Below are 72,089 nucleotides of genomic sequence, written 5' to 3'. Positions count from 1 at the left end.
GGCTGATGGGGTTGGAGTCCAACAACTTCTGGAGAGCATTGTGTTGGCCGCCACCTGCTATAGGGATTTGGGTGCACACCATTGACTAATTGTCACTCAAGCTAAAGCTTTCCTTCTCCATTGCCGGTGAAGCTGTAGAATCCCTAGGTGTCTGGAAGTGGTGGTGGGACAAATAAGAGCTAATGAAATAGAAATAAAATCCAGATGAGAATGAGATGTTGATGGTGGATCTGGAAGCAGCGGTACAGCCTGTTCTGGAAGTAGCTCTCAATCTCCCTAAAGGAGCATGTCCCTGGCCTGAGAGTGCTCTTACAGCACATTGCCTCCTGCATTCTCCCCCTTCTTCTTTAATATCTGCCAGGGAGGGCAGACTGTCTGTTGCCTCTTTTTAAGATGCCTGAAAGGTTGACTCTAAGTCCAAGGCCTTCTCTGCTGTTGCACCTTTTCTTTGGAATTCCCTTCCCAGGGAAGTCTGCCTTTTGTTTATGGAAAGAAACCACACTTACAAGCGCCAACCTTTTTACGAAAACCTTTGTTCTCCTGAGGGAGTATTAAGGATTTCTCCTTTTGTTTTTCTTATTTGGGCCCCTCCAGACACCCTTCTTCTTCTTTTTTTGTACATTCATGACAATTTTTACTCCTTATAGTATCAGGGATGTTATTATTCCATCATTTCGTTTATATCACACCTTTCCTCCAAGCGGCTCAAGGTGGAATATATGATTCTCCCTCTCTGCATTTAATCCCCACAACAACCCTGTGAAACAGGTTAGGCTGAGAGGCAGGGACTGAGCCAAGGTCACCCAGTGAGTTTTATGGATGAACGGGGATTTGAACCCTGGTCTCCCAAGTCCTCTAACCATTACACTACACTGGCTAAGCAGGGCTTCCCAAACTTGAGTTTCCAGCTGTTTGGGGACTACAACTCCTGTCATTCCTAGCTAGCAGGATGAGTGGTCAGGGATGATGGGAATTGTAGTCCAAAAACAGCTGGAGACCCAAGTTTTGGGAAACCAAGATCATGGGTTCTGTGTGTGTGTGTGTGTGTGAGAGAGAGAGAGAGAGAGAGAGAGGGAGGGAGGGAGTCCAGTTTATGGGAGAGCATTCATGATCTTGCAATGTCCTTGCAAAATGATTCTTTGTGTGAGAGCCATAGGCGTGAGATTTGGAACAAAGGGGTGCATATGTGTTGGGAGAAAAGGAAGCCCAAGCAGATACTTGAGTTGATTTACAGTGCAATCATAACTGTGTCTACTCAGAAGTAATTCTGGAGCTTATACTCAGATAAACGGGATTTGGATTGCAGCCTTATACTCCTTTTGCCCTATATGTCTTCATCTTACCTGAAATCAATATCGCACGAATCTCCTGTCGTATTATGGGAACAGCTTGCATCGCCCCAGGAATCTGGATTGACTCTGGATGAGATTAAGAATCGTGGTGAAGAGCAAGCACAAGTCAGAACCAGCGAATGAGAAAGCAACTCCCATGATGCACTTGTAACATATTTCTTTATTTTTTATTATTAAAATTTTACACTGCCCTTTCTCCCAAAGGAGTGCAGGGTGGCAAACAAGTAGTGACAAAACAATTTTAAAAAATCTTTAAAATAATTGCAAATACCATGATGCAGACTAGGAAGGATCTCAACTTAAAAGGCTTCTTGAAAGAGGAAGGTCTTCATATCATTCTCATTCATATCAACTGGGTCTGAGTCTGAAACAGGGATGATGAGGAACATGGCACCCTCCAGAGGTTGCTCGACTCCATCTCCCACCAGTCCAAGCCAGCATGTACCTAAGTGGCCTGAGGTGATAGGTGTTCAACAACAACTGGTGGATTTCAGCCCCCACCCTGACTGCAGCCCTGATCTAAATAACCTAGACGTTATCGCTGTGATCCTGTGAACATTTAACCGCGTGAGCATAACTTGCTTCTGAATAAAGGTGAGCAAGATTGGGTTTCACGTCCTTTCTCTTGCCTTCTCACTCTACAGAGAGGACAAATGGTTCAGCAAAATTTCCGGAGAAAGGAAAAGATTTTACAATCTTCAAAGGCACAAGGTATGAACAACTCATCAAAATTCTGCAGCCATAAGGGTTATTTCCCAACACAGTGAGGCAGTCTGTTCTCATTAAAGATCAATGTTGATATATTATTTTTTTAAAAGCAAGTATATAGGTGTAAATTTTCCAGTTCCTTTGCTCTACCCTGCTTCATTTGCAGTAGTAACCATGAACAGAGCGAAGTGTGTTCTTAAATAGGGTGGAATTCTGAACTCAGGTATTTTATTAAAAAAATATATCTTTAGGCCTATATACATAATATGCACTGTGAAATGAGAGAGGGGGGGTGTTAGTTGAGGGAAAGCTTCGATTTGATTTTTGACTACTATTTTGAGTAAGCCGCGAAATGTGACTAATAAAAGGAGACACTATGATATACTGCTAAAACACTTCCAGATGAGATCATAACAGTCAGTAAGAAATACTGGTTTTGAGTTGGGGGGCCAGGGACAGAAGGAATGTTCATATGCCATGCTGTTCATGTGGGAGACTTGAAAAAGAGTTGGAATGGTATGGAGGAAGGAAATTGAGGTGTGGGGGAACTGGGAAATTCTGTTACTTTCCCTACCAATAAAAGTCTTATGAAACCAGCGGACCTTTCAGGTTGTGGCACAGACTCCCACTTTGTGCCAACATGAGAGTTATTTTCCGCCTTTAAGTCTCCTGCACTTTTTCAACGATTTCAAAGGTATCCCATTACACAGTAAAGAAATTAGCGAAGGCTTGAGAAGGAGCACTCATTCATAATTTTGTACTCTTATGCTGAGTGGGTACAAGAAATGGTAGAGTGTCCTCAGGGCTATGGTTTGCCTTTCTAATTTCCCCCCTCTGGTATATGTATATTGACAAATTGTGATTTATGTGGCTGAGTGTTTGTGGATATATGTTTACTCGAATTAGCACAATAGGCCGTGGCGACTATACGGGGGGGTGGGGATCTTATCTGGAAATCGAAGTTTAGTTTGTTTGATACAGCTAACCGAGATTAAACTTTTCGTTTTATCCCCTGACACATCTATCCAATGGCTTTTTTCTTTTTTTAAAAAGAAAGTGTAGTATGTACCTTCCTGGTTAATCTACAACAGGAGTCGCCAATGTGCCTGCAACAACATCCACAAAAGGTCTCAGTAAGTATTCCCTCAAAAATCCACCGCATAGGAATAGCTGTCAACTTACAGATTTGAAAATAAGGGACCAGCAGCCTTGAAAATAAGGGACCAGCAGCCAAAATAAGGGATTTTAGTCAACCAGTTAAAAGGGACCAGATAATTTTGGAGAGCAGCACCGGTTTTTAGCCCTTCGTTTCCAGAGGTTGCTGCTCAAGACACCAGCCGATGAAACACTGCAATTAAATAACTACAAGCAGCAACCACTTTTCGCACAAAACGAAGTCCAAGCTATGAAGATGCTGCTGCAGTTCTGTATCTTTTCTCTCGTGCTCCATCTGCAGCTCTCAATTCCATCATGTGGGGTGGGAGGAGGAGGGGGGAAATAGTACCCGAAGTGAACCTGCAGATCAGACCATCTATGCTAGTCTACCACTACAAATCTATGGGAGAAGCGCTTGCGGTCCTTCCCTTGTAGCCCTTGGAACACCTGCCCGCGCCTCCGCTTCCTCCTCTTCCTCCTCTCTCTGAACTGCTTTCTCTGTGGTTGCCCTCGCTCTCCTCTCAAGGCTCCTCATCAATTCATAGACCATGCCAGGCTGCCCATCTCATCCGGGTCCTTTGGGGGTGCAGCCGCAGTATGGCCTAGCGGGAGTGGGAGCGGTGGTGACGGGCAGAGTGGAGGCCCCAGGCAGAGACGCCCAGTTCAGCGGCCACGAGGAGGATGGTGGCAGAAGGGCCCAAGGCTCCCACCAGTCCTGGTGGAGAGGGGTTCCTGGGGGCCGAGGCTGGTGAGAGGAGGCCAGAGGGGGGCAGGCCGGGCAGCCAAGCAACACAGTTGGAGCCTCCCTCCTCCCTGGCCGGCAGGGAGGGAGGGAGAGGAGCTGCTTCCTTTGAAACCCGGGAAATTTAAGGGACATCCATCAATAAGGGACAGCAGCGGGACATGGCGCTGGGATAAGGGACTGTCCCTCCAAATAAGGGATGCTTGACAGCTATGCGTATAGGAGAGATTGTTTGCTCTTCCTACTCTGCTCCTGCTTGGACTGACTCAACCTCTATGACACTGCACAGTTTCCCATAAACATTCCCATATTTTGCTGGATGCCAGGTGGGAATACCCACCCTCCCATTCTGAACATTCAGCTCCATCCATACCTTGTTGCTCTGTTTTCTGGTTTAACAAGCATGCCGATTTTCTTGTTGATGGGGGAATGTGTAGTCCTCTAGGTGTTGTTAGACTCCAGGTCCTGTTGACCCCTGCCAGCATTGCTAATGGTCAGGAATGATGAGAACTTCACATCAGGAATGACGTGAAGGCCACAGGTTCCCCACCCCTTGAAATAAATAGAATTCTTCCACTTAATAAATATAAACATTAATATGACACCATATGCCCCAGAGTTGGTATTTTAGCAGTGTAGCAGCAAGTCTTCAGTCCTGTTGCCAGCATTATTTCAACATGGTGCGGCCCTCCTGATCAGGGTTTTCAAAGTTTATATCTCTGCAGGAAAGTTCCTTGTATCTCCTTTCACCGCAGGCGGGTCTGTCAAACATAAATAATGTCGCCAGGACAAATCCTGTCAAATTTCTTTGTCTTGCAGCCTTGTTTCTTTTTATTAAATTTGTTAAGCAGTTCATCAAGTTGCTTCCCAAGCCTCCTTCTCTGTTATTGGACTGAATTTTTAAAATATGATTCGGAGTTGTCTGCAAGAGTAATGAGAAAAAGGCTTTGGGGACCTAATGTGGATCTGTGGCCCCTCTTTCACTCACATTCTCAGCAGATGGATTAGGCATGTGTTGTTTTAAAAACCGTCCCCAAAGGCAACATCTTTTTGCTTCGGGGCTGGAAATATGAATCCGTACACTTGGAATCTAGATCATCAAGTATTTAGCTTCCAGTTGAGTGTAACAGCTTCGGCTTATGAGACCAGCTGTGGAAGGCCAGAAAACAATTGTACGTACCTTAATACTGAACTAGATACACAACCTATGCAAGCTATAGTTATATTATTCAAACGAAAAACAAGCAATGCTGGTCATCAGAGAGAGGCTGAACACTTTCTTTCTGCTGTTATTCTAATCATTCTGCCCTACCCCAGACATTTGTGTGGTATTAATGGCAACCTAAGAAGGGCTCTGATATAAGTGGGATGCTTAGAGAGGAGCAGGAAGTCCCAGCTCCTATGGGGCTGCATGGGCCTTAGAGTCAGCCTACATCTCAGTCTGCTGCCCAAGTGGTGTGAAGCTGCCTTCTGCATGGTGAATACAACCACAACCAAGCCAGGAGATGCTACAGCCAGGATCAAAAACAGCATGCCTCTGAATACCAATGTAGGGAGCAATAGCGGGAGAACGGTAGTTTGCCCTGCAGAGAGCTACAATTCCCATCACCTTTAACAAACTACAGTTACCAGAATTCTTTGGGGGGGAGTCATGTGCTTCAAATGTGCTTTTGTGTGGATTTTAGCCCACTGTCACACAACTGGCTTATTGAGCACTCATCCTGATTGTCAGCTATTTACTGAGCATTCATCCCAAGTTTTGTTTGCAGAATGGTTGCAAGCAGTTGTCCCACACTTCCCAGTGTGCTTTCCCATCACTTTCCTTGTTGCAAAAAGTCAATGGGAGGGGAGTGTTTTTGTGTGTGTGGGAGTGTGTGTGTTGCACAAGTGTGGCAAATTCACTTGAATGACTTGACCTGAATTGCTTGTATGCGATTGAATCCCACCTGAAAATAGTGACTGCCTGGAAGCAACTTATGATGGAAGATCATGAAGAAAAGAGTGAGAATCCTCAAGTCTTTGTTTTCTGTTCTTTGGAGTATTTCTCCAGCTTTAGCCCTCCTTGGCAGATATCTGGAAGAGTTATTTGTTTTACCATGGGCACAAATCTTTCAAATTGATTAAATCCTGTTACTGTGACTCATTCTGTTACCATGACTCAGCCATGGCTCTCCCTTATTTGCCTTTCTTCTTGCTGCAGGGTGTTTTCAGGCTACCATTCCTTGTGATGTTGACAATATTTTGCAGTGCATTGGTTGGGCTCAATACCTTAAAAACAGATGGTCCAGCAAGGGGAATGGAGAACTTTCCCATCTGAGACTGGAACCTCAAGCCTTGATGCATGAATGCAGAAATTGGTTCTGTTGATTACAGTGGGATTAAGATCAACAGCAGTCTCAAGATCCAAACTGTCTTGGAATCTGTGGTAAAAAAAAAATCCCAAGGATGTTGCAGCTGGCTGCAGAGCTCATGGCTCCATCTCAGGGCCACCACACCAATTTTCAGGGTAAGATGAGGAGAGATGACAATATGCTGAGAACTATTCCCCCTCCCCCAAGATGGGACAATCAGACATCAGCTTTTTCCACACAACTATGTAGCGCACACCTTGGATTTGCCATGTGCTCAGGGCTGATTTTGGACTGGTGTGGATAAGCTGTCAGTTTAAAAGAAATGTGTTGAACATTGTGGCCATAAGGCTCTACAGCAATAACAATTCATTCCCATGACTGAACTCAAAATGTGGGAAGGGTTGATCTGCATGCCTAACTATGAATCAGACACAGCTATGCCAAGAATCTGGGAATGCTTCGGAATATTCATTAGATGGGTATAAATCCTTCTCACATTATGATTTCAACCATGGGAATAAGTTGTGGGAGCTTGGAAGTTGAGACTTAGGAAGCCGGAATCTCTCTCTCTCTCTTTCCAAACTGCAGGCGATGTGGGCGGAAGTCCCTGTTGCTGTTAGCAAAAGCGAGAGATAATGAAACATAACATGATAATTGGTGGGAAGATGTGAGTCCTCAGTTACTGGACACAGCAACTGCATGCAAGTAAAATATTAAGAGTAACATGCAACAGTAGCTTTCTAAGTAGAACAGTGTGGGAAATAATGAGATAGATATGAGAAGCTGCTTTGGAAGAATGGAGCAAAGCAAAGGAGAAAAATGGCTTGCCAGCAAAAGAGAAAACCCAGTAGGCATGCCAGCACAACATAGTCACTATTTTGCCTGCAAGCTTACAGCACGGTCCTAAGCACCTCTACTCAGAAGTCCCACTAAGCTCAATGGGACTTGGGGTGTGATTCAGACCTCCCCCTCGCCCTCTGCTGTTGGGACTTTATGGATTGGCAGGGCTGTTGTGGATTCAGAGGCCTGCCACTCACAGTGGTGGGAGTGTGAGATTGCTGTGCCAACTTCATCATGTCCAAATTAGTCACAATCCCATCCGGCAACAGCACTGAGACTGGTTTGGGATCCAACAGATCTTGGACTTGCTCAGACCCTGCCTCCAACCTCTGGAATGTCCCATTTCTGGACCTTCCATGGCTACCAGTGCTGAGGATCCCACCACCACCACTTCTGCCAACCCATTCAGTGAGTGAAATGAGGAGTGCGCACTGACAGAGCAGTGGCCAGCAGGAGGCCAGCTTAGCCAATCATAGTTCTGTCCAGTCCAACCCCCAACCCACCTTAATTTGGTGTAAGGGGTTTTGAGTTGCTCTATGAGCTCCTTAGCCAGCACAATGAAGTACCTCCTCCATTATGTCTTGTGGAGCACATAATAGATGTATTGACTCTGAAAACAGGAATGCAAAGCATGAATGGCGAATTGAATAAAATCTTGGCCCTGTTATCTTACATTCTGTTTATGACAGTGTTCAATAACCAGATGTTTCATGCAAAAAAACCAAAAACAAAACCCAAACCCTGCCTGTAGGGGAAAAAATATCAAATTAATCGTCCATAGCGTGAGTCCCTTTAACCCTTGTCAGCTTGTGATTGGTTTATTTCCTGAAGCATAGAAGTTCATATCCCTTGTATATATTTTAAATCCTCTATAATATACCCCTAGATATTTTCATTATTTATATTATGGGCAGCTTTACTCTGCATACGATGCTGCTCTGTCTTGTAAACGTTCATCTCCTGAAACCCTCTTCAGGTGAATTGCACATTGTGCACAAATTAAATTAAGTACAGTTGTATGAAGAAGTGATATACTTAATCTGAACACTGATTTTTTTAAAAAAACAACCATGCACACTCATATTTTACTTATTTGTCATGATTCCATGTGTTAGGAATCAAAGGAATTACTTGCTTTGTTAACTGTATGGGAATATAATTTGCAGTTTGTTTTCAAAAGCTGAATCACTGTTTTCAGATATCATTCCTCTGGCAATGTGTTTTCAATTATCTCCCACCCCTTTCCTCTCAGACTAACCACACAACTTATTTTAACAAGTCATACTAATTTTCTCAGGAAGATGCTTTCTTTAAAGGAACTCTGTTCTCCATTCCCAGTAAAGTGGCTAGTTTGAGATACAATGTACCATTTATTTCAAAAGCAAGTATTAAGTTAAAATGCTCCGTTTTTTGAGTCATGAAAAGTACAGATCACTGCTGTTACACAAAAAATATTTAAGAGATTCTAAAGATTCCATAAACACGACCATTCTGTAAATATACTTTATTTCACATGCATACAATATTCTTCAGCAATGGATTGACCATGTGTGACTGAAGGCTTCATTATTCTGGGCAAGAATACATTTGTGAAGTTAATCCCTTATCCTGCAGCAACCACCTCTCCTCTATTGTCTTTTCAGTAGCTGACAAAGATGTTCTCTTTCAACAAGCCTTCTAAGTGTTAAAAAACAAAAACAAAACTCAGTTGGTATCTGTATTGAATTTGAATAGATTTTACGTTGTTTTTAAATTGTTTTTACACATGCAGATACGTTCACTGTTTTTGTATGTACAACAGCGCTATATAAGTTCTGATTGTGTTATGAATCACTTTGGGATACCTCATGGGAAGTGATTCATACATGAAAAAAACAAGCTTCCACCAGCCCTGTGAAAGATAGGAAGGATACCAAGCCAATGTTTAGCCCAGTATTGTCGAAACTGATTGAGGAGGCTTTCCCAGCCCTGTGTAGAGACATTAACCCTTCACCTACTAGGCTACTGTTGTCTCCCCTTGCAAAGGGCATGAATGAACTGGCCCCCAAGCAACTGTGCTGAATTGCCCACTCCAAGGTTAAGAAAACGAGCCCTGCTGGATCAGGCCAAAGACCCATCTGGTCCAATACCGTGTTCTTACAACAGCTAACCAGATGACCACAGGAAACCCACAAGCAGAAACCGAGAGCGGCAGACCTCTCTGCACCTGTGACTCCCAGAACTTAGAAGCATACTTCTTCTGACAGTGGAGGTGGAACATTGTAGCTAATAACAATTTATAGTCTTATTTTCCATGAATTTGCCCAATCCTCTTTCCAGCTGCTTCTACCCCAATAATACAAGTTTGTTTCCTTCCTGCAGCCACCTGTGCACCCTGGAAAGCTTCTCTAGTGGGTCAAGGAATCCTCACAAATGACAGATGGGACACAGGGGGCTGCTGGGTGAGGGGAAATTACCAGATTCAGACTTGGATCAAATCTATGCTTCCAGGTGCTATAAGAAAGCTGCAGAGAAACGCAGGATAGTGTGCACCCCGGAAATGATCTCTTCAGCTTCTGCCTTCTGGAAATAAGGTACAGGGTTATAAAGACTAGGACTAGCCGCCTGAGAAACAGTTTCTATCCAAATGCGATTTTGGTTTTAAACGCAGTGTAAGGTGGTCTCTATGGCAGTATATTGTAGTTAATTATGGGGTATCAGAGTTTTTAGGGGGTTAACCAGGCTGGGATAGCAGGCTTGTTGGTTTTTGAATGTCTGATATAGATTTTTTTCAATTTCTTTGTTCTATATAGGACAATGACAATAAAGATTATCGTATCGTATCGTAAGATAAGGAAATCCCTGGAATGCAAGTTTCCCATTCCTTCCCCCAGCAGTTCCCCATGGTCCACACTCCATTCCACACAGTTCCGGCAGAGGGCTGGCATTTTGGGGAGTTGTGGATAGGAAACTTTCCTTCCACAAGCTTCCTTAATCTAACTGACCTTAGGAGCCTAACTGATGTGTAGGAACCAGCAGGATGTGATGTGCAATGTCCTCACAACGTACGGAGTTTCCTTACGTGAACATCATGTGGTGTGGAGATGGGGGAAAACTAACAAAAACTCCCTACATAAAGAAAACTAGATGTAAGGGACAAAACATTTTTTCTTCCTGACAGGCTTGCTTTCTATGAGTAGTTGAAGACGCAAGCCACTTTCCTATAATTGTGGGCTCTTAGGTGCTGCTATAAAGACAAAAATGAGCAGAAGCCTACGTATCAACATCTGGATAGGGTCTCTTCGGAGAAGATCTGATGTGAATGCCAGGTGTCCATCAGGCACAAGTTGGAGCCTGAGTTTGGCAACTGGCAGCTGTTAGTCACCCTTAAAAGAATCCTGTCTCTGAACTGCACTGTAGCTAACAGGAGAACCACCAATTTACTGTCATGACTTGCAAGATGTGTTCAAGTGCTGTCTTCTCGTTCCCATCAATTCAGATCAGCCAGACATAACATATGTGAGAAATTATTTACATTTTTTTGCTCCAATAAAACAGAGATGATGATGATAGCTGTGCTCTCCCTAGAGGTCCCATGAAGCATTGGTGAGCTCCATTGTTTTCTCTTTTTCCTACAAGGCTGGACTTTGTTACCCTCGCAATGCTTGCCAAAATCCTATGGCTTATTTTTGTTGCTTGAGACTGACCATATGTAGCTTTGATCCCTGCTTAGTAGGTACCTTGGCCACTTGCCAATTTTGGCATCTAACTCCCTTATTTGATTCTTTTCCCACTGTCATCAGCCACCCTGCCCCTTCACACACCCCAGGGTTGTGCTTTGTTTTTTGATATAACAGAGCTTGCAAACAATAAATCTATTTTTACCCTGCTGTTCTTGGCTAGAAGCTAGCAACAGAGAGAGTAAAAATCCCACTGTTTTGATCATCCTGCTTGTAATGATTGCATGACAAAACTTCTACATCCAGCTTAAGTAATATTTCTGTAATAAATAAATAAAAATCATGCTGTCTAGGATAATTCAGGAAATCGTACACTACATTGTTTAACACACACATGCTGTTCTTATTTAATATAATTCATCACATTTTAATGAGTCGGATCCAGGCATAGCTGCATTAGAGTAAACCCATTGACAGCAACTGGGGCATAAGTTAGTCAAGACTTGTGAATAACTTAAGGATTTATATCTATGCTTGTGTATACCCATGCACACAAAAAACATCTTAAAACCATTGACAAGAAAGTGTTCCAAATACTATGATGTATTCTAGAGATATTGTTGTTGTTTAGTCATTTAGTCGTGTCCGACTCTTCGTGACCCCATGGACCAGAGCACACCAGGCACTCCTGTCTTCCACTTCCTCATGCAGTTTGGTCAAACTCATGCTGGTAGCTTCGAGAATACTGTCCAACCATCGCATCCTCTGTTGTCCCCTTCTCCTTGTGCGCTCCATCTTTGCCAGGGTCTTTTCCAGGGAGTCTTCTCTTCTCACGAGGTGGCCAAAGTATTGGAGCCTCAGCTTCAAGATCTGTCCTTCCCGTGAGCACTCAGGGCTGATTTCCTTCAGAATGGATAGGTTTGATCTTCTTGCAGTCCATGGGACTCTCAAGAGTCTCCTCCAGCACAATAATTCAAAAGCATCAATTCTTCGCGATCAGCCTTCTTTATGGTCCAGCCCTCACTTCCATACATCACTACTGGGAAAACCATAGCTTTAACCATACGAACCTTTGTCAGCAAGGTGATGTCTCTGCTTTTTAAGATGCTGTCCAGAGATATAACAACATCCAAAACACTTTCATAGTCCTAGTATCATTTAAAACATCCAAGTCCTCTCAGGGGTTTTGGTACATTTAATTTTGTTTTAAAATGTAATTGTCAACCTGCAGATTTTACAGAATCAAAGTAAGGAACGTGTTTACACTAATAAACAGCGAGTTAATATGAAGCTCGTGTGGACTTGCCAAGAAGTAGAAGTCCCACCCCCAAATCTTGGGGGCAGCACAGGGGACGCTGCAACTATTTTTTAGAATGGAGCGAGAGAGGTGTGGTGTGCATGTGTCGAATTTTGGTGTTGCAGAGTGTGCTGCTGAAATTTGAGAGCTCAAGGTTCGCCACTGACATTACCCTTCCTGCTCTTTACCTAGTCCAAGGTATTGAACTCAATGCCAATCTTTGAAACACCAAAGACCTGCTGCCATCCAACTCTGAAGCAGATGGGCCGATGGGCAGCGTTCTGCAATACAGTATCAGTCCTGATGCATAGGCACTCTTAGCGTGCTCAAAATAATCCCTGCTTTTTTGACATCACCTGCTCCCAGATCGCAGCTCTCTCCCTATCAAAGTGCCCCAAAGTCAAGTCTGCTGGAAATTTAGTACTCTTGTCTTTTTGGTCCTTATTGCTTCTCTCTTCTCGTAGTTCTTAATGGCGTGAGCAGCGCTTAAAGAGGCTCTGTGACCGCCACCTACTGGAACAGGAACTAAATATTGCTTAAACAGACTCCCCACCACCACACATACTGCGCGCACCCTCTGTCTGCCCCAGTTTAAAATTCAGAACGGTTGCAACCTTCCTTATTAGACGGCAATCTAAGGAAGCAGTCCCACCTAACTCTGCATGGCATGATCCAGCTATTCGTCAACCCCTCGCGGCTTCCGCGGTGGAGAGCACAGCCTGGCCTTTGCTGGGATGCGCTTATCCCTCAGCTGCGTTACCTGGCGAAGGATGCTGAGGCTGCCTGAGCATCCGCAGCATCAGCATCACGACGCCGACCCAGCGAACTCCCGGCAGCCCCTCTCGGCCAATGAGCGCCGCCGCTAGCGACGGCGACTCCTCGGATTGGCTGAGGCGGGCGCGCTGCCTCCGCTCTCTCCGGGCCTCGGTTCCGGCGCGGGTCTCTGCGCGGCGACGGCAGCGGCGATGGCTGGCCGCGGCCGCGGGGGGAGGAGACGGCGCTGCGGGCGACCTTGAGAAAGCAGCGGCCATGGGCAACATGCCGTCGGCGCTGAAGCACTGCCTCAGCTACCAGCATCTCCTCAAGGAGCAGCTGTGGATCGGAGAAGCGGCGCCGCAGCCCACGGCGCTGCAGCATCCCGGGCAGGTACCTGAGCGCCACGCAGGGACGGGGGCGGCGGTGATGTAGGGCAGCAGGTGCCCTCACCCCTCCACCCCTGCCTCTTGGGGGGACCCACCCGATCCCTGACCCTGACCACCACCGAGTTAGTGGGAAAGCCCTCTTGGATGGTTTAGGCCCCGTCAAGTGGGTGGGGGTCCCTACTTACTTGGGACTTGGAGGTGCCTCCTCTATATTGCATACATACATGTAATTAAATTTCCACAAATGTCACATAAAATTGCATAATACATTTTTCTGTTGTTTTATTGACTTCCCATCCCATTTTCCATGGTGGTTTTTTTTTATTCACCCTGTCTTCACGCTTTAATATCATAACCATTATACAATAATGTCTCATTCTTTCTGTTGCTCACGGTTCAAATCCTGCTTGTGAATTCATCATACTATAATATTTGTTTAAATAGTCTGAAAAGAATTCCATACTTCCATACAACAGACACCATTAGGTTTTCTTGTTTTAGCTGTTAGTTTTGCTTCTAAACGCTCACCTGTGGTTTCCCTCTGGGCAGTGCAGTTGTTGAAACTGCTCTCCCTTGGATCGCATGGTAGCTTCTTGCTTTGCCACCCAGTAAGGGGGAGGAAGCAGAGCTGGAAGTGGCCGCTTGCTGCCCATCTGATCACTTGCCAGTCTCTCTGGGCAGCAGCAGCGTGAATTGGGGACCAGCAGGCCCAGTCTTCACTGGTGTGCCACCCAGACAGAGAGACTGAGATGAGCAAGCAAGCAGAGGCAGCAGCCATAACCACTGCATCCCCTCGCCTTCTGGGCGGGGGAACTTGTGGCTCTCCAGATGTTGTGGGCCTCCAGCTCCCATCAGCTACAGCCAGCATGACCATATGTCAGGAATTAGGGGAGATGTAGCCTGGCAAGATCTGGAGGGCATCAGGTTGGCACATGCACCTGTCAAAAACTCTAGTGCAGTTTCCCAAGTGCAAGCTGGATGTTAGGCATTTGGAGGTAAATGGTCATAGTTTGGGGAAAACGGACTCACAGGCCAAATTGGGACTTGTGCCAGGCCAGATCTGGCCTATGGGCCAGAGGTCACTACTCTTGTTTGATAGCTAGTCCTCTGAGTTGAGCAGGACCATGTATACTCCAGCTATCTCATAGCAGTCAGGAAGCCACACTTCTTGACTCATCTCTGAGAGACAATTATAATTTATACTTTCCTTTTATCTCTTGCACTGTGCAGGTAGCTGAAGCCCAGGGTAGTCATTATCCACCCTGCCCCCGGTGTGTTGTCACCTCTTATAATGTCAGTAAAGCCACTTTGACAGCTCCCCCCCACAAATTAGCTAATGGGACAGGATTGCCATATGGTGTGGATCATTATTTCTGCCTTATTGAATATTCTTCAATATGAACTTTGTGATATAGGAAACATCTGTTGAAAAATCCAAGCCTCCGGTTACAAAGGTCTAACCCTTGGGTGGGCAGAAGTGCATAGCTTTTGGGATTGGAAACATTTGAGTTGTGTAGAAAGGGGTATATCGACTGACATAAAGTTGCAAAAAACTTTACCCCAAAGCCCTCTCCCTTTTCACAAGCAGATACAAAACAAAACCCCAAAGCCCTCTCCCTTTTCACAAGCAGACATAAGGCAGCAGGTATGCACTGGCTAGGTATAAGGTAAAGGTAAAGGGACCCCTGACCATTAGGTCCAGTCGTAACCGACTCTGGGGTTGCGGCGCTAATCTTGCTTTATTGGCCGAGGGAGCCGGCGTACAGTCCAGGTTATGTGGCCAGCATGACTATGCCGCTTCTGGTGAACCAGAGCAGCGCATGGAAACGCCGTTTACTTTCCTGCCGGAGCGGTACCTATTTATTTACTTGCACTTTGACATGCTTTCGAACTGCTAGGTTGGCAGGAGCAGGGACCGAACAACGGGAGCTCACCCTGTCACGGGGATTCGAACCACCAACCTTCTGATCGGCAAGTCCTAGGCTCTGTGGTTTAACCCACAGCGCCACCTGCGTCCCATGGCTAGGTATAGAGAGGATGTTTTTAAGGTTGAGAGCCAACAAGTTGAAGCTCAATCCAGGTAAGATGGAGACACTGTTAGTGGGTGGTTTCCTAGAATGGATGGATGAGAGATTGCCTGCTCTTGATGGAGTTACACTCCCTCTGAAGGAGTGGGCACGTAGCTTGGGGGTACTTGTGGATTCTTTGCTGTTGTTTGAGGCTCAAGTGGCTTCAGTGGTGCGGACTCCACAAAAAAGAGAATTTAGAGAACATTATGCAAAGTGACTTTTCTGGAGGGACAGAAAGTGAGGAAAAGAATAATCTAGAAATATTATCAGAAAAAAATGTATTTTGGACATTATGGCTCGGCTCTGTAATGGACTGTTTTGACACACATTGAGTCTTCACATTTTTAGGGTACCTTTAAAGCACCTTTAAAGCAGCATATATAGATATATAGATTATGTGTGTGTGAACTTGCCCTTAGAAGATCTGCAGAAGGTTTTCTTTGGTACACAAGGAAGTAAAACAGAGATAAGCCAAGCTCTAAACATCAGAGGAAAATCTGCTTCCTCTTATGTACACATTCCTGATGAGTTTCAGTCCTTGGAGGACTTTAATTTTCCAAATTAAGTAGTTTCCAAATTGGCAAGTATCCCTTGGAGCGTTCTATTATTTCAGAAGTGTTTTGATCTAATGGATTTTAGAAGCCATTATTACTTCTGGTAATCAGTTTATTACCATTAGATGTCCTTAAAAAGTATGGTTTTAATTTTAAGGTTGCTAAGAGTCTTAGATCTTTGGAACCATTTTATTGCTGTGTATTTTCCACCATGTTTTCATTCTCAGGCTGGCTACTTGCTATCTGTTTATGTCCCCACATATTTATTTTTCTCTTTCTCTTCTTGTGTATACTCTTGTAGTACTTCCATCATTGTTACTGTTGTTGGTCCATCCCATGCTCAGCCTTTCCTGAGCCAGGTGGAATGTGTGTCATCCTCATGCTAGTGACACCACCATCCGAATCCACAAATGACTAATTTCTGTGATTTTTAAAAAAATAGACATTGAATAGCTAGGGGGACAAGATGGAACCTTGCAGAAACCCACTGGAAAAGTTCCGTGGGGCTGAGCAGAAGTCCCTTAACACTACTTTCTGGGAGTGGTCTTGTAGGAAGGAGCCGAACCACTGTAACCCAATGTCCCTGTCTGGAAACTCACAGTGCTGCTCTGTATGGACCCCATAGTCAATGCTACTGAAAGTTGTGGGGAGATCTAGGAGAATCAACAGGGTGACACATTCTCCCATTTATTTCCCGATAATGGTAATCAGGGTGACCAAGTGGTGTGTCAGTGCTGAAGCCAGATGGAAATGGGTCTACGTAACTGCTGCATCCAGGACCATCTACTGCTGGCTGTCCACCACTCTCTCAATCACTTTGACCAGGAAAGGGACATTCATGGTAGGATAGTAGTTGTCCATTTACCCCAGAGGCCAAGGAAGGGGCAGCACTACCCCTCCTGCAATGAGGCATTAATCGCTTCCTTGACCCACCCCCTTGACCTTACAAGCCGTGATGGGCAAAGATGATAGGACCAGAAGCAGCTGTCTTGCACCAAGTCAGACATTTGGACCATCTAGTTCAGTATTGTCTACTTGGATTGGCAACAGTTCTCCAGGGCTTCTGGCAGCCTTGCCTGTGGATGCCAGGGATTGGACCTGCAACCTTCTGCATGCAAAGCAGATGCTGTACCTTGAGCGATGGTCCTTCCCCATGAGGTGGATCTTCTGTTGATTTCCTTGGATGCCAGATCTCACATCCCAGGAAGTGATTAGCAGGCAGCTGCTTGTGCTTGTTTGTATCTGCATGTGGGTGTCTCAAGTTTGTTTGCTTTATTCGCTTACAGTTGGGATAAGTTTAAAGAAGGCTGTAATTCCATGATTAAAGGTCACTGGCATTTTTCTGTTATAAACCTCTATTTTCATCAATTTATAACTAAGCATGCGTGTGTGTGGAGGGGAATGTTTTCATGGAAGTATTTGGCAAACAACATGATCACAGGCCCTGGTAGTGCTTTTCTCTTTTGCTCAAATGAGGTAGCAGAAGAGGGGTGTGGAACTGAAATTTACTTTCCGATTTACATGGCAGTACTTTTTTTTATTTTGGGGGGAGGGTGGGAATGGCTGGTTTTACAAGCTGTTTGTTCTTCTTTGGCAACACCTGATAAATGGAAAATGCTTGAGGCTCTTAGGCTTTCATGTAAACTGTTTCCTTGTTGATAGTCAACATAATTTAGCCATAGTACTCACCACTTCACAGAGCTAATACCTAATTCAATAACCAGTCATTATCTTTAATCATCAGACATGCATTTTTGCTGGATCAAATTTAGGAAGAAATGTTACATTGACAGCCCATCAGACAACAGCTTTGTGCAGCATTAACTGCCAAATTAAGACCTTTTCTTAAAAGAAATTTCCTCTAGCTTTTAATTTTCATATTTAAATTCTGGCTTGAGTTTAAATGCGATTTTTAAAATTTAAGTTCTGGTTGACAGGAGTGATTTTTCCTCAGGTTTGTTCTCTACTTTTGCCAATTGTACATTTTAATGTTTATGTATTTAAATTTTGAGTGCCGCTTTGAGCTTTTCAAGGAACAGAGGTTATTTAATATTGTGTAAGAAATTCCTGCTATTCTGATCCTACAGGCACTAGTCTGTTACACCCCAGTTTCCTGAGCAGTGAGAAGTTCAGGGGCAGCACAGCAAGATTTGAGGTTGTCTTCAATCTAGAACTTGAGTAGTCCCATTAAATTAATGGAACTAGAAGAAGAAGAAGAGTTTGGATTTGATATCCTGCTTTATCACTACCCGAAGGAGTCTCAAAGTGGCTAACATTCTCCTTTCCCTTCCTCCCCCACAACAAACACTCTGTGAGGTGAGTGGGGCTGAGAGACTTCAGAGAAGTGTGACTAGCCCAAGGTCACCCAGCAGCTGCATGTGGAGAAGTGGAGACGCAAACCCGGTTCACCAGATTACGAGACTACCGTTCTTAACCACTACACCACACTGGCTCCACCATTTTGATTCCACTGCAGATCCACTCCATTTAAGAATATCCAACACACATTAAAAGCACATGGATTCATCTAATGAATTCTGGGAACCGTATTTGCTTCTCAGAGGGCTCCAGTTCTTAGCACCATTAAACTACAGTTCCCACAATTCTTTAAAGTCATGTGCTTTAAATGTCCATTAGATATACAGCATGTGTTGTTTCTCAGTGGGTCTAATCTGGGTAGGACTACCATTGGATACAACCATTGGATGAGAGAATATTGGATATTTTATTTATAGGTTGTAGTCTAGCAGCATCTGGAATGCATCACATTGGTGACCCCCTACAATATGCAATAACATGTTCCTGACCTTTGACTCCACTTGTACACGCAGGTTTACGGGTGTGTGCCTGTGCCAGTCAATGTGACAAGATTTGGCTCATAACGGTTGAAAATTATTATGACAATAAAAGCTTTATGCACATTTTGAACGCATCCTGTTTAAAGTATGATACGTTTAGCACACTTCAGATCCTCTTGCTTCTTTCACAGATGTGTTTATATCACGAATGTGGCATTTGCCTTGTAAGCGCAATTATCTGATAATCATGGAAAACCTCAAAATGCAATGCCCTTTTGTCAGGAGAGCTTCCACTTATAAGAAAAAGCACTTTCCGAAAGTGGTGGGGGATGTTATTTAGCAGATGTGAAAGTTTTGCCTTTATATTTAAATAAAATAGGTTTATGTTCTCCGCAAGTGTGGGCCTAGCTTGGTCCAAGGAAGGTTTAGCCTGCCAGATGCCGTATGTGATCAGAGATGTTGTGCAGCTGTTTCCCATTTCTTTTTACACCGCTCACATAAATGCATAGTAACTGTACTGGATTTTTTTAAAAACTGTACTTTAGCAGTCATTGAAGGATGTTACTACATGGGATTTAATTTAACTTGCAAAGCAGTTTGTGGCAAGAGAGGTGACACCCACGATGGTGGATGCGAGAGATATACCCAAAGGCACAGCGTTGTGAGGCTCATTTCCCCTTCAGATTCTAGATACAAAAATTTAAGACACCTGCCCCCAGCCCCCCAGTGTGAGCCATGTCAAAATATGTGCCTTGGGTAAACAATGATGCATTTGGTTGTATACATTTCGAGAGTTCCACTTGTGGAAGATTTTGCAGTCAAACATAACAGTGCATGCCTATGCTTTTTAGTAAATTAAGGGGGTTAAGGATCATAGAGCTGTGAATTGCTAAAGAAGGCATGGGTAGGTCGTGTTCCCTCACTTTTGGGGAGGTAGGAAGTAAGGCTTCTTTCTTTCTTTCTTTCTTTCTTTCTTTCTTTCTTTCTTTCTTCTTTCTTTCTTTCTCTTTCTTTTTCGCTCTCGCTCTCGCTCTCGCTCTCCCCCCTCTTCTCTTTGAACCACATAACTGAGCAGACATCTGAGGCTGGGGCTCCAGACTCAGACAACATGCTTGAGACCAACTAATGTATTTTATAAGCAGGAGTACCTTCCCTGTGTTGTTTCTGCTGTAGGGTTGAACAGTGCTCTGATTATTGTAAGTAAAGCATTTAAACTTACTTAAGGTTGTGGACTATTCACTCAGAGAAGGGTAGAGGTGGGGGAGCACATTTGAGAGCACTTAATACTGGGACATTTTGAGCTCCAACAACCTATATTTTCAGCACTTTGCAAACTCTGCACATATTTCTGTTTTAAACTCTGCTGGGGGTTTTTCCGGCTCTTTTGAATTTCAGGCAGTCAGCAGTTTATTCTTTTGTAGTTTCCCACACACGTGGGACTTCAGGATTAACTAATATTCCCCAGTTATTTCCCAACGCTTGTCAGTGTCCTCTCCTACAGAAAGTAGTTCCTGACTCCTACCCAGGCACCTGTGCTGCAAGTCTTGTCTTCTGTCTGCACAAATCTTCCCCTCCTCATTGATACTTCCATGGTTAATTAGGACTTAATGAAATGAAGGTCATAGTTATGAAGGCATAGACCTTTTAAATGGCTAGAGCTTCAGATATTGAAGCAAGAACCTTATGTTTGACCATGCTACAGCAACTTTTACAGTCTGCTTGCTCACGTTGCTCTGGTCAAGGAGAGGGAAGGGAACCTGTGGTCCTCCACATGCTGAACTACAACTCCCTTCATTTGTGACATGTTTGAATTTAGCATACTGGCTTTGCATACCGAACTAGTCTTGATTATTTGTGGTAACTACTTCACAATAGCTTAATTCTACCCTATGGCTTTTTGAATTCTTTGGATAGCCTTATTAGTCAAATCTGAAATCTTTACTTGTCATATGCCCATCTTCGTTTTCTTTCTGAATTTCCCAAGTTTTTGTGCTGGTCCTGGGGGGGGGGGTTACCGTGCGGTGTGGTCTGAGTCTGGTCCTGGGTCGAGGGTCTGGAGACTGTCTGTCAAGGGTGAAGCGGAGTTTAAGGCAAGGAGCCGGGCGTGGTCAGGAACTCTGGAAGAGCAGGTCAGGGTGCTGGCAGGAACAGGTTTCAAGCAATGTTGCTCCCGCAACCTGGGACTGGGCTGACTGGCCTTTATCTCCTCTGAGGCCAGGGGTGGTCCCAGCCCACAGGTGATTCGCCTCTCCTGGCCTTAAGGCGAGCACTCCTCCTGAGAGAACTTAGTTCCCTCCGCCTCTCTGCCCTGAGCCTCTGCAGCTCAGGAGAGGCTGGAGGGTTACTGGACCCAGAGGCAACCTCACCTTCCCCTGACAGGGCTGGGAGAGGAGCACCTGCAGGCAACGGGTCCTCAATCACCTCCGGAGCCAGAGTGGATTCATCTGGTGTCTGCTCCTGAGGATCTGGCACAGGTGCGGGCCCTTCAGATTCAAGGCTCAGCCGGCCCTGGAGGCGGGGACTCCTGTGCAGGCTGGGATTCTTCAGGTTCAGCCTCTGAATCAGATTCCCAGGCCATCACAGTTTTAGTTTCTCTCCCGCCTCCTACCCAATTGGCTTCTGTCTAAGGCAGGGTTTCCCAAACTTTGGTCTCCAGCTGTTTTTGGACTACAACTCCCATCATCCCTAGGTTGCAGGACCAGTGGTCAGGGATGGTGGGAATTGTAGTCCAAAAACAGCTGGAGACCCAAGTTTGGGAAACTCTGATATAAGAGGCAAGCTGTGATCCTCCAGATGTCCCTGGACTACAACTTCCTTCATTGACAATGCTGGCTGGGGCCTATAGGACATAATCTGAAGAACTTCAAGTTCTGAACCTCTGGTCTAAGGCCATGGTTGAAAATGGGTTTTTCCTGAAGGGACGTTTAAAGAAAGGAATGATAGTGGGGTGTCATTGGCCAAACCCCACTTCTCAAAGTAGCCTGCCAACAAGACAGATGGTCATAGCCAAGCATCCCCTCTAGACTGGTAACTCTGGAGCAGATTTGCCACAGGTGCTGCCAGTCACCAAGCCTAAGGTACACAGAAGCTGCCTTGCAGAGGTAGACCATTGGTCCATCTAGCTCACTGTTGTCTACATTGGCTGGCAGTATCTTTCCAAAGTTTCAGATAGGGGTCTCTAACAGGAGATACCAGGGATTGAACCTGGGGCATTCTGCATGCAAAGCAGTTGGTTTTAGATAGTAATAATAATAATAAGTTCACAAATATATGTTTTGGCTGTGTAAACTATTTTTGGAGGAGGTATGATCTATCTGAGTAATCACGGAATAATTATTCTTAATTTCCCAAAGTGGTAGTGGTGGTGGGGAAATTATACTGGGCCCACATGTTTCCTGACAAATATCTACTCTTTAATCCTAACACTGTGGGAACACCTTGTGGTTATTATTGGTGGTTTGAAAAGCACTCTGCACATATTCTGAGAATTTTTTCTTTTTTATAACTTGCCCACTCCTGGACTCATCCCTAGTACCTCAGGTTACATACGCCTCAGGTTTCATACGCTTCAGGTTACAGACTCTGCTAACCCAGAAATAGTGCTTCAGGTTAAGAACTTTGCTTCAGGATAAGAACAGAAATCGGGCTCCGGTGGTGCGGCGGCAGCAGCAGGAGGCCCCATTAGCTAAAGTGGTGCTTCAGGTTAAGAACAGTTTCAGGTTAAGTATGGACCTCCGGAACGAATTCAGTACTTGAAACAAAACTCTTTGGGGCAGTGCCCCAGAGTGGGAGCCCTAGCACAAATTATCATTTATTTATTTATTTATTTATTTATTTATTTATTTATTTACTTACTTTTCTGTTTCAGGAACTGCTCACAAGTGGATTTCCCGAATTTGTTAAAATAGTAGAAGTCGGGCCTAGAGATGGATTGCAGAATGAAAAGGTAAGTGGACAATGTGAGCTGAAGGGCTGAGTTACATATGAAAGCCAGGAAGTTTAAAGCATGAAATGGATCTTCTGAAATACGTATGACTGAAGTGCTTCAGTGTGTGCATGAACTTTGGTTTCAAACGCACACAAACACATGTGTAGTTAATTGATTATGGAGGGCTTCTAATATCTTTCTACAGCATTTCTACAGCAGGCGGGGGGAAGCTGTAGCCAGGAGCACTGGCAGGCAGCAGGGGCCACCACAGACTTGGCTTCCTAGCACATTCATTGTTACCATGTACCTGGATGTTGCGAGGGCAGCGTGGGAACAAAGTTGGGGGCAGGGGCACTGCTGGTGTGCTCACATTGCCCTGACCTCCCCACCTCCCTGTCAAACTCATATCCCTGTAGGTGTGCCAATTTGCTTTTGCCTGGGAAAAAAAATAGCACCCATCTGCGATATCTGCCATTTTCATTTTATAGCGTTAAAAATACCTGTTTTTGTTGTTCAAAACGCTTTTGCCACATGCTAAATTTTGTACCAATACAGGTCTCCCCCTTACTTTCCCACAGGCTATAGTCCCTACAGATGTCAAAATTGAATTCATCAACCGACTTTCCAAAACAGGCTTGCCTGTCATAGAAGTGACGAGCTTTGTTTCTTCGAAATGGGTACCTCAGGTAGGTAAAATGAAAAACGCATCGTACAGAAGGATCCAGCATTCTTATGCTATGTAGATTCCCCATAGCAGGAATGTCTTTCTGAACCATCACCCCCCTACACCTTCTGCCTTATACCTGCTAGTCACCTCCCACCTGACTTTGCCCTGCCTTGTCCACACTTGGCACTCAGGACAGAGGAACGTAGCAGCTGCTTTATGCCAAGTCAGAAGAAGAAGAAGAAGAAGAAGAAGAAGGAGGAGGAGGAGGAGGAGGAGGAGGAGGAGGAGAGTTTGGATTTGATATCCCGCCTTTCACTCCCCTTCAGGAGTCTCAAAGCGGCTAACATTCTCTTTTCCCTTCCTCCCCCACAACAAACACTCTGTGAGGTGAGTGGGGCTGAGAGACTTCAAAGAAGTGTGACTAGCCCAAGGTCACCCAGCAGCTGCATGTGGAGGAGCAGAGACGCGAACCCGGTTCACCAGATTACTACCCAGGACAAGATGGGGTTGTGCAGAGTTGTTAAGGCAGCAGAGAGCATTGTTGGCTGCCCACTCTCCACCTTAGATCAGATTTATGCCATAAGGTGCCATAGGAAGGTACTGGACATAGTAAAAGATCCATTGCATCCTGGTCACTGTCTCTTCGAGCTCCTGCCGTCGGGACGGAGATACAGGACGATGAAGACAAGAACGAGCCGTCTTAAGAACAGCTTCTTCTCCAGAGCGATCTCGGCCCTGAATGGGAAGCCTGGACTTTGAAAGGTGTTATGTACTGAAGTTCTCACCCTGGGCCAGCAGGGGGATACTGTAGATAGTTTTCACTCAGGTCCACGTCAGTTATTTTAGGCGGGAAACCCTGGGTTGTTGTTGCTACAATGTTGATAGCTGGCTGCCTATAAAAGCAGGCTGGCTGAGCTGTTTGCTGTTCAGTTTTCTGTTCCAGTTTACAAAATAAAGAGCTGCTTTGGAGAAATCGCTGTGTCGTCTGCCATGTCATCATCTAATCTTCCTTGCTGTACTATACTGTATTGTTTAATTAGTGTTTTTATGGAGCAGTCAAGTAATTTCGTTGTCCCCGAGAGGGGGCAATGACAATAAAGATATTATTATTATTATTATTATTATTATTATTATTATTATTACGAGTCCAGTGCTCTTAACCACTACACCATACTGGCTCAATTGGTCCATCATTACGTGCAGTGTAAATTAATAACACAGAGTCTTCTTAGGTAAAAGAATAAAAGCTTTACTGAATTAAAATGAACTTGTTTGCAAATAACAGCATGGTGAACAGAAGATTAAATAATAATAATAATAATAATAATAATAATAATAATAATAATAATAATAATTTATTTATTTGTACCCCGCCCATCTGGCTGGGTTTCCCCAGCCACTCTGGGTGGCTTCCACAGAGACCAAAAATACACTAAAATGTCACACATTAAAAACTTCCCTGAACAGGGCTGCCTTAAGATGTCTTCTGAATGTCAGGTAGTTGTTTATCGCTTTGACATCTGATGGGAGGGCGTTCCACAGGGCGGGCACCACTACCAAAAAGGCCCTCTGCCTGGTTCCCTGTAGCTTTGCTTCTTGCAATGAGGGAACCGCCGGAAGGCCCTTGGCGCTGGACCTCAGCGTCCGGGCAGAACGATGGGGGTGGAGATGCTCCTTCAGAGCTTCAGAGCATACACAAAGTTATTGAGTCACACATTATGCATCAACAGTCTCCATTGAGCACAAGCTTCACAGAGCACAGGCTCCCCCACTCACAGACACACAGACTGACTGAGTCTTCCTGCAAGCAAATACAGTCAAACCTCGTTCTGCATCCGCTTCCACTTGTGTCCACTTGAGCGAACGTCCGCAGCAAACCCAGAAGTACCAGAACGGGTTACTTCCAGGTTTGCCGCTTGCGCATGCACAGTAGCGCTAAATCATGCTTCGATGTGCGTCGTTTTCGGCTTGCGGGCGGGCCTCCGGAATGGATCCCGTCCGCAAAACGAGGTTTGACTGTACTTATACAGAGAATGAGTCATCCTCAAGATGAGTCACAGTGATTCAGCATGCTAAATGATTCTGCAGCTTTTCAGCATTTCACAACATTCCTAGACTCCTTTACTGCTTCTGCTCTCAAATACCTTTGTCACGTGACACATCAAGCTCAGTCTTGTTTACGCTGACCAGAAGTGGTCCTTCAGCATTCCACATGGGAGTGTCTCCCAGCTCTACCTGCAGATGATGGGCATTAAACTCAGGGTCTTCTGCTGGCAAGACACCACTGTTGTCATTCCATATTTCTCCGTGGAGCCTCTAGTGCTCAGTTGATGTCAAATCTCACACTTTACTATTGTAGCAACAAGGGAGGAGAGCCTGGTTTAAATCAGCTGGCCCAATGAGTTGGAATAAGAATTAAATGTTCATTCAGTGGAGGTGCAAAAGCAATCAGCCGCTGTAGATATCAAATCCATCTGTCTTCAGTAAGCTTATAATAGCAAGTAATTGACCAAAGTGATCCTCAATATACCAAAAGCCTTCATTTATTCCGGACAATTTCCTGGACTGAATGGGACTTGGCAGCCCTTTCCGTATCAATAATGTTAATTGGGTGAAACAGAAATATTCCTGGTGTTGCACTGTGCTGGGGAGAGCCTAGTATTAGTAGTGTGTGTCATGCCACAGAGAGATTCTGTGTTAGTTTCCTGTCCTCACCCCTCATGAGATTAATCTATAGAGTAAATGTTGATTTTTATCATAAAGTTGCCAAGCAATGAATGGCCTTTGAATTAGGTAGGTCTGTGTCTGTTAACTATATTAGGATCCCAGAATGGGTTTGAATTTAGGTAGTTTGTTGGTGAAGATTGTGGCCTGAATTTGGTGTCTTAGTTACTTAATTGGCGCAGTTTGACAGCTGCGTCATTCAATGCAGAGCTAAAATGCAAGCTGCACCTGTATCCCAACTCTTTCCTCACTGTGCCAAATTTGAAGAAAAACAGACTTTAAAATTTTGTATACAGTATAAAGCTACCAGGGCAATTTGCCTTTCAGATGGAAATGCCTACATCTGTCTTTCTAAAAATGAAGGCTTTGCAGGCCACCAGTTTTTCACTACACTGATGGAGCTTGAACTTATATTACTGCAAAGGTGTCTCTGGTGTGTTGCTCCCATGAGGGATATTCTACATTCCCAAATATTCCTAAAATGGGGAAAATATGTGGGAATTCCAAGAGTTCCATTTCCTGGCATACAGTTAGGTCAGTTGCTCTACTCTTAAAACTTTAATACAGAACTTGGTTTGGACCAAACACTGCCACAGTCCAAACGGGGATGACTAGCAGGCCTAAATAGTCCTGCAGAATAGAAGTTATCTACCGCTGCTTTAATAAAAAGCCCGAATAGTCTTCAAAACCCAGGCACAACATGAAAGTGGGCAGGTGGGGATGGCGGTAAAGCAAGTGGTTACTTTGTCCCATCTAAAAACCTAAGATACTTCTTCCTGACCTCAGATGCAGGAAGCTACAGCCGACAAGGCCAAGGAAGTCCTACTGAAAGCAGAGAATATGACAGATCCTGCCCCTTGAGCTCTTCTCCAGCCCCAGACTTCGCAGCAACTAAGCAGACCTCCGAAAGCATATTAGTGATTTTAGCTGATGCCATGGTAATCTATTTTAAATTAAAAGAACTCATCTCAGTGCCCTCCTGCCTGAGATGAAAGCCACCTTAAAAGAGACAGCTGCTGCTGCTGCAGACTGCGCTCTAGAGCTCAATCTCACTTTTCAGAATGGAGGCCAAGAACGGCAAATATCAGGTGAAAGTTGGAGGACCTGGAGAGTTTAAGTTGATCCAAAACGTTTTTGTTTTTTTTTGCATTTTAGGGGGTTGAGGGAGGGAGAACAGGATCTGGAATCATTCTTGTTCACCTGGTTATTTAAACCTCTGCCGCCAGAAGATGGATAGAGTGCCGCTTGTAGAAAAAGCCCCACCCCATTAAGCCAAACCAGTGTCTACAGGGCTCTGTTGCGAAATTATAACATGATTGCACAAAGGAGGACGTTCTCAGTGACTAGTTTCCTTTCATGAGGTTCCCATCCAAGTATTTCAAGATTTATTGCCTAATACCCTGAACTGCAAACAATGGATGAAACCAATCACTGGGAAGCCTAACAGGAGGAACAGCTGGTGAAGAGCAGATCAGGCAGCTTTGGGCAGCGCAGGAGGGGCCATGCAGCGTTTTCAGACGTTTGCAATGAGGGATCATGGGGCTGGCAAGCCCCTTGACCCCCCAGCTATAAAGCATGATGACTCAGAACAGTTCAGGAGAAAATCTGGTCTTAGCTTGAAATCTTGGTTGTATGCAGTGCTTAAAACAGTTTTCAGCAGGCATAGGCAGACTTGGCCCTCCAGATGTTTTGGGACTACAATTCCTATCATCCCTGACCACTGGTCCTGTTTGCTAGGGATCATGGGAGTTGTAGTCCCAAAACATCTGGAGGGCCAAGTTTGCCAAGGCCTGGTTTTCAGGAAGAGTTAATCAACCCCCGCAGCACACATGCAGTGGTCCCAGTCAACATCACCATGCCTTCACTATCTGAAAAAGGGGGCGGAATTGCACGCTCTCTAACATGTCTGGGTCAAAAACTGGGATGCACATCTTCCAGGCCATGCTCCTGGGTGAGTGACCCATGCAAGACCACGGCCAAAGCACTTTTTGGGGGCAAGTTGTGGTGCCCAAAATGACCACCATGCTCTTGCGTGACAAAACGGGGTGTTTTCCTGGGACAGTTGAGGGTATGGCATTGTATTCATGCATCTCTGTCATAATGTATAGTTTGGCCCACACAAAGGAGGGAAATCTGCCAAACCTGGTGAACTGTCTTGCTATCTTATGTTCCCCATATTTTCCTAGAAACTCACACTAAAAACTCTGTCTAGCTCACTACGCTAGAATAAATTACTCCAGCTCATGTTGTACTCCATCTTTCCCCAACCTGGTGCCCTCCAGCTGTTTTTTGACTACAGCTCCCACTTTTCCAGATCATTGGCTACACTGGCAGGGGCTGATGGGTGTTGGAGTCCACAAACATCTGGAGGGCACCAGGTCAGGGAAAGCTGAATCAGAACAGAGGACAAGGTTGTTCCTTCAAGGAATATCTACAATCTAAAGCAACCATATACCTCCCTTTTCATTCCCCCCCCCTGATTTTTTAATTTTTGGAAATGTGTTTTTCATTTCTTCCTTTTCCTGTGAGCCCTTTTGGGTAGCAAATTTGGCCTGGGCTTTTTTGGATGTTGGGAGAGGGGATTTTATTCCCATTTCGAGCCTGAGTGTTTTGTTTGAATGGCTTAGTTGATATTTAGATTACATTCTGTTTATATGCCATGGCCATGTTAATTTGGAGATGGAGTTCAAAATTCTTAGCGCACTTTATTTTCTCTGGTCCTGAGAATAGATTGACTAGTTATGTTTCCATCTCCTTTCTGTCTGTCTGCCTTGCATTTTAAAGCCCTTTTACCATTTCCCTGCTAATGTTTTGTTTGGCAGAGACCTTCTGACTAGAAAAAGCCAGAAAAAGTAGGGGGGGGGGGAAGTTCTGCAGTAGCAAAGGTGCCATCTAAAACAGGATCCCACACCTATAATCGAAATCGCCAAGAATGATAAAGGGCTGCCATTGAAAGGCTTATTGCTTAAGTATCCTGTTGCACTTTGAAAGTTAATTGCCTAAATGTTAAAAGTACATGTTAAAGTAAGAGTCTGCTTACAAGGAAAATATTGAGGGGACAAATACATTATATAAACCTTATTTGCAATGATTAAGTTTCATGGAGCTTGAATTGCACCTTCACTTTAGCCTGTTAATTGTATTTTCAGTTATGCTGTAAAAAGTGCAGGATTTTGTCACATTGGTGTACCATTACGTTAACTATTTGGTTTCAAAGGTTTTCCTTAGCCTAGGAAGTGTGGGCAACATTCTTTGTTTAATTAAGGGATTAAAGGTTTGGGAAGCAGAAGTCAGGGTTCATTTCTGTGATTATTTACTTACCCCACTTCGGTCCTGCTTTCTTAGAATGCAAGTAGATACCCTGCCAGGTAGCAATAATATAATACCAATCCTATAAAGCGTTAGAAATATTTAAAACAACAGGAACAGTGCAATCCTATACACGGCTACTCAGAAGCAAACTCCGTTGAAGAGAGAAATAACTAAGGCTATGCATATATGATGCCTTCAAAACACACTTTAAGCACATTCCCCTCCACCACCCTCAAAGAATTCTGGGCATTGTGGTTTGTTAAGGGTTGCTGGGACTTGTAACTCTGTGAGGGATGAACTAAAGTGCCCAGAATTCTCAGAGGGTCGGAATGTGCTTTATAGTGTGTTTGCAGCCCTGCTTTCAAATAAGTGCACATAGGGTTTTAGCCTGGAAATATTAGGTTACAAGGGTTCTGTAGGCTGGAGAGGGGAAAAAAACAGGAATGAGAAATCACCTAGTGCCACAGGGATAAAATGTGAAGGTTTTTATGCAACGTAAAAGCAGTTATTGAGTTGAATCCAGGACCCGCCCCCATGATTGAAAATCTACTCATGGGATGCTCCACTGAAGGAGGGGGGCAGGTGTATGTGTGTGTATTTAAAAATTGGGGTTTTCTACAGAAATGGTAAATCCAGATTAAATAGGACATAATATGGGGTGGCATTTTGATGAGGGTTATGAGCCTTTTAAAATGCCACATTTATTCACCTCCCTACAAGGACGAAACTGCAAAGGGATCAGCTTATCTGAGCACACAATATGCTGCTGTGTAGAAGTGCCCAAAGTCTCTTAACAATGAAGTAATAAATATAATAATAATAATAATAATAATAATAATAATAATAATAATAATATTAGCATGCATAATCTTTCCTCGCCCATGGCTTTGAAATACACACAAAAAAAGACAAGATGAGGCCATTAAATAAGCTATTTTATTCCTTTAAAAAAATTCTTAAAAAATTTAAAAAATGCTATTGTTTTCATGCTAAACACAGGTACCCAGAGATCCAAACAATCCAGTCCTTTGCATAAAGCAGCCTTTCTCAACTTGTGGGTCCCCAGATGTTGTTGAACTACAACTCCCATCACCCCTAGTTAGCAAGGCCAGAGCTCAAGGATGGTGGGAGTTGTAGTCCAACAACACCTGCGGACCCACAGGTTGAGAACCGCTGGCATAAAGGGAAGGGGCAAAATTGGACATGGAAGTTCAGTCCATTTTGGTGCAAAGATCACTTCTATGTGACTTCTTGTGAAATGAACAAAGTTTTACTTTATTGATATTTAATTGTGTTCAGTCCTGTGTTTCTACATCATTTTTTTAAAAACCCCTTGTCAGTAATCAATGAATAAGTACCTGATACTGTCATATGACTTTAAGAAACTAAAGCTACATTTTGTCTTTTAAGATGGCTGATCACACAGAAGTCATGAGAGGAATAGAATGCTATCCTGGAGTCCGTTATCCAGTCCTTACCCCTAATCTTCAAGGCTTCCATTCTGCTGTACGTATACTGCATGGCTTTATCTTTCAGTGAAGCTCCAGGGTCTTAAACATATTTAGCTATTTTTATCAGAGGTCAAGATTGCATGATCTAACCCTATCCGTGGCATAAATCAGGCTTCAAGAGGTCTGGAGGGTTGCCAACATTAGAGCAGGCCTTCTCTGTGGTGGCTCCCTGCTTGTGGAATGCTCTCCCCAGGGAAGCTCGCCTGGTGCCTTCCTTTAGGTGCCAGGCAAAAACTTTTCTCTGTAACAGGCCTTCAACCTGATAGAACATTCTGTGCCCTTTAAAAAGTGGCTGTGGGAGTGGGGGTTATTGGTTTGCTTTTCTTCTTGGTTTATTATGTATTTTGTGTTCTCATTTTGCATTTTTATGTTGTGGACTGCCCTATGATCTTCAAATGAAGGGCAGTATACAAATTGAAGAAACAAACAAAGAGAAATAAATAAGCACAATCAGAAATCTATGCTAAATTTCACATGAACAACTTCAACTCAGTACATAACAACAACTTTTGCTGGATAACAAGGGGGGTCTGCAACAAAATGTGGCTGTGTTGAGTGCTGCTGTTCAGGATTCCAGCAACTCAATTGCACACATCCCTTTCCATTTCTTTGCTACCAGCAATGCATGGTCTCTGAACAGATTCAGTCCTCATTGGGCTGTTTTTGGAGTCCCTTTCCTAAAAACAGATTTGTAGCTCTTCAGGGTTTCTTCAATCCTATTTGTGGATGTTGTGCCTTTGTCTATATCTGTGTGATCCTGAAACAAAAGGTGAGGAAGAAATTAGTTTCAGTTTGCATTCAAATACTAATCTTTCTAATTCGCTCTTCTTACAACAACAAGCTGAAACACAGCTGCTTGTCAAAGTTTGCACTTCCCTGAATTTTGAGGTGCAGTTCTGCAACTGAAGAATTGTTTAAGAATGCATAAAATAGAGAGGACGTGTGCATATATTAGTAAAAAATATATATGCATAAATGCATTGTATTGGAGCAGGCATAGGCAAACTCGGTTCTCCAGATGTTTTTGGCCTACAACTCCCATCATCCCTAGCTAACAGGACCAGTGGTCAGGGATGATGGGAATTGTAGTCTCAAAACATCTGGAGGGCCGAGTTTGCCGATGCCTCTATTAGAGGGAATGGCTTATAAAATTACATATATTGGGCAAAATTGCATACAAAAATGTGTAAATCAGGAGAAATGCACAATAAAATGCTGACAAATTCTAATGAGGACAACATGGAAACTGATGTGGAAATGTGGAACTTATTTGGAGACTGGTCAAATGAGAAACTGAGATAAAATGAAATTGACAGAATCGCCCACCCCTGTTGTGGGAAGACTTGAATTGGTAATAGAGGGAATGATGTCAACTACACATTTGAAATGCCAAAAAACAATGAAATGCCAAAAAACAATCTGTTACATTTGACAGCTTTCTGTGATCCAGGCACAGGTAGGAGTGTTTACAAAAAACAGGACCGTCTTATTTCTAGAATTCTGCTTTAGTAGGGTTGCCATACGTCCAGACATAGCTGGTATTCTGGATATATGGCAGCCCCTGCCGGTAGTGTAGATTTTGGCAATTTTCATTAGCAAAACTACAAAAGCTCAACAACTTTTGTGTCCAGATTTTCACTTTTTGAAATACGGCAACCCTAGCTTTAGTGGAGAAAAGAGATTTAATTCACATAAACAGTTAAGGCTTTTCTGTGAGCCCCGTAGTGACTGTGCAAAGTGCATGGCCTTCTGCCTCAAAACCTTCACTTGCTTCCATGTGGGAAACTCATCATCACCATTTATTTCAATGACACAGGTTTGCTCGAAAGGACATTGAGATAATTTTAGGGCTGGTGCCTCGCTTGTGCTTTCGTAACTCATTCTAAACATGTGGAGAAAGAGGCTTCCTGTAAAGCAAAATCAGTGTTGCTTCCCGGAGTGATCATTAGGATAATAGCGCCATGAACCAACAGAGGCAATGAGTTTAGTTTATTACAGCTGCAGTGCAGATGCACGTTTCCAGGAGAGTAAATCCCATGCAACACAGTGGGACTTGCTTTGAAGTAAACAAACAAGCATGGTGTGACACCAGTTGAAGTCAATTTCCATTTAAATCAATGGGAATGATTTATTCTGGACCAACCTTTGTTAGCTAATGCTTCAGATAGTAGGCTTACTGCTAAACATAGTGTGCACAAAGAAAGAAAGATGTAAAGTTATTTACTGGGGAAGGGGGAATAAACAAAACCCAACCACATTTGTTCTGTTTTTTGGTCCTGTTTGATTTTTAGATTGCTGCCGGTGCAACAGAAGTGTCCGTCTTTGGTGCAGCTTCTGAGTCTTTCAGCAAAATGAATATTAACTGCAGCATTAACGAAAGCATGGAAAGATTTGAAGACGTCGTGAAGTCTGCCAGGAAGATGGACATTCCAGTGCGAGGGTAAAATGAAAAAGGCCACGTTTAACCAAGCTAGCAAATTTGTGAAAGCTGCCTATAAGTTCATGATGTTGAGAAGTTTTCTTTTAGAAACAGAAATGGACTGTGGCGCGTATGATGGGGGGAACAGAGGAAGGACCCGCTTGGCTGTGTTCAATTCAGGAGTGGCCTGGGGGGTGGCTAGGCCACAGCTGGACTGGCACACAGCTGGTAGAGCCAAATGGGCTTGGCTGGTATGCCTGCACAGCCCTGATCTCGCCACCTGTAATCACACCATCCAGATCAGAGGCAGATTTAGGTCCGGTTCACTTGAGCTGAAGGGGCGCTTTTGCCTTTCCCCCTCATTCCCAAGTAAGCCTAGTAAGCGCTGGGCTTGGAGAAGGAGCCTTGAGGGCTCTGACTGGGTCCTAGAGTCCTCAACGCTCCTTCCCAAAGCCTAGTTGGCACTTGCCCAGGTTTGGGAAAGAGGCAGGAGGGCTCTCTCTCTGTGTGTCAAATTTTGGCCTTGGAGACTTATAACCAAGGTCGGGGCCCATCCAGATAAGCCCCTGTAGTGCTGCTGCTGTGGGGTGTGTGTTCTTCCGTGGCGCAGCCCCACCACACTGTCGTTCCAGGGTTTACTTCCATAGCCCCAAAAAGTGTGTGTTTAGGACCGTAGCTCCAGTTATTTCACTTTGCCACCCAACCTCTCTATGCAACAAATTCAAGTTACAAGAAAGGAGATTCCGACTAAATATCAGGAAGAGTTTTCTGGCAGTAAGAGCTGTCCGACAGTGGAACTGACTCCCTCAGAAGGTCATGGACCTTGGATGCTTTAGCTGAGATTCCTGCATTGCAGGGGGTTGTACTAGATGACCCTCGGGGTCCCCTCCAACTCTACAATTCTATGATTCTATGAAATGCCCAAGCTTTGTTGCCCCAACAGTATTTTTTGGAAAATTGTTTCAGATGTGGAAGAGGAAGGGGGTGAGGGCTATTGTCACCCCCTCTTTATTGTGTTCATAAGCTGTTGCCAATAGGTGGAATAAGTGAAGGGAAAGGGAACGAGGGCAGAGGCTTTCGTCCTTTTAATTTGTGTTCCGCAGCAACATGAAAGGGAAAAAGCTTTGCCGCTGCTGTCATAAGAAATGCCCGGTGGCGTTCCCATTTGCCACGTAACGGCCCATTGGGAGCGATGCAAAAAAGAAAAAGAAAAAAAAGAGCTACTTTCAGAAATAATTTTAAAGGTTTCAGTTTTGGTTTTCTGTTTTCACTGGCAACCTGATGTGTATGTAGTAAGCGTAAATCAACGGCAGTGGGTGAAATTAATGGAAAATGTACTTGAAAACTTCGCTGAGAACTTAAGCTTCACTCTGTTGTTGTGTTGCTACAGCTGGAGCAGCATTTACTAAATCATCACAGAAAGCGCTCTATGTTGCCCGCTGTCGCACTAAAATATTTAAGTATTTACTGGAAGAATTCAAGGGCTCATTTTAAAAAGAAAGGAAGCAAGCTGGTATGTTCCCTTAGTACTTTTACTGATTAGTTTTTTAATTAAGTAATTATCAAATACCTTCTCTAATACCTTAATTCTATTAATTCCACGAATAAATTTTTATGTATACAGACTCCATGATTTTACAGGGACACATCCAATGAAGTTGATTAGAAGTAGATTCAAGAGGTAGAACATGCACTCCCCCAAGGCCCTGGTGAGGGAATCGTGACATCGGCGTCCTGTCCTGGTGGTTTTGCCTACCTCATAGCAGTCGTCACAACTGGTTGGGCATTGTGGCAATCCTTGTCTTGGATGGAGGGGATGTAGTCTCTGCCTGCCCCTCCAAGTGTTGGGGTATCCTGTTAAAGGGGTGCGGGGGGTGTTGCCATGTCCTCATGCCCAGCTGAGAACCAGGGCCAATGACACTCCCCCAGACGGTGGTCCCTGCAGGCATCACCGTATTTAATGTAAGTCTTAGGAACCCCCCGCCCAGATTGACCTATGTGTCACTTCCGGCAGGCCGGCCAGTAGTGTTTTGATTGCCCCATGCCCAAGCCAAACCTCTTCCATCTGTATCCAAGAAAGTTGTGGCCTGTTTCGATCCCCAAACCAGTCTCCATGTTATTTTAATTCTCTGTGGCGTTGGGGACTGGGGAGCACAATACCTGGACCTGTAGTGCATATTTAATGGACAGTATTCACTGCAGCAAGAAATTGTGGTGACCAATAGCTTAGATAGCTTAGAAACAGGAACGAGGAAACTGTGGTCCTCAAGATGTTGTTGAGACTACAGTCACATCCAGTTACAGCACTCTTATATCACTTTTACAGTCACTTTTACAAAGAATCTTGGGGAACTGTAGCTCGGTGGGGGGTCTCCAAACAACAAACTCCAAACAACAAACTACAATTCCCAGGATTCTTTGGGGGATGCCATGACTGTTAAAGTGACATGATAGTGCTATAAATTTCTGGTGTAGATGTCTGGTCTACAACTCCCATTATCCTTGGCCATTGATTCTGCCGGCTGCGGCTGATGGCAATTGGAATCATCTGGAGGAACAGCAGCTGGTTTCTTCCCTTAAAATGTGTTTTAGGAAAATCATAGAAAATAGATCTATCAACAGCTATTGTTTGCCATTGTTATATGGAGCCTCTACATTCAAAGGCATTATGCCTCCATGGTTATACCCATTGCCCAGGAAGTGCAGCAGCAGGAGATGGCTGTTGCCTTCATGCCCTGCTTCTGATAGCTCAGTTGGTTAGAGTGTGGTGCTAATAACACCAAGGTTGCAGATTCGATCCCTGCATGGGACAACTTTATATTCCTGCATTGCAGAGGGTTGGGCTAAATGACCCATAGGATCCCTTCCAACTCGAGAATTATATGAATGTTCTGTGAATGAACTTCATAAAAAGACACTAATTGGCTATTGTGAGCTGTGATTCAGAGGGACTGTTCTCTACGTTATTAACATTTGGGAACATTCCATCAGATTCTTCTAATAGCATCTATTAGATGACAATAGATGCTGTTAGAAGAATCTGATGAGTGTAGTTGCTCCTATTTTACACATTAAATTGCATTTAAGTCTCTCAGTTTGAGATATTGCTGTTCAGAGGTGTAATTCAGAATGTGCACAAAAACCCAAGTATACTGTTGGATTCATTAAATACCAACCAGGGTCATTCCCCGTAGAAGACTGCATGTTATTGGAGTCAGTCGCTTATGAGTATTATTATTATTATTAGGAAATGTGATGTAATAAATAGAGAAAAGGTTAAGTAAATATATTGCAGTTAGGCAGGGACCGGGACAGTGCAGGTGGATAAAATGTTATAGTTTGGTAAATTCAATTGCCTGCTTAGCCAGGAAACTCCCTGGGTGGTCTTGGCAAGTAACTGCATCTCTCTGTCTAATCTGTTTCACTCGCAGCATGATGAAGGGGAAATGGCTTAAGAGTTGCAAAGCACAATTTCTGGTTTTTGTAAATACATTTACTGATTGCTAGGATGCTTTCCATAGCTCCTTGATGGTTCCCACCCCACTCCTTCGGGTTCATGAGATTCACTTCCTGTCTGTTTAGAGTAGAGCACTGAAAAGCTGTTTGGGGACAGATGCCATAGAGCTGGTTATTCCCTACTGAAGCCAACCTGCTTTAGAACAAAGGCTGAAAGAGTTTTTCTAAATAAGAAGCCCATAATATGAAAATGGAGCATATTTCAGAGCTCAGGTTATCCCGGCCAGATAAAGGATGATACTTCTGGGATGCCTATGACGAGTTGCTGGTTTCTGATCCAACCGTCCAGTAGAAAGCCTGCAATAAATCATCATCATCATCTGAGGACTGCATTCCAGCAGTGGCTGAAGCCAGAGGCAAAAATGGGTGAAGCAACAAATGTAAACTTTACTTTTGTGTAGTAGGCTAGTTTCAACACACCCTCACAGCCTCTCTGAATCCTCCACCGAAGCAAACAACAAACTCGAACAGAGTGCAGCCAGGCAAAAACACTTGAGGAGGGGTGTCAATGGCCAGGGATGATGGGACTTTTAGTCCAACAAAATCTGGACTCCTGCATGTTCCCCTTCCCTGTTTGAGATGACTGGGCCAAGATTCAGTTTTAAGAGTCTTTTATACTTCCATTGACTTTGAAATGCTGCTTTGTAATGCAAGTTCTGATGTCTTTTAAAACCAGTTGGTTCTTGTTGTTAAAAACAGATACATAACTGTAGCTGAAGATTTAAGAAATCTGCTTGATATTTTTAATTGCTATTTATCTATCTTGGAATGAACAAAGAAGCCCGTGTGCTCACTGGAACATGAGATTTTCTTGTTGAGTTATTAAGAGTGCAATCCTCTAGGATTTGGATTTGGAAGATCTTGAGGCTTCGCAGCTCAGTTGGGGGAAGCCCCTTAATCCCAACATAGCTGGAGATAGCTCTGCCAATGAAACCTATGCCAGTGAAACCTATACCACCAGCATAAGTCCTCAAAAGCGATGTGGCATGGAGAGGCAAGAAGAGATACATACCTATTCCAAACTCTCTTTAACTTGACCATGTGACCCAGGGCCAAGACCATGTGACTCAGGCCCACAGCTAGCAGCCCTGCTTGTAACTTGGGGTGTAGTTTTAATTTCTATGGTACTTTCTTCTATCGCTGCCATTCTTCATTTTCTTTTGTCTTCCCCACGTTTCTTCTTTCTGACAAAACAAAACAAAACCCTAAAGTAAAAAGAAAACTGTGTTGCCATTAGTGTAACCCACCTTAGGTCAAGATTCACATCCACACCATACATTGGTCATTTAAAATACATTTAAGGCACATGGCTTCTCCCAAAGAATCGTGGAGAATGAAGCTGTCTTAGGGTGCTGGGAATTGTAGCTCTGACAGGGGTACACTACAGTTCCCAGGATTCTTTTTGGGGGTGAGCGATGACTTTTAAATGTCCTTTAAATGGATGGTGTGGATGTTAACAAGAATTGATCCACCTGCGGTTCACACCAATGATTTTACTTCATTTACTTACAGTAAAATTCAATTCACGCTCCCCTCATTTCTAGAATTCAGTGTGGCATGAAATGGAATGGAATCCAATGAAAATATGTAACATCAAGTCTGCCTAAAGGAAACCAAAGTTATTTGCATCTATTTAGCAACTGTTAGGTATTTTGGGGTCAAATAAATGGTTACTCATAATGGCTACAATCCAGCACACATTCACCAATGCTTGAAGGCCAATGAAATCCAAAGGATTTAAGAGCCTCTTTAAATATTTTGTTGAAGTCAATAATATCTCACATTTGTTGCCACTGATTGAAGAGGTAAAGCAGTAGGCAGGGTTTTTTTTTTAAAAAAATAATCTTAACCACATTCATCTAGATAGATTTCAGGATGGTGCACAATAATAATAATGTTAACATAACAATAAAAGCGAAATGTAACCCATCATAAGACATTAGAAACAATAAAAGCAGCATCTTATTGTCAATTGTGATAATAGGATGCTGGACTAGATGGACAATTCGCCCAATACAGCAAGCTTTTCTTGTGTTTTTATGTTCTTCTTATTTCATTATTAATAATGGTAATCTATGAGCTGAGTAGGGACATGGGTGGTGCTGTGGGTTAAACCACAGAGCCTATGACTTGCCGATCAGAAGGTTGGTGGTTCGAATCCCCTGACGGGGTGAGCTCCCGTTGCTCAGTCCCTGCTCCTGCCAATCTAGCAGTTCGAAAGCACATCAAAGTGCAAGAAGCTAAATAGGTACCACTCCGGCAGGAAGGTAAACGGCGTTTCCATGTGCTGCTTTGGTTTGCCAGAAGCAGCTTAGTCATGCTGGCCACATGACCCGGAAGCTGTATGCCAGTTCCCTCGGCCAATAAGCGCCACAACCCCAGAGTCAGCCACGACTGGACCTAATGGTCAGGGGTCCCTTTACCTTTACCTTTATGTGCTGAGTACTATGTGGAAAGAACAGATTTGAAACGGACTCTTGGCAATCCAAAGTCCTTGATTTTGACTTTGATTAGGAGAGTTTGCCTGAGTATTCTAGCCCTTTACAAGTCACATTTCTCTCTTCCCAATTCTCAGCATTTTTAGCAACCATTTGGCTGCTTTTTAAAACATGGCTTCCTCCGTGGATACGTCAACTGCTATATTTAAGAATTTGCTTTGGGGATCGATCCCCTGTTCTTCTGACATGAACTTCCAATGCAATTGAATCACCCTGCAATGAACAGTGTAAATTACATGCAAACATACAATGTAATAATAAACAGGAAGCAGGCAGCATCTGTGTCTATGGCAAGAGTCTCAGAGGGCTTTTTGCATTCAGCTGTGCTAGCAGCTCTCTCTCTCTCTCTCTCTCTCTCTCTCTCTCTCTCTGTGTGTGTGTGTGTGTGTGTGTATGGTTTTGTAACCATCTCCGACAGATTCCTACAAGAGGCTGGCTCCTGTGCAGAGCTGAGTTTCTGCTTGGATTGATTGCACTTTTGCCGAATGCTGATGGTGATAAATTGCACAGCTACCCTCAGCTGCAAGCATCCTCCGTACAAGTTCCCCTTCCAAGTCCCACATCACAATAAAAGCATCATTTTCTGTCCCAGTTGTTTCCGAATGAAGAAGACGAGCAACAGCTTCATTTCCCTTCCCTTCAGGGCATCTGAGATCATCCTTTAAAATGCTGAAGACCTTTTCATTTGCCAATTAATGCACAAATTTAGCCGATGTGCACTTTGATACTGGAGGAAGGAGAAAAGGGTTTGCTTGTATTATCAAAGGGAGTTTTATCTAGTTTCATCTCATCCTTTTTACGGAAGGCAAAATGGACACAGTTAATACAGATGCTAGCAAGATGTTGTCCAAGATCGTTTGTAAGTTAGCTCTTCATTATGCCCTTCATTTCTACTGTAGTTGAGAAAAGAATACTGTTGGTGCATTATAACACATGTCAGGACTTTCTGTAAGATCCAAAAATAAGTTTTCAATGTGAGGGTGATTTCCCATGTGGGGGAAGGCTGTTCTGATTGTTGCCTTCCATTCTTGTAAACTTGGGGTCCTTTCCAACTCTACAATTCTATGATTCTAAAGTGACAAAATATTTTGGCAGACTCAAGATATAACTGTTTATAAAAACTTGTTTTTTAAAGGATTCTCCTATTGCGTGTTCAGACCTGTAAACCTTTCCCTTAAATAAATTCAGACAAGACTCAAATTTTGGTTTGGTTTTTGGCAGAATTTAGGCCACAACTTTATCGATTACAACATGTGAGTGGTTGCATAAGCTCTGGTTCGACTAGCTGCCTGCACCGTTGCAGGTAGCGCTGACCCAAGGCAGCAGCATAGGTCAGCCTAGGGTGAACACCGGGATAGGTGGAAAGCCGGGAACAGGCTATGTCCACCACCCAGATGTCCCCCTAGACTCAGGCACGGGCACAATCCCTTCACAGGGTTGACCAAACCTTTGAGTCCCTGGATTCCTTTAACGGAATACCCTTCACATAGGGATGGCGAGAGCGTTCCTCCATCCCTATCACCTGAACCAGAGCCTATCCGCAACCTTACAAGTTGTGACGATTTGCTACGTGGCAGGTGAAACCCAAATGGCAACAGCCAATCAGCCAAGTGGGGAAAATTCCTGCCATGCCCCTGTCCCAATGACAGATGACACACAATGGCATAGCAAGGTCAAGCGCAAAGCCCTAAAAGTAGGGAGAGGTGGGCGGGTGCATGCACTGAAAGAGGAAGCTTTGGGTCACGTGCATAGGTATATATAGGTCCCTTGATCCGCTTAGCCTGTGTCCCATTGGCCTGATTAAACCCAGCATCAAGGGACGTACCAGTTGGGTGTTGTGGCTATCCAATCATCCCCACCCACAACACAGGGTTTGGTTGCCAGGTCTCACCGCAACACGTGCCCTCTTTAAGGGAGGATCCGATATCTTCCTGGCTTAATTGTTCATCCTAGTAAAATGCATACAACCTAGTAGAATGGTTCAACATCCTAGTTGAAGAATGCTTCTGGTGGGGCACTGATGTGTGCATATTACCAATGCATCTGTATTCTTTTTTCTGTTTAGGTATGTGTCTTGTGCGTTGGGATGCCCTTACGAAGGCAGTATTGAGCCAGCGAAAGTTGCGGAAGTAAGCCACTTAAAAACAAAAACAAATAGCCCAGAAATCTTTACTTCCCTGGGGATCCGTTTTCTTGTCTAGGGAAAGCACTGGTGACTTGAGGGCTTTTTATTTGCACAGCTTTTTCTTATTCTCATTTTTGTATGATTTTATTGGATTATGCAGGGAACAGACAGACAAAATAAAAATCCAACATAAAATATCCCCATATCAAAACAGGAGAACTCAGAGCATTAGCAGAAATAATGTCCATTGAGCATGGAACAGGAATCTCCACAGTTCTAATCTGTAAAATAATAATAATAATAATAATTATTATTATTATTATTATTTTTATTTATACCCTGCCCTTCCTGGCCAGAGCTCAGGATGGCTAACACCAGTAAAATTAAACTAAAAACATAATAGGGGAAAAAACCCAATTTAAAATACAGGTTAAAATGCGATTTAAAATGCAGCCTCATTTTAAAAGTAGCCCATAGATCAAAATCATAAGGGTAGGGAAACATAAGGGTCAGACTAAGTCCAAACCAAAGGCCAGGTGGAAATAGAATCAGTTTCTCACATCACAGTGAAAAGCAGACCTCTCATCACCTTTACACCCCAGCCGCACATTCAGTTCTCTGCATCTCCTTCTGCATTGCAGTTCTTAATTGTCTCTCTCCTGCTCCTGCCCATGCATACAGACTGTGTCATAGCTAGTAAAGGTAAGGTAAAGGTACCCCTGCCTGCACAGCAGACTCTAGGGTTGTGCGCTCATCTCACTCTATAGGCCGGGAGCCAGCGCTGTCCGCAGACACTTCCGGGTCACGTGCCCAGCGTGACGAAGCTGCTCTGGCGAGCTGTTTAACTTCCCGCTAGTAAGCGGTCCCTATTTATCTACTTGCACCCGGGGGTGCTTTCGAACTGCTAGGTTGCCAGGTGCTGGGACCGAGCAACGGGAGCGCACCCTGCCGCGGGGATTCGAACTGCCGACCATGCGATCGGCAAGTCCTAGGCGCTGAGGTTTTACCCACAGCGCCACCCGCGTCCCACTACATAGCTAGTAGCCACCAGCATTTTGTGGTCATTAGAACTATAGAATAACCACCACCTTTGGCTAACCAACTGATTGAGGAAGCAGTCAGGTTACACAATAGATTTTAAATTCTTCACTTGATGGCACTTGATAGCATTACTCATACCTGCAGCATGTGCTATGAAACACTTCTGCACAACCCAAGACTTCAGATCAAAGTTGAAAATTTCTAAGAAACTGTTGGCCTATTTTGGGTGTGTGTACACGTTGTTAGCTCATCACTTGATAACTGTAGCATCAAGTGACGACTTACATGTGTAAAAACACCCTTGGAACTTGGAGTTACCTCATGACAGAGTTTTCATCTCACCTGGCATCCATCTTAATGCATTACTCCTCAGTACCTCTCTCAGCGCTGTCAAATGATGCACCTCAATATTTAAATCAGCCCTTTAATAGTAGAGGTAAGATAGGACAAATGTGGGTAACCAGGAAATATATAATAATAGTAGTAGTAATAATAATAATAATAATAATAAGCAGCAGCTCCTAGCCACATTGCAAAAATCCAGGAACAATGTTTTCTTTTTCTCTGTTATTGCCATTACAGTGCTAGAGTTTGTTTCCACTTATGGTAGTCCCCCCCCCAAAAAAAATCTTCCATTTTATCCTGCCTCTTAGCCCTGAGTATCTGTTTACATGGAGTTTATCACGGTACTTCTCCCAGAGCAGATACAACTTCCATTTATTAAGAATAGCAATTTTCTGATTCAGTTGGTTTTCCCGTCAAGCTGCGTGTAACATATGTTTAGATGTATTGATGGTGACAGGTTTAGCTGTGCTGTTCCCATATTTCCTATTGCAAAACCATATTGGAGTCTGTTCTCCAAAAGACCTTGATATGATGCTGAGGCCAAGTTCCCGCATCCCCCACCCCCTTGTCAATAAAGCCCCTTTCAGCATTTCAGCAGGAATGCAACTCTTCATTTTGATTCCACAAATATCCTCTGTTTTTCTATCTAATGCCTTCTTCTACAGAAGATTTGTCAGATTTTGTCCTCATTATCGTCATTATGAGTTGCTTTCAGGAGCGCCTTAATTTTGAAAGTGGCATACAAGTTGCATAACAATAATAAATAGTATAATAATAAATAATACTAGTAGTAGGCCTTGGAAAGCTATGAACAATCTCCCCCTTCCTGAGATTCAGCAGAAATTGTATACAGTATGCCTGATTTTTTCCGGGTAAGTCATGGAACAGTTATGCCAAACTAAAAGAAATAGCCATGGGGTTCACATCCTCTTTGCAGACTTTTAAATCTTGCTTGTGTCATTTATCTTCTGGCCTTTAGATTAAGCATATAATCATGTGGCACACCAGGGACTAGCAGCTTTGCACCCTGTCAGCTTTTATCACACTCGTCCCACCAGCAAAACTCATTATTATCATTGGTATTTTACCAATTTAGCACTTGTCATCCATCTGTAGCTGTTTCTTGTATCTCTGCACTTGGGGACCACGGTGCAGTTGGCAATAAAGTGCAATAGGAAAAACTGTAGGACATCTGTTGAATCAAAAGTATGTGGCAAAAGCGTTATACATTGCAAATTCCGAGTGACATTATATGGCCTGTTAAGAAATATATAGGTGTTTTCAGTGTCTAGGAAGAAAGGTGTAGGTTCAGGGAATGCATGATTCCACAGCCTGCTCTTGAATGCTTAAGAATTGTGGGGTCTATACCAGTTCTCTATAGTTAATAGCTGGCTCCGCCTTGTAAAATTTCTAAAAGCTGAATGGTATATTATGTCCTGGAGGACACTGTATATTTTTAGTGGGCTTTTCTCCTGTGCTTGTATGCTGGACCCAGGTGGGATTAGGATGAAGGCCTGAATGCAGTAAATGCAGAGAGAAAACCCCAGTCCTGCTGCTTTGAGCTGAACAGCAGGAGTGAAAATTGGATTGCTTCCAGGAACACCACTGGTTAAAAGCTCCTGATAGGTGACTGCACTCTTGCTTTCAGGCGCTAGACAATGCTCATGCCACCTGGGCCTAGGATGCCAGCATAGAGAAATACCTTTCAGGTGTGTCCAATGCACCCTTCATTCTACATTTGCCTCCCTGAATTTTTTCTGTAAATATATATTACTTTTCAGATTCCCCAACACATGTAGGCAAAAAAGGTGGGGGGAGATAGTTCATGTAATCCATCTGCAACAGAAATTCTTTTTGACTTCCATGAAAGTATTAAGCAGGCAAATAAATGCCAGGTGTTCATTTCACTGTGAATTTGTTTAATTCATTGAAAACACCTGGCAGTCTTTAGTTAATCTTCAACAAAAGAACTTAAATTCTGAAAAGCTTGAAAATCAGAAAAAGAATACAGCCCTGTGCAGAGAGGCATAGCCTGAAAAATCCCAGAGCAGAAGATGTTCTAGAACAGCCTTCCCTAACCTGGTGCCCTCCAGACGTTGCTGAACTACAACTCACATCAGCCCTAGCCAGAATGGGTAATAGTCAGGGATGAAGGGAACTGTAGTCCAATAACATCCAAAGGTCACCAGGCTGGGGAAGGCTGTTCTAGAAAGGATAGGACCACCTGTTGAAAACAGGCCCCCTCAGGATTAATGCGGGAAAACACGAAAAGGAGATGACTAGGATCCTAGTGTTAGTCTTTTCCGTTCCTCAGAAATTATTCATTGGTAAAAGTCACTTGAAACTGCTTTCTCCTTTCCCTGTTCTTCTTTTGCTTACATTTGGTTCTCCTACCATTCCCTCCCCAGGTCTCCAAACGGCTATACAGCATGGGTTGCTATGAGATATCCCTTGGAGACACCATAGGTGTGGGGACCCCAGGCAGCATGAAGCGCATGCTGGAATCTGTTATGATGGAGCTCCCCGTGGCGGCAATTGCAGTGCATTGCCATGACACGTACGGCCAGGCTTTAGCCAATATTCTCACAGCGATGCAGGTAAGGTCCAGTCTCTGGTCTCTGGTCTCATCCAAATACAGTTTTCTCGGCGCTAGCCTCATTCATCCTTGCATCCTCTTGGGCATGGCTGCTCCCATGCTAGGGAGAGGCTCATTGGTAGACCGTGTGCTTTGAATGCTCCCAGATTCAATCCCAGGTAGAGGATCAGGTAGCAGTTGATGGGAAAGAGCTCTGCCTTGGATCTTGGATAGTGGCTGCTGTCAGTCGGTGTTAGAGTCAGACTATTGGTCCATCTAGCTTGGTGTTATCTCCACAGACTGCTAATGACTTTTCAGGATTTCAGACAAGCTTATCTCCTTGCCCTACCTGGAGATGCAGGGTGTTGAATCTGGATCTTCTGCATGCATCACAGATGCTCTGCCACTGTACTAGGCTGGGTGCCCCTGTGCTCCAACTCACTGTAAGGCAATTTTAAATGCTCATAAGCCACCGTACTGCTGCCCCACCCATGTGATCAGTCCCCCCCCAAGGTTACCTAGATAGGCAGGGGTGTAGCTGTACCACAGTCACTCTCTCATTGCTGATGTTAATGTATGATCTGGGTTGGGTCCAGGCCAGGTGTAAGTCATGAGCTGAGGATCACATGCTATAGCTTAAAGCGAGTCGCACATTTCTGCACTGCATCCATCTGCGGGTGGGTGTCATTGATGGGCACGCTTTACATATTTGTCCACAATCTTCTTTGAAAACAAGGAGTTCAGTTGCACATGTACAAAAATATATAATGGGAAAAGATCACAAACGTGGACAGAAATGGATAGAACACCATGGGCCAGTGCAAAATCAAAATATAGCAACCTGTGAATTATTATGCATACGATATGGACTATTTGATTTGTTTATGCCTTTCTGTGTGTTTCTTCACTTTATACCCTACCAAGCATCTTGCACCCAAACACTGTAAATGAATCTGTAACCAAGTTGGCTGCAGTCTAGTGGCTTGGGTGCTCTGCATGGGATTGATTGTACTGTTAGACTCTTAACAGTTCAAGAGTAACCCAGCCATCTAGCAACAAATATAGAAGTTTCTTCAGTACCACTCTGCATCATATCATAATATATTGCTTCTTTAAGTGCTATTTCCAAGGCTTTAGGAAAAGTGGAAATTGGAAATGTCCTCAGGAAAATATTTTTTCCTGGTCCCAGCTGGTGACTACTGAATTGTCGTATTGAAAACCTGCTGCATGATGAATTGCCCGAGCTTTACTATATGAAAACTCACTAATATATTAGACATGCTTCCTTTTAGGCAGAGTGCTGTTAAATTATAATTCCAAATGAAACGATGGGGACGTGGGTTTTATTCCGACATTTGCTACTGACTGTAACAGTCAGAGTCTGACGCTAACTAGTTTCAAAGTGCACATTTGTGGTGCCTCTTAACTTAGAAAGACAGGAATTAATCTGCATGTGGATAAAGGAGACTTAAAAACAAAAAACCCCAAAGCCTGTAGAATTCATTAACTGGGATACTCCAAGCATTTTCCCTAACAGAACTGCTTTTCTTTCTGCAGATCTTAGGTCTGTTTTATAATTTTTCATAGCAACATGTTAAAAAAAAATGCAGGATATTGTAGCCCTCTTAAGATGTTCATGAACACATGAGGGGAGAGGTACATAGTGGAGCAGGGGCCATATGTCAACGCTGCCCCCTCCAGTGCCAGTCTTGGCATGTTCAGCACAGAAATCTGAAGGGAACTGGCTGAATATGCTTAGCAGTCTTCCTGAAACTGGGACATTGAACCTGAGACTTTTTGCATCCCAAGGACGTGCTCTACTACTGAGCTGCAGCCCTTCCCCCAAAGACTTCGAAGTGTGTTCAGCCATGTGTGCTTAGAAGACCTTCCAGCTCAATGTGGGAAGGTCAGTGTGGAGTGGATTCACCCGACACACCCAGAAGCATAGGGGGTCAAGGGCTGGCACATACTCCCCCTCTCACATGTACAGGCTTATGTGTGTTGTTTTCTGGCAGCGTGACAGCAGTACTGTTGATGAACAACTACGAAAGGCAATTTGCATCGTGCTATCTATGGCCGAGCCAAAATGTGGCAGTGGGGGATCCTAGATGCCCGTTTATTGAGCTGCAATGTCTAAATTGTGAGGGAATGGAACCTTCCAGAATACCTGTCCTAAACAGCCTAGCTTTGGAGATTGAGGTAGATGGGTAGGGAGAGAGATAGATGATAGATAGATTAGATAAGATAGATAGATGGTAGATAGATAGATGATAGATGATAGATAGATAGATAGATAGATAGATGATAGATAGATAGATGAGATTAATTGTGAGGCAATCCAAAAACTGACCTTGAAAACAGGAGTTGTGTATAGTAAAGGAAGCTGCGGACCAGTAGAAAACTGAGTGGATGATGCTCCTACAAAATAGGAGTCAAGCGGGAAAGTCCCCACAGGCAAGATAGCTATAAGTAGAAGAATGAGAATGCAGTAATCTAAGAAATGAAACCTGAAAGAGGATAAGCAGGACTGGGAGAGACCAGAAAAGACTGAGAGAAAGGAAGAGAAGAATGAGCTGGCCCCAACCTAAGTATTATTTACACTTTCCTGCATCCCTTGAATTGGACCAATAGATTATGCTGCCTGGATATTGCCTTTGAGCTTCTATATTGAAATGTTGCTTCATTATAAGATACTGCTTACTTTCAGCTACTGCTGTAGCTAATTCAGCGGCTGGGAATAAAACACATTTCTCAATTAGCACGGAGAGAAAGTTCATTTGTACTAGCAGTGAGTGGGATGGGGGAGATGAGGCTAAATTGTAGGTGGCGCCAGAGGATATTTATGAACCAGAAGTTCCAGGTTCCTTGATCCCTGTTGGCATTGCCTCTAGGCAGGCAGGGCCAACAGGGAATGGCAGCAGGAGGAAAGGATGAGCACCAGAATAAATCAGGGAACCTTGAAATCCCAAGGACAGTGGGAGCCAGTGCTGCTGATCGAATTTACAGGCCCCTGAACACATGTCAGTAAATGAATGAGCCCTTTGGTCCCTGGAGCGCATAGATATGGGAACTGACAGCAGATTCCCAGGGACAGGGAGCATCACTGAAAGGCCATTTGTCATGTGTGTATAATATACATAGGTATATACATAGATGGATACATACCATATTGCTGGGACTAGGAATACAATGTGGGTACCTAGAAATGCAGGGAGCCTAAAGAAAATGGGGAAAAATGGAAGGGCAAAAGTCAGTCCTCCACTTTTTCAAAACAGGATTGTAGGAGGTGGGGCACATTACAACTTTGCACTTGGCCTGACAAAATTATACTTTCTCTGGAGTTGAACAATGCACGCTTCTGAAAAGCTAGAGTAAACAGCTTTTCCCTCCCTTCCTCCCTCCCTCCCTCCCTCCCTCCCTTCCTTCTGTCCATCCGTCTGTTCTTTCTTTCTTTCTTTCTTTCTTTCTTTCTTTCTTTTTTTCTTTCTTTCATTGGAGAGGTGAAATGGTAGACAAGAAAGGGTTGTGACTTCTCTGAAAAGTCTTTTTGTTACCCACCCCTTTAAAAGGGGCTCCCTTAGTTTTATGTGTTTGCCTGCAATGTACCTGCATAAGCTCTAAGCTTTGGGTAGGGTATGTATACAGTCGGGCTTTACATGTCTGTAAAAATTGTTGACCCCTGCCTGAGTAAATTTAACATCTTTATTTAGCAGGAGAAATAAACTAGCATAACAATGAGAAGTATAAAGACAATTCCTGTAAAGACAATTCCTGGATGAATGAAAGCAGAGCAACATTCTGTCTCCTATTATTTAGTGAACTGTAGGCTGTAATATTCTTGCACCAGTTCTCTAGATTGTTGCTGTCTTCTTCTGCTCAGCATGTTTCTGCCCGCTATTTTGTTTTCTGCTCTGGCAGCAATAGTACTCAGCCTCCAACCCTCCCCCCCCTCAAATAACAATACTTTGATGGTATTTGCTGAGGAAAACTTTCCATCATTCAGTTGTGCCCTACTCCAAATGATATTGGACGAAGTCACTGAATCTGTATAAGAAACTACCTAAGAGGTTTTATAAGGGTTGTTCTAACGAAAGAGTAAATAGTGAAAGATGGCTGGCTGCTTAGCCAAAACACTCAAAGGTTAAGATTACAGTGCTCAAGCCATTTACCCTGAAGAGGCATTGCTAAAATAAAAATAAAAAGATTTCTCCAGAGTAAGTAGTTTAAAGCCTGATCTAATTGTTGATGCCACTGAAAGGAATAAATGCCAGGCATCAAATTGGGATATGATGTCTTTCTAAATAGTGTGTTTTTGGTGCAAATGAAAAAAGCATATGAAGGAATGTTTCAAAACAATAAGATTTTAAACAGAAGTATGGCTAAGTCTTTGCTTGGTGGCTGAAACTTGGCTGAACCCAGAAACTGGGATATTAAAATATCAGACTATAGAATTTATAGAAGTGACAAAGTCAGCAAGAAGGAGGAGGCGTGGCTGGCTGTTTGAGTAAAAAGAGTGCTTTGAGTAAAACTGTATGTGTAGACTGGATAACATGTCAAAGGCAATGTGCAATGGCAAACCATTATTTATAGGAAACTGTGCGACCTCCAAGGGAGAAGGAAACAATCTGGACCAACAAGATGTATAACCGATACTAGTTGCTCCTACCATGACCAGTATTGTTACTGCTTCTACCATAACAACTCAACATTACATTTGGATTTAACAACTTGCTGGAGGCTTGTACAGAGCCCAAAACGGCATAGTTTCTGCCCAGATACTCAGGGCGCTTCCAGGCTACCTGTTTATTGGCCATTAATCCTGATCTTCTTGCAGGGGGATTTGACAACATCGGGTATATATTATGATTTGTTTGTGGGTTATGACTGTCACTTTGTAGGCCAATTTAGGAACATTTTTTTTAACCCAGATGCAGTGTTCACACATGATTGGCTGGTTTTCTCAGCCAAAGTGCTGGTGATCATCCACACTCAACACATGTAGAATGCCAACATCTTATATTAGTAGAATCAGCAGAGATTATCCACTGCACCAGTGGTAGGTCAAAAGATTTATGAGAGGAGGTATCTTTTTCTTTGACATTCTTCAAGTTGCAGCTCCTAGTTCAGTGCTTAACAGTTGCAGCTGAGAGCAACATCAAGAAATGCTCTAAGGTAGAATCCACACAAACTGTACCAGGACATCATTCAAAAGACCTGCATTAGGACCTTGGAGCTAATGTAGAAGGGGGCAACTGGTGAGGATTTTGGGAGAAGGATGATATAGGAGTGGTAGTATTCAGCTGTAGCAACATATCTACATGTAGAGTGATCTGTATCGCTGGCACCTTTTTATACTCTCTGTCTCATCCATAGGTGTCATTTGATATATGTTGTGTTGACTTCATAAAATAAAAGTGGATTATTTGATGAAAAAGTGATAACCATTTATTGGGATTTGGTAGCATCTTCTGCATTCACAAACCAAGTTAGGAGAAACAATTGTATATACTTGTTAAGATACACACACACACACCACACACGGCTTGGTCTTCTGAATTCTATATGGAAAATTGCCAAATATGTAGTGAGCATTCTGTGCTTTGATTTTTCAGAGTGTTGTACTAGAAATCTTAATCTTAAGGATTAGACAAGAGTAATAAACAAATTTTGTTAAGTGGCTGAAATAAATAAAAATTGTAAATATAAAAAAAGGTTTCCTGCTGTGATCATACCAATGAGGTGGTGGAAGATTCAGTCTCCAGTTCCCAGATTCTATTTCTTTAACATATGTCTTACAGAACCATGGAAAATGAAGATAAGATTTCCAATTTTCCATGTATTTAACAGGGGGTGGGGATGTAGACTAGCGTGAGAAACAATGGAGTCCAGATATTTTTGGATCCCCATTACTTATATGGCCAATATATCCTTCAGGAAGCAGAGTGAATTTTGGAGGAAAACGGTAAGTGTAACAGGACTTATTTTATAAATAGACACAGGTTTTTTTCAGTCCGGCAATTCCCCAAACCTGCATCTTCTGGAAAACCATATCAATAGCACATGGTGCTTAGTCTGATGCTACATATAGAATTGAATCATGGCATTCTTGCCTTTTATGGTTGTCGGGTGTGTCTAGGAGCCTGTATGTGTCCTCTCCGCAGCAGCTAACAGCAACTTTGGGGGTGGTGGTGTTAGATTAAGAGAATGGCACAGGATAATTTGGAAGCCCCCTGTCCCTGGCAGCTTTTAAAGTTAAACTCAAAATATCAGGATTTGGAATCCTGGATCTCCTTGTGCAATGTGTAGTTTGGCCTTGCAATCCAAAATGCAAAGAAACTATCCTAGAATTATATAACCCGGAATGCTATCAAACGATACGGTGCTTCCTTCAGATAGTCTTAACAAATTCTGCAAAGGCTTTTTGAAATGATGTGTTTACTCACTGTTGCTCTTACTAGCGTTACCACTTATTCAGTAATATTTGAATATATGAGGCTTTTGCGCTGTTCTGAAGTGTCAGGGACTGGAAAGGGGGCCTCTAGCTTCACCCTGCACTCTACAACGGCCCATAGCTGTCAACCGTCCCTTATTTGGCGGGAAAGCCCCTTATCCCAGCGCTGTGTCCCGCTGCTGTCCCTTATTGATGATGTCTCTTAAATTTCCCAGGTTTCAAAGGGAGCAGCTCCTCTCCCTCCCTCCCTGCCGGCCAGGGAGGAGGGAGGCTCCAACTGTGTTGCTTGGCTGCGTTGCTCACCCAATAAGGAGTCTAAGAACGACTGGGGGATGGAGCTTGCATGCCTTGTGCTGATCAAATCGGCTGTGTTGCCTGGGGACTCGCCTTTGCTCAGCGATTCCCAGCGGAGAGGAGACAGTGGTTTTCCTTGCTGCATCCCCTTTGCCGGGTTGCTGCGCTGTGGGAACCACCGCTTGAGGCTTCGTTTGGCTGCTGGCTGGGCTTTCTGCCTTTGGCTTAGAGGGGCTCAGAAGTTGAACACACCTGTGCTCTGAAAATCCCTTATTTTGGCTGCTGATCCCTTATTTTCGAGGCTGCTGGTCCCTTATTTTCAAATCTGTAAGTTGACAGCTATGCAACGGCCATGTCAGCCTCTCTTGGAAGCAAGAATCATTCTAATATACACAGGAAACTGGATTAAGACAAGGGAAGGTGAGGCGGGCCAAGTAAACGAAGTTCCCCATCAAGCAGCTGATCAGCCACAACAGTTGTTTTTAAAGAAAGCTCTTCACATGTTGCCCAGTTCCTGCACATGCACCCAGCTGGATCCAGGCCCTTGTCTTGAGATCCAGTAGTCCATAACATTTACTGGGTTGGTTTCCTGCCAACCAGCCAACTCATTTTTGAACTCTTCCAAGAAAACAATATGAACTGAGATACATAGGAAGCTGTCTTATATTGGGTCATGCCACTGGTCTATCTAGCTCAGTATTCCAAGGTTTCTCAAACTTGTCTCCGGCTGTTTTTGGACTACAACTCCAATCATCCTAAACTAGCAGAACCAGAGGTCAGAGGTGATGGGAATTGTAATCCAAATACTGCTGGAGACCCAAGTTTGGGAAACCTTGGTCTGCACTGACTGGCAGTAGTTCTCCAGGGTTTCAGGAAAGAGTCTCCTAACAACTTGCAACCCCCTTAAGAAACTACAGCTCCCAGAATTCTTTGGGGGAAGCCATGACTATTTAAAGTGGTGTCATAGAGCTTGAAATGGGTGATGCAAATGTGACCTTAGTTCAGAACCCCAACAATCTTTCCCTAGAGTTGTTCTTATTCTGGAAATAAGCATTCCTCAAGAATATATAACCAATGGCCCGCAGGGAGTTGCAGCGTCGACCAGGGATAAAATCTATGTAGTGTTTAGGGACTTGTGTAAAATTCAGACACCTTATTTTCATTGGAAAAAAGGGGAAGGATGAGGGATGGATTTGGGCCTACCACTTTATATGGCTCTTTTTCCTCTGGGCTTTATTAAATTGATTTCTCCTGGAGGTAATTTGTATTTCAGGCTTTCTAATTAAATATGTAACTCCTCCACTGTGAATTTTTTCAGCTCTTCATAGCCAGTCAGCATCATCTGTCACATATATCACTGCCTTTCTGTTAGCACGAGGAATCGCTTTTGCCTTCTCAGGAGTCTTGTGTTGTTTTTGAAAAGCATTTTACACCTCATAAGCAGTCGGAGGAGGGCTTATATATTTGGAAATCATTTGTAGCTCTCAGCACATGTCACTCAGGTTGGTCTTGTACCTAGTTGGTTGCTCAGATCAGATACGAAGAAGAAGCATCCATCATTTGTCCTATCTCACCATGTCAATCACCATGTCATTTCTGCTTTCTTCGTGAAACTTGGAAATGCTTTGAATACACTTTATTGTTTTTGTTTAGGCCATACTCTGAGCACCCCATTCTAGGAAAAACTCCCCTCATTTTAAAGTCTTATTTTTCATACATCTGGCATTCTAAACTCCCCCCGCCACCATGCTTTAAACACAAAAAGAAAGGGGGAAAAAACCTCTTCTGGGCTCTTTGCCTCTTAGATTCTCCTCAATGTGCCAAAGTGGTGACCAAAACTGCATACAATATCCCATCTGAGGCCCATTCAGGTTCAAGTTAAACTGCAACTCAGCTGTATAAAAACTTTTAGTAGGATCCATGTCATGCAAGATGAGTTGTTAAGCCTTAATTTTATGTGTGCATTATCATGTTTTCTGCTTACACTTTGGCTCTGATGGCTTCCTCAAATCACCCTTTCCCCTTAACATTGACCGCTTTAATGCATAAGTGAAGTGGGGATTAGGCTGGTAGCTCCACAGGAAAATGGAAAATATAACAAACAGATGCCTCGTCTCCTTTAATTCTATCATTCACTGCTGTTTTCCTGGCGCCTTTCTTAATATGTGTGTGTGTACACGAAGTATACAGTTGTTATACATGTGCTACACAGACTCTAGGTACCTTTCCTTAAGGCAGAGCTCCGGTATGAGATGGATGAATCTCTCAATTTTGTTTTCTCCCATTTCCCATTTCCCATTTCCCAGTCTTAATTTCAGTTCTTCATGTTTCCACATCAGTGTGCATTTTTAAAAAGTCCTCATGAAAACTTGCCAGAGTTTTAGTGCCAATATCTCCCGATATAAACATTTTTATATGCCATGATACGCAAATGTGATGTGCACATTTGCGGAAGTACAAATCGAGAAGCATAACCGGTTCACGTATTGTTTCAGGAACTGTGAACTAGGGAGTTTCATATTAAAATGTGAACCAGATTTCTTCGCCGTCCCTAGCTCTGGTTGAAGGAAACGTGGCACTTAGAGTGCCCCTACCACAGTATTCCTTCTGGGGACATGGGTGGTGCTGTGGTCTAAACCACTGAGCCTCTTGGGCTTACCGATCAGAAGGTCGGTGGTTCAAATCCCCACAATGGAGTGAGCTCCTGTTGCTTTGTCCCAGCTCCTGTCAATCTAGCAGTTTGAAAGCACACCAGTACAAGTAGATAAACAGGTACCGCTCCAGCGGGAAGGTAAACGGCATTTCCGTGTGCTCTGGTTTCCATCATGGTGTCCCGTTGTGCCAGAAGCGGTTTAGTCCTGCTGGCCACATGACCCGGAAAGCTGTCTGTGGACAAATGCCGGCTCCCTCGGCCTGAAAACAAGATGAGTGCTGCAACCCCATAGTCGCCTTTGACTGGACTTAACTTTCCAGGGGTCCTTCTGGGGAAATGTCATTTGCTCCCCTTCCCCACCTCTTTACCCCATTGTTTAGTTCCAAGAGTTGGCTATATTGGAATAAGGTTGTGTGAGTGTTATAGACCTCTATTGGATATGATGATGTTTACTAGTGAGAAGCACCAAAACTCAAGTCCTATCCTCCAGTGCCTTGTTATTATTTAATTATAAGCTTCATAAAGTTTTTAAAAATGTATATATTTAAAGTGCTTTAGGCTGCAATCTTACTGGAGGTAAGACTCACTAAACTCATGTAGACTTCTGAGCAGACAGGTGCAGGATCATGCTGTTAGGGACTGATCGCTCCTGCAATTTTACTCCAAGGCAGACATGCTCCTATGGCCCAGCCTTGCCTGGGCTGATTGGAGTTGTGGTCTAAAATATTTGGATGGCTCCCGGTTGGTGAATGTTGATATAGCCCTTAAAGAAGCCAACAAACAGAAGTGGCCAGCATCATCAAGGTTTCCTCTTTCCTTAGCAGTTCCTCAACATGTTATGGCAATTTCCTTTTTTTTAATTTTAAAGATTTGATGATGATGATGATGATGATGAAAGTATTCTGCAGTAGGGCTAACTATTCTATAACTAGGGTACCTTTGTTTTGCTACGTGGGATCTGATGCTGGATTCACAGTAGTGCAAGTATAGCACTAGAAGAAAAGGGAAAAAACAGATTGTTGTGTGGAAAGGGCCCCCCGACGCTGTTTTAATAGCCACCCTCCCACGCAATCGCAGCAGTAGCCTCTTTATAGATCTCCTTTTATCATCTTACTGTGCCTTTTTTAACTTGACTGCTTAAATTACTATGTTAAGAGCTGGTATCCTCCAGTTCCAAAGGGATCAGGGCTAGACTCTCTCTCTTTCTCCCTCTCCATCTCTTCCTCTTTGGGTCAGAAACAGACACTTTTTTTCTGGACTAGAAGAACATTTCTTCCAAATGCTGTGAACAAGGCCTTTCCCAAAAGTTTCATAGATTTATGGAATCAAACTCCTTGCTTTTTATTTTAATTTTTTAAAAGGAAGCGCTTAGAAAAAAATTCTTTACAGTGTGGGTGCTTTATTAGTTGTAGTAATCAGTTGGTATTTGTATGCTTGTACAACAAATTAAATTAGGGCTGCCATATGTCCAGATTTCAAAGGCAGAAATGATGTCCAGAGGGAATTTCTGAAATAGGGTGCTTTGCCCTGGGAAAATCAGGCGTCCATTGAAAAATCATGGTTTTTGGTTGTTTTTGTAAAAGAAGAAGAAGAAGAAGCTCTACAGTTCCCAAGCCTCTCTCTGTGAATATTGAATAAAAAGCAGGTGGTAATGAGTTTTCCTTGTCTTATCCGTTCCTGGCAACCTGCCTTGGGGGTTGGTTCCTCTGCCTCCTGACAACATCAGTGAAGGGCAAACCAACTGGTGCAGCTATAGAAAATATGTTAGGAATTGTCCATCTGAGGCCCCTGGTAATTAGAGGCTAGTCTGCGGAGATTGACAGGGTAAATCACCAGCGAATGTTTACACAACAAAACATACGCCCAGTACAATATCCTACGCTGATGTTACTGAAACCAGTGTCCGGAAATGTACAGTGGAAATAAGACCTGGTACCTTTCGGGTGCCAAGGCAAACATCAATTACAGCACAGTGTGAGAGGAGTCATAAGAAATACTACCGCGTATCAGTAGTTCAACAAAGTCAGCACTTTTGTGTAATTGCAGGGGAAAGGGCTGCAAAACATTACGGATCTCAGCAAGAAACGGCCCTTTATACTTTAAAACCGATCCTTGATAAAACAATGCTGGGGTCATGAGAAGGCTACTTTGCCAATTTTGCTCTCACCGTGGGATCCGCGGACATCTGGCTGAGCTGCGGAAGCTGGAAAACGTCTTTAATATTCTCCTGACAGTAAAAATGGACATGTGGAAAACATTCTAACCTGTTAATCTGTGGTGCTCCTGAAAAAAAAAGGGGGGAAGAAATAAGGAGGGAGGAGGAAGGGACATTTGGCTTTATACTTTGTGATGATGAATAGAATGTCTCCAGGTCCAGCTGTAAATAAGTTAATGGCACTGGAAAGGAGACGGTCGTCTCTGTTTCCCCAAATGGAGCTGAAAATGAGAGTGCACCTGTGTAGCTCTCCTGCTGCAATAAATGCCAGGAGTTGCATTTAGTCTGGCCAGATAGCTGGACAACTTTATTTTTATCCTTGTAAAATGAATGAAAGAAAGAAAAGATTAGTGAAGGTTGTTTGCAATGTTTTAGGTCTTCCGCACTGACACTGTTTGATGGATTGAGGCTACGACTCCCTCTCTTTTGGGCCCTCAAGATCAACCTTTTCCAACCAGGTGTGGTTGAACTACAACTCCCATCTTCCCTAGCTAGCAGGACCAGTGGTCAGGGATGATGGGAGTTGTAGTCCAACAACATCTGGGGACCCAAGCTAAAGAAAGGCTGCTGTTGATCGTAAGACTAAAATGTGGTTAAGATGTGGAAGTCACTGTTTCACATTCATAGCTTGTACAGTAGAACCTCGACTTACCACCACCCCTACTCATGAACAATTCGACTCGTGACCGCAGCAAACCCGGAAGTAAATACCGGGTTTGCCGCGATTCACACACGCGCAGAAGTGGCTTCTGCCATCTGCACATGCGCAGAACGGTGCTTCTACCAACGACCAGGATCGACTCACGAACGGACCTCCGGAACGGATTCCGTACATGAGTAGAGGTTCCACTGTTTATGATACAAGGTTCATTTTGGTCCCTTAGCCTCAGGTGACATTGATCCTTGGTAAGTTCTGATGAAATGAAAACCTGAACCAGAGAGACATAAAAAAATCTGCACTAACGTGCTGATGTACTCTTCATACTGTCTTAGTATTTATTCTTTGTATAACATTTTATTTTATTTTATTTTATTGTTGATCACATAAATAAAGAGTGGTGGGGTTTTTTCTCTGCAATGTGCTTCCAAATAATCTCTACCTAAAAACAATGTAGAAAAAGAACCAGAAATGATGCATTTATGGATTAGCTGAAAACACAGGGTCTAAGCCATGAGTTGTATTGCTTTAACATCTGTCTGTTCCACAGTGAAGGTTTACCAGAATATATCTTGGAGTCGTTGGTGCAGTTTTTCATTGCTGGATAAATAATCCAGAAGAACTTTTAGTACGATAACGCTGTGAATGTTGAAGGTGGCCTTGTCCAAACACCTGCAACCAAGACTGGATCTTCAGGGCAAGGTTGCACATCTAGACACTCCTAAAAGGAAAAATAAGGTTTTTTTCAGCTGTTGCCTTGAGACACTGGAAAGAAGCCCCCATAAAAAGCAGGCCAATTAATATGGGGAGAGGGGGAGGAAATGTAACGTTTCTTTTAGCTTTTAGGCTAAAACATGGGTAGGAAAACTATGGCTCGGGGGCTGGATCCGGCCCAATCGCCTTCTAAATCCGGCCCGTGGACGGTCCGAGAATCAGCATGTTTTTACATGAGTAGAATGTTTCCTTTTATTTAAAATGCAACTCTGGGTTATTTGTGGGGCATAGGAACTTGTTCATTACTTTTTTTCAAAATATAGCCCGGCCCCCCACAAGGTCTGAGGGACAGTGGACTGGCGTCCTGCTGTAAAGGTTTGCTGACCCCTGGGCTAAAAACAACAAATTGTTGTGGGGCTAAGATCCTGCTGCCAGGTTTTACTCTGTTTTGGGGACTTTGCTGTGAGAAGTCTGGACTTTTAAAGCTGTCCCATTAGTTTGAATGGGGATTGCTTAAGACTCGGTCTGAACTGAATGGGACTGAAGCAGGCATAAACTTTGGAAAGGTTTTACCCTTTGTTTTGTAGGAATTTGTAAAAACTTTTGCTTATAACAGCTTCATGAATAGAGCCAGTTATTGCCATTTTAAAATGGGGTGCAGTTCTAAGCCATCCAATGATGAAAGACCCAAGTTACACCCCATACATTTAAAGCACATGATTTCCCCCCAAAGATTCCTGAGACGTGCAGTCTATCTAACACTGACCTACAATTCCCAGCACCCTTAACAAATTACCCAGGATTCCTTGGTGAGGGGAATAATGTGCTTTACATGTGTTTCCAACTTCTGGTGTGTATGCAGACTAGATCCCAATCTCAAGAGTTGCACCCTTTTCATTTAATACTTAATTTAGTGGCTGGTAACACATTCCTTTTGGTGGGGCAGAGCAGGTTTTGCAGCGCTTCACACATTGCATTTTCTATCGGTACTACATCAAATGTTTCAAGATTGAGTCAAAGTGAAACACTTCTCAGTGTGTTGATTTGAAGAACAAAAGGATTTGTTGTGGGCGGGCAAGTAGGGGGGAGAGGAAGATGGCCAATGCCACAAAGCCCCACCCCACGGCAGCCATGTTTTCTGCGTGTGACAGCCATCTTATTCACAAAAACAGAGTGATGTCCATCTCTCTACATTCCCGTCAGTATCAGGGCACTTGAATTCTGGGTCACTGTGGGAAAATTCAAGACTGCGGTCAGATGTCATTCAACATTGGAACAACTGAGGAGAAGGGAGGATGCGTTGTTAAATATGAAAAATTGGCCCAGGGCCTGCATCACTGATGGGGGCTATTGATAGGAGACAATCCCTGAATGTGACATTTTGCCACCGGCCCTCTTGATCTTGGTTCAGTCCTGCTGAAAATTATAGCATTTGTCTGGAGCTGAGAAATGTAGAACGCCGCACGTTTTACATCTAGATCTATATACCTATATCTAAACACACAGAGAGATGCAATAAAATGTGGAATTTTGAGGCTCGTGAAACTCACGTAACTATAACATTCTGTATTGTAGAAAGCACTGGCTCTTAGATAGGGTTAAATAAATGCCATTTTTTGAACTATTTTAAAAGGAAATCAGCAAAAATGGCACTGCCAAAATGGGCTGCCATTCATCTGGGTTTTCCTGGACATTTGACAGACCGCAGCATTCCGGATATATGCCTGGGAAATTTAGGACATATGGCAAGCTTACATTTAAGCTGCCATTTTTATGCCCTTAGAAGTGGCACATTCCCCCCTCTGCTAGTTTGAACATCCTATCTTCAAAAACCCAATGCTGAATAATGGGGACATCTTACTGTCCACTTAGCCAGCAGCTTAAACAGAAAAAGTTGTCCAGTTATCAGTAGCACAAACAGAAAATGGCACATCTTGAGGCAACAGTGACTCCAAGTGGTCAGTGAAGGAACAGTTTTCATCTTGTTTTTCTTTTTTAACAAAGCGTCATAGCAAAATAAGTTATTCACATCATGCATATCCACCTTATTTTTTATTGTAAGTTGTTTTAATCAGCTTTTAACATTGTGTTTAAATGTTGTGACCTGCCCTGGGACCTTAGGGTGAAGGGCAGTTAATAAAGAATAATAATTTAGATTTAATTTATAGTATCGTGTCCCAAAACCACAGTCCATACATGGGAAGTCCAGTATGAACTCCATAAGCATTTCAGTTTGGGTGTCTTTGCATGCCAAAATGTGGAAGTAATTAAACACCAGGCAGGCCAGAATACAGCCCAGGCTGCACTTGGCTTGCTGACTCCAAGTTATTCAGACCAGTGGGGTGTATGTGTTTAATTGTTAGCTTCAAATGAAACTTCAAATTACACTGTCTGCAGATATTTGAAGGAGCCCACACAATGATTAAGCTGAAACTGAGTGCCAAAAAATCCATTTTGCTTGATTGCAGTGGGGGAAACATGCCAAATGCAAGAGAAGATGGATGCAGATGACTGTGATGATCTGTTTGAGAAACACTTGGAAAATTATTTTCATCTATGATCAAAAGCTTGAAACCTCTGTTCTGTCCACAGCTGCAATTCAGAGCATATATATATATATGAATATTGAGGTTCCAGTGATTGCTTTCCACCTAGTGGATGGTTCCTTCCCCGCTTTTGAACACATCAGCTGAAGCTACTGGTTCTCCAAAGCTTATTGATATCATCATCATCATCATCATCATCATCATCATCACCATCATCACCATCATCACCATCATCATCATCATTTGGATTCCTTACCCATCTCTTTCATCCTATGGTCACACAGCAGGTTGTGGTAGTAAAAGAATGTACAAATATGTTTCAAAAATTATGATTTTTTAAAAAATGGTAGGTTCAAATATACAGTCATACCTTGGATCCCAAATGCCTTGGTACTCAGATGTTTTGGCTCCCGAATGCCACAAACCCGAAAGTGAGTGTTCTGGTTTGCAAACATTCTTTGGAACCTGAACATCCAACGGGGCTTCTGTGGCTTCCGATTGGCTGCAGGAGCTTCCTGCAGCCGATCAGAAGCCATGCTTTGGTTTCTGAATGTTTTGGAAGTTGAACGGACTACCGGAACGGATTCCGTCCAAGGTACGACTGTATAACAAAGCAGGAATGTGTTAACCTTCCCAGATAACTCAAATTATTGTCTAAAATAAGCCACAATAAAACACAAGTTTAAATGTAGAATAGAAAATGAAGAGAAATTGCCCGAAAATGCAGAAAATGCTCTCTATGTGTGTTGGCCTTCTTCTTTTTTCTTTTTTTTGGTTCAGCCCACTCCAATGAGCATATTGAATTGAGAATCATTGCTTTTGATTGTTTTTCAGATGGGAGTTCATGTTGTGGATTCTGCTGCTGCCGGCTTAGGAGGTTGCCCCTATGCGAAAGGTGCCACAGGCAATGTAGCCACAGAAGATGTGCTATATATGCTGAATGGCTTGGGAATCAATACGGTAAGCTGTTTTTCATGTACCTCTTAAACTTTTGCAGATTTCTTAAAACTATGGATTGGAAGTCTTGCTCGCTATGTTGATTTCAGTACATACACAAGCAACTGGGCATATCAGTATGAATCATGCTGATGCATTTTGGGGAAATGTCAGACCATTTAGCTTGCTTTTGATCCTGTCGAAAGGATGACTTTGCAAGCATTTGTTATGAGAAAATAAACTTGCTTGGAATCCTATTGCTGCTAGCAGAAGGCCTCCTATCTGCATCGAGCGGCTGCTGTGGGATCCTATTCTCTGTCGCTAGTTAGATATGCTGCTTTCTAACAATGGTTGTCGGCTAGCATTCATAGAGTAGCTACTATGTACAGCCCTTTTTTCCCCTGGATGTACGCAGGGGTACACATATCCCTAAACATTTTGCAAATCTAAGTTTGGCCTCATTGAGGGGCAGTATTTCAATATGAGTAGGAAAATGAGAGTACCCCTAAACATTTTTTTTTAAGAAAAAAAGCACTGGGTATATACATGTGAACACACACTGGACTCTGGAGTACATGGATGAAAATGACAAAAATGTGAGCAGGTGAAGCTGCCTTATATAGAATCAGACCATTGGTTTATGTAGTTCTGTACTGTTGACTCCACCTTGCAATGGAAGGCTACTTCAGTCATGAATCTACTATCTTCAGTCATGAATCAAATAATAGGGAGGAAGGTAGGAGGCCCTTGATTGGGGACAAGTCCTGCGATCCCATAGACTTTTAAGACAATAGTTGTCCCTCCATCCCTCCCAATAATTTATTTTAAGCACCACCTGCAACCATTCAATTACCTGGATGTGTTAGAGATAAAAATTTGATTTCCCCCCTATAAATAGTTTACCACTGAGTTGCTTCTCTTGTGCTTCTTATGCGCATGGAACAGCACTGGATGCTTCTTAGCCGACCAAGATGTGGATTCATTAAGGTTCTCTTTGGGCATCCTCCTGGCTGCATTAGAACTTGCTTATCCATGCATTGCCCATGCAATGGCTGGGAAAACATTTAAATGATTCAGACATGTGAGCATGGCCACTCACATGGGTCTTTCCCCTGGAACTGATTCCTCCGGAACACTGACAGTCCCATGGAAAAGGCGTGTGAAATCAGCTCTCATTCTTTGGTTTATTTCATCTTTCTCCCCGTCTTGTGTATTGTTGTTATTATCAACGAATCACTTCCCACAAGGCATCTCAAAGCGGTTAGCAATACGTATATAAAAGGACCGCGTATCTAAAAACAGTTAAAACAATTGCACATATTAAAACAAATTCAAAGCAAATGCGAAAAACAATCACAAATTAAACAAGCCACAACAAAATGAACGAATGAAATCAGTTTCAAATCCTCTACTACAGATACCATATGGGGTATCAATCTCCACTTAGAAGGCTTGCTGAAAAAGGAAAGTCTTCAACAAGCTCCCAAATAACAATATGTAAATAAAGATATGACTTTGCATACACGTCCAGCCAATATATTCAGGATGGGGATACACACCCAAGCTTGTCCCTTCAAAATAAAAGAACCCCCATTCAAAAAACCCAAAGCACCAGTTCCCCAAACAACTACTAGTACTAGATTTGAGAGTTCTGAGAATTTATCATTTTCATGTCCTGTAGCATTTCTCTCTTGACAGCAGGCACCACTTACAAATCCTGAATGTTGCCTCATGTTTACCTTTGATCTGTTCTATCTCCTCGCTTCCTCTCACCACTATGTTCCTGTTCTTGCTTTGTTGACTGAAGTCGGTTTGAGAGGGACACAATGAACGAAATGCTTTTTGAATTCCTGCCAGCATTTTCCAATGGGCTCTGCTCACTGGGGTGACGGCTAATGCCTGCTTTAGAAAGGCATTGAAAATGATTCGTCGAGGTGTCAGTTAGCTGAAGGAAAACTGAAATGTTGAGAACATCTGCAGGCAGAGTGTGTGGTGCTCCAAAGGTCAGCTTGGTCTCACAGATCTATAACATCTGGGGATATTTGTCAGGAGGCAAAAATATGATTTGAGGTGGCTTAAGTTCTTTCCCAACCCTGTCAAATTTGTGTACCAAAATCAACAGGGTTCAGAAATAGTATTTGGTATTGTTACACTTCAAACTGAAGCACATGTTATCTATTTGAATGATTTATAAGCCTCTCCTCATTGTTCACACAACCCCAGAGCAAGAGACATTAAAATACAATAAAACAATATTTCATTTAAAAACAGCTTTAATGTAGAAAACAGACAGTATTCTAGCAACATAACTACATTATCCAAGCAAGAGGCACTACTTGAGTCAAATGCTTGGGTGGGCAGCTGTGTTTTTACTGTTATCACGACTCCCATCAGTGTTTTGGTGCTGCTTGCACCTGAGAGGAGAGGGCATTCCAAAGTCAGGGTGATCCTACGGAGGTGTCAGGCGTCAGAGGATCCAACCCCCCAAGCAGGTAGCCAGGAACGGATAAGACAAGGAAAGTTCTTACCAATGCTATTTATTCAATATTCACAGAGAGAGGCTTAGAAATGCAGCCTCTTGGAGTAATGGCGTTGCCCTGAGTGAGTCTCCACCTCCTCCCTCTCTCCCTTCATGCGTCATCACTATGGATGCTGGAAAATGCCCTCTGCCTCTGAGCTTTCTGCTCTCCTACTTTCAATGTCTGCCGGCTTCTGGGAGAGGGGGAGTTTGGAATGCTTTCTAAAGACACTGTGTCCCTCAGCCCCTCTGGTGCTTCTTCTTCCTCCTCTCCCATTATTTCCCAACTTTCCCCCTCATCTGTCTCTGATCTGTGACCTCCCTCAAATGCCTGTTGTAATTCTGAACTGTCTTCTTCTTCTCTGGAAGGGTCAGGCTGAGGAGGTGGTCTCCACCATTCTTCCTCTGCCCAGTCCCTGACAGGAGGATGCCTTATCATGAGTTGCTACACAGCATATCTCAGAAAATTGTGACACTATGAGAAGACAATCCCTTCATGATTTCAAAGTTTCCCAGATTTTTAGAGTGTTTACCGCACACTTAAGCACAGTTACTTAGAAATGAGCTCATCAGTTTCAGTGATATTCATCTCCGAGTGTAAGTGTGCATGGAATACCAACTTAAATCTGAATTAAGTAGGTTGCATTTTGGATTCTCTGAACAGCTCACCCATCTTAGTCTTAGGGTAGAGTTTGCTAACACCCCCCATATGCATGTGTGTACACACACACACACGAGAATGATTAGAATGAATTACTAGGCATAAAATCTCTGTCTGTTTGTCTCTTTTTTAGGGTGTGAATCTTTTCAAAGTTATGGAAGCCGGTCACTTCATCTGCACTGCCTTGAACAAGCAAACAAATTCTAAAGTTGCGCAAGCATCTTTCAGTAGCTGAGCTGTAAAGTTAACTATTTGTCTGTCAATATGCATTACCTTGTTTATAGCTGCATAAGGTAAACCTATAGCATACAACAAATCAAACCATTTCGGGGTGTGTGTGTGAAGAATAGTCGTTGTATGTCCATGGTGGCAGAAAATTTAAGATCACAGTGTAAGTTCCTGGGCCTGGTCACCTGACAAAACCCTCTCCATATTTTCTCTGGGCCTCTGGAGATTTCCCAGCTACAAGTGCAAGGCCTCTGTGAATTGGCCCCCATCATGCTCCTGAAGTGATGTTAACACTCTGCCTGTGGGGCCACCTCAAAGAAGTGTTTGGGAGGTCAGTAAAGACAAGCACGTTGGTTTCCAGGAGTGAGGAGGAAAATCCAAATGCCTGTGTATTTATCTGAGCACCCCTTGAGGTGAGTTTCTTGCAGAGAGGAACACAAAAGCCAATGTCAGACGTGCTCATCTTTAAGAAGCCACAGGTTTGCTTCCACAATTGTGTAGGTGGGTGGTTTCTGGTGTCATCCTGTTTTAAGACATGCACCCTGACCAAGAAAGATAGAAAGCTTTGACTAAATAGCCTTTGTTTGAGAGACTCATAAGCTTCTTCTAAGACAAGATTAATGGCAGCTCTGAGCATGTAAGGATCGTATTTCATAAGGAATATCCCCCATGCTTTAATGCCAGCTCCAGGTTTTGCGGGGCCCTTGGGTGAGACACTTAGTGGGGGAGCACTCCTCTTCCACCAATATTGTCACCAACTGCTCCTCCTCCTTCTCCTTGTCCTCTCCCTTGGTGCCATCGGCTTGCTTGTCAGGCAGAGAGCCAATAAGGATGCAAGAAGTGGCAGCTGCTCCTCCCCTTTATCAGCACAGCAAGTTTTTGCTTGCTTGCTCCCTCTGGGCTGAGGGAAAAGGTGGGTAAATTAGCAGTTTCCAATGGCCAAAAGGGGGAGCAGGTTGAAACACCTCTTTTTGGTAAACCCTCTTCTGGGTTATGGTTGTTCGGCAGGGGCCCAGGCTGTGCTGAACCTTGATAGCAGCTGTGACCATGCCCAGTATGGCGATTTTGATTATGTATGTATGTATGTATGTATGTATGTATGTATGTATTGTGATAGTGACACAGGAAAGCACAGCCTGTCAGGAACAGAATGACCAGCAGTGGAACTGTGTGTGCGCTACATATTTATAAAGCTGTCTGCCAGGCCAGCAGTCATGTACTTTAAAACAATTTGGACACTCTTTGAAAATTGATGTTGACTTTGTTGCCTGCCTTGGATGGGCAAAAGCAAGGGAGTTTGTTGAGTTGAAATTTAGCTTGGCGGGTCGCAAGTTGCACTATCTTCAACTGTTATTTCAATCCACGTTGGACGCAAACTGACTTCAGAGTTCTAAAGATAGCAAGTATATTCTTACATCTTAATCAAGCCAATTTTTTTTTAGTGTTGTATAAATATTTGCAGCCGTCAATGAGGTCCATCATTGTGTGTGGTCTTGCTGTTGTACATTTTATTACTCCAGATTACCTCTTTTCATTTGCCAAGTCAATTACGCTGCGAGCAGGGAGCCAAACCCGGATTTGCTATGAGTAGCATTTTTGCAATGTTTTACTATAGTTGACATCTGTTAAGTATATGAATGACTTTATCTTGTTCCAAGAATTTGTAGGGGATGGCAGCCTGCCATGTTTTGCAAATTTATGGCGCCCTCCTATAGTTGTTACATACACTAAATTCATTGCAATCTGTTTTTCTTTCTTGCTGTCCAATTTCCACCTTTCGGTAGGAGAGTACAGGGCTGGTATGCAAGCTTATTGAAATAATGGAAGTTGCACGGTAGCTGTGTTCGTTGGATCACTCCATTGCACAATTCAGGCCAAACTAGATGTTATGTTAGTCACATAATTTGCAGTTGTGCAATGTTAATTTCAGCCACAACTTGGATTGGGAATGTGGGGTAACTTTAACCCTTTGCACCCACTGCGGCCCCCCCATCAGCTGCTATTTGCCACCTGCCTTGAGCAAACAAAAATGTCCCCCCAGTACTTTTTTTTGCTGGGGGGGGATTTGCATTTATGCACATTGTAGGTGATATCCAACAAGGTCATATTCATAGAGTAGACCCATTAAAACCACAATGGACTTCAGTCCACTGATTTCAGTGGGTCTACTCTGCGACTAACAATGGCTGCTAATCTGTCATTTTTACCTAGCATAAATCTACTGTTGGGTCAAGAAAGTGCCTCTTAACTATGCTAACTATTCAAGACTTCCCCTTTTGTGGACTTTTGTAAGATGAATATTAAAGTGGAGTGCATTTGAGTGCAATCAAAGGAGCTGCACAATCATATATAAATCAGTGAAAGCCACTTGAAAAATAATAGAATCTAATACAATCTAGTTTTAATCTTTTCGAACCCCCAAAACTCAGTACTTTTTACAGTGCAGACTTTTGTTCAGTAGAAGTGTTTTTCTTAGCCCTCTGGATGTCCTTTTTATTGAGCATTAATCATGATGTGTGCTTTGGGACAGGGACCAGGATAGGTGGTGCAGGGAGTATATCATACCCTTGCCTGGGGTTAAAAACGGGGCCTGGGAGGCAAAGGAGGGGAACCAGAAATTCCCTGGGACATCAGAATACATTTGCATATATTAGCACTTAACATTTTGTGTTAGCCTACATAAAACGCCACAGCACTCTACTTCCCTGCCCATTTCCTCTTCTGCCAATGTGCCCATGCCAACTTCTCCCAGGCAATCTGGAAAGGTGGCACTGAAGTCCCAGCAAATGATAGTGCAGGTGGGCAAGAGGAGAAGGCGGGCTTGCCTTGCCTCTCCTGCAGGTGATGTGCTCTGCCTACTTGAGGGGACTGCTGTTTGCCGGTGAGGGGCAAAACAAGTGTCAGAGCTGACAGCAACCCACCTTCAAGCAGAGGAGGGCGAAGTAGCTCGTTGCCACCATTATCATCATGAACAGATGATATCTGGTAAAATTACCTTTCCAAACAACTCTCCTAAGAATCAGTTAATATTTGCATTGATTCAAATTATATTTGTAAAGGTATAATAAAACAAAAAAAGAACCCCATTCAACCAAATGCCCCTAAGATATTTCATAGTTCTCCTTTATTAGTACTGTGAATAGAAGATTGGATAATTGTTCATCTCTACGTATTTTAATTTGGTTCTTTTTCTGTCAAAAAGTGTTGTTCATTTGGAATTATTGGTTCACCTGAGAAACAGTGTCAGTCAGATATAATGAACAAGGAATTGTAAATTCTATTTACAACTGAGCACCACTCAAATTATTTCAGCCAACTTACAACAAACTGCTTTGCATTTGTGCACCCCAGGAGTACAAACAAAAGTTTTGATTTATTATAAATACCATTCTTTGACTACTAAGTCATGTGAAAGGTTGTAGCATATGTCACTGAATGCATCTGTTATTTCCTTGCACCAGTATATAGACTTTTATCTTAGGAATCGAAAAGAACACAAGGAGAAAGCCTGACAATATTACAAAATAGTACAATCATTACCTACCGGTGACCCACCTGCACATAAAAGCGTTCGTAAATATCTGCTTGTCTTTCCATTTAGTGTTGACATTATTGGGCTGTAATAAGCCATACTGAGAGGGTACATTTACCTCTGATTGCTTTTCCCCCCCAAAAAATCAGTTCTTCCATCAGCTTTTATGGGTAATGACTCACAACGGATGGAGCTCTTTTATGTAACCAGGGAGATTGATTTCTTCTCTCTGCTGAAAATATGTTCATCCAACCTGTTTTAGGAAAAGCTCTCAGCAGGCCTGGTTTCAGCACATGGTGCCTTTACGCATCTGCCAGGATCCATTTCTGTGCTGGTGATGCCTACCCTGACCCCTTGTACCGGGAGGGGAGGACTCCATTTTAACTTCCTGCAGCGCACTTGATGCAACATAATGACCCAGCCATTTTGGGAAGTTAAAATGGCCGCCAGCACCAATTCAGAATGCTGCCTTCTACCAATACAAGGCAGGAGGGGATCCACCAGGGGACCCACTCTGTTCTGAGCCCCCTCAGTCCTGGAGCTGGGGCTGTTTCTCTTATCATTTGAGTATCTTAAGCTCTAATATTTGTTTTCCACCTCATGTCTTTGTCTCCACTGCACACAAAGCTAAATAACTAGCTAGCATCATTATTTAAATAGGATTTCCAAGGCTGCAGGCCTATGCCCACTGACCTGTGTCATTTGAGAGGAAGGGAAAGCTATAAATTCAATAAAATAAATGAATGTATAATCCACCATCTTCTGAGGGAGCCTGCTCCACTATCAAATAGCTCTTCTTAGAAAGTTCTTCTTAATGTGTAATTGGAATCTCCTTGTAATTTGAATCCATTGGTTCAGGTCCCAACTTCCAGAGCAGGTGAAAACAAGCTTGTTCCATCTTCCCTGTGACAGCCCTTCAGATATCTGAAGATACCCACCTCTCAGTCTTCTCTTCTCCAAGCAGCAGCAGCTGCTTCTTCTTCTTCTTCTTCTTCTTCTTCTTCTTCTTCTTCTTCTTCTTCTGTCACTTAGTCGTGTCTGACTCTTCGTGACCCCATGGACCAGAGCACGCCGGGCACTCCTGTCTTCCACTGCCTCCCGCAGTTTGGTCAAACTCATGTTAATAGCTTCAAGAACACTGTCCAACCATCTTGTCCTCTGTCGTCCCCTTCTTCTTGTGCCCTCAATCTTCCCCACATCAGGGTCTTTTCCAGGGAGTCTTCTTTTCTGATGAGGTGGCCAAATTATTGGAGCCTCAGCTTCAGGATCTGTCCTTCCAGTGAGCACTCAGGGCTGATTTCCTTCAGAATGGAGAGGTTAGATCTTCTTGCAGTCCATGGGACTCTCAAGAGTCTCCTCCAGCACCATAATTCAAAAGCATCAATTCTTCTGCGATCAGCCTTCTTTCTTTCTTTTCTTTTCTTTTCTTTCTTTCTTTCTTTCTTTCTTTCTTTCTTTCTTTCTTTCTGCTAAACATACCCAATTGGTCACCCTTCTCTGCACACACAAAAATGTGTGGCAAGTTAATGGGAAGATGGGTAAATGCTACCCAAACCAATCGGAACAAATGCCGAGGAAAGACTACACATAGCCTAGCCTTTGCATAAGCTTTGCATAAGCAAATCGGGATGAATGCTCAATAAACAGGTTATCTGGAGGAGCCCTTATACAGCAGCACCACAATCCAACATGCGCAATATGAGGAGATTGCAGACTTCTGTGCAGCTCTTCCCTGCTGGATAGGGAAAAGTCACTCAGATGCCCGCTGTCATATGGTTCATACTATGTTATTTTTGGCCTATGTTATGAAAGAGACAGACAAAGCTGCGAAGGTCCTGGTCCTTCAAACTCTTGCAGAATTTTAGCGTTCAAGGCAATGCTCTTCCTTCTGCAAGAACTTGCCCTTTCATTTCAATGGACGGGGCAACTGTGTGCAAACAAAGAGATTCACACTCAGAGCCGGTCATTTCAACGTAAGTGAATGGGGAAACCACTCATGTAGGAACTCCCAAGTACGCATCAAGTGTGAACATGGCCCTAGACCAGGTCAAAGGACTGCTCTTCTAGAACAACTGACTACTTGCTTCAGAGCAGTGTCTCAGTTTCGCTGCCATTTCCATGAATCAGCTAAACAACTGTGACAGAGTAGATAGCCATGTACAATCTGAAGATCTCAACAGGCGAACTCAGTGTACAATGACTACACATTTTCCAGAAAATTCACGTTGCACCTTTTGACTATTTATTTAGCCTATAAGAACTTCAGGGTAGAATATAAAGTTTCCTGCATAACTGGTTCCTAATGTGAATTTACACTGGTTTACAGCAATAGTGTATTCTTACTCAAGCTATGCTCTGTGTATATCTAGAGGAAAAAGAAAAAGCAGTCTCGCCACAGAATCAATAGAAATCTGGCATGTGTTCTGAATAATGTTGATACTGTATTTTCCATTTAAATGGCTTCTTAACTTTATTTTTCCACTGTGGATACTGACAGTGCAATTAAGTGTGAGGAAAACTGTCAATTGGAATCAACAGCACTGTAGCTTCCTGGCTGGTGCCAGCTTCAATAAATGAATAAAGATTGATTAGCATTTCTGTGTCAAACTTGGTTGCTGATTTAAGCGGAATGGGAAAATCGAGGTTACCTTTATCATTGAGTTGGAAATGATCTCAGAGTCCACTTAGTCCAAGCCTGTCAAGGTACATTCCTGATAGCTGGATATCCAGCCTCTGCTTTAAGAACCGCAATGAAAGAGAGTCCACCGCCTTCCTAGGAAATATGTTCTGTGTTGCAGTGGGAAACCTGCACTCAAATTATTGGTGGGAGTGCTTTCCCCCCTCCCTCTCAGCAAAACAGAAAAAGCCTCAGACAGATTTTTACTGTGGAATAATGCACGCATTCTGTCAGCACATGCACTTTGGGCTGCCTGACAGAACTTCCCCTCCCTCTCCTATTCCTGTGCGTGCCTCCTAAATCTGTTCTGGGTTTTCATACAACCCTCCAGAGCAGATTTGGGGGCGTGCATGGGGGTGTTTGTGGGAAGAGAAGAGGGAAGGAAGGTTTCATTCTACAAATGTTAATCCTTGCACTAATGGAACAAATCCATTGGATGCTGCCCTGTGGTTTTAAAATGCGATCTACTCAGCACGTTTTGGTTATTTTCTTCTGATGACATCTTCCCTAGCTGTCACACACACACACACACACGAGAGAGAGAGAGAGAGAGAGAGAGAGTGCTTAATGTCAAAATAGTCTTCTAAGTGTTTTTTTTGGTTTTGTTTTAAGTTGTCACCAGCATTAGATATACTAAGTCTCTTTTGTCCCCCACCCTGTGGGGAAAATTTCACAATG

The 72,089-nt window shown here is 43.4% G+C and overlaps 1 protein-coding gene and 1 long non-coding RNA gene across 2 annotated transcripts; one reads left to right on the top strand and one right to left on the bottom strand.

Annotated features, from left to right (window-relative positions):
• Positions 1–8,637: 8,637 nt before the first annotated feature.
• LOC128410211 (uncharacterized) lies at positions 8,638–9,690 on the bottom strand. The gene is made up of 2 exons (XR_008329414.1): positions 9,605–9,690; positions 8,638–8,825 (listed from the first exon to the last, which is right to left on the bottom strand). It is a non-coding gene; the product is annotated as an uncharacterized LOC128410211 (long non-coding RNA).
• Positions 9,691–13,004: 3,314 nt separating this feature from the next.
• Positions 13,005–67,262, top strand: HMGCLL1 (3-hydroxymethyl-3-methylglutaryl-CoA lyase like 1). The gene is made up of 9 exons (XM_053381087.1): positions 13,005–13,250; positions 22,536–22,613; positions 23,174–23,281; positions 30,709–30,804; positions 33,101–33,249; positions 41,308–41,371; positions 45,162–45,350; positions 61,694–61,819; positions 65,108–67,262. Exons 1-9 carry the CDS (start codon positions 13,134–13,136, stop codon positions 65,207–65,209), a joined length of 1,029 nt encoding a protein of 342 aa, XP_053237062.1. The 5' UTR covers positions 13,005–13,133; the 3' UTR covers positions 65,210–67,262.
• Positions 67,263–72,089: the final 4,827 nt, after the last annotated feature.

This window comes from Podarcis raffonei, chromosome 3 (genome assembly GCF_027172205.1).
Source record: "Podarcis raffonei isolate rPodRaf1 chromosome 3, rPodRaf1.pri, whole genome shotgun sequence".
Taxonomy (NCBI): domain Eukaryota; kingdom Metazoa; phylum Chordata; class Lepidosauria; order Squamata; family Lacertidae; genus Podarcis; species Podarcis raffonei.
The sequence above is the reverse complement of the archived record's forward strand: the minus strand, read 5'-3'. Positions and strand labels throughout refer to the sequence as shown.

What these genes read in the sequence shown, in the direction of transcription:
- HMGCLL1 (XM_053381087.1), top strand. Translation starts at nt 13,134, where the DNA reads ATGGGCAACATGCCGTCGGCGCTGAAGCACTGCCTCAGCTACCAGCAT. An exon ending in CTTCGAAATGGGTACCTCAG is followed by an intron (nt 23,282 to 30,708) that starts GTAGGTAAAATG and finishes TTGTCTTTTAAG; the next exon opens with ATGGCTGATCACACAGAAGT. An exon ending in ATGGACATTCCAGTGCGAGG is followed by an intron (nt 33,250 to 41,307) that starts GTAAAATGAAAA and finishes TTTTCTGTTTAG; the next exon opens with GTATGTGTCTTGTGCGTTGG.